At 56.8% G+C, this 63,903-nt stretch overlaps 9 protein-coding genes and 1 long non-coding RNA gene across 13 annotated transcripts in view; 5 read left to right on the top strand and 5 right to left on the bottom strand.

The window, feature by feature from the left end:
* LOC138824197 (calcium-binding protein 4-like) overlaps window positions 1-513 on the bottom strand; it is a 3,918-nt gene extending 3,405 nt beyond the window's left edge. Inside the window, exon 1 of the mRNA XM_070017853.1 lies at window positions 160-513. Within this exon, the coding sequence (XP_069873954.1) occupies window positions 160-513 (354 nt within the window). The remainder of the gene's footprint in view (window positions 1-159) is intronic.
* Window positions 514-3,007: 2,494 nt separating this feature from the next.
* LOC138824223 (probable G-protein coupled receptor 152) lies at window positions 3,008-4,510 on the top strand. Its single transcript, XM_070017895.1, has 2 exons — window positions 3,008-4,231; window positions 4,295-4,510. Exons 1-2 carry the CDS (start codon window positions 3,008-3,010, stop codon window positions 4,508-4,510), a joined length of 1,440 nt encoding a protein of 479 aa, XP_069873996.1.
* A 4,585-nt stretch (window positions 4,511-9,095) lies between these two features.
* Window positions 9,096-15,149, top strand: LOC138824370 (coronin-1B). Its single transcript, XM_070018228.1, has 11 exons — window positions 9,096-9,179; window positions 9,891-10,093; window positions 10,427-10,549; window positions 10,655-10,784; window positions 10,965-11,146; window positions 11,232-11,351; window positions 12,519-12,623; window positions 12,704-12,849; window positions 13,057-13,114; window positions 14,267-14,536; window positions 14,688-15,149. The coding sequence occupies exons 2-11, from the start codon at window positions 9,893-9,895 to the stop codon at window positions 14,811-14,813; spliced, it is 1,461 nt and encodes a 486-aa protein (XP_069874329.1). The 5' UTR covers window positions 9,096-9,179; window positions 9,891-9,892; the 3' UTR covers window positions 14,814-15,149.
* Window positions 15,150-15,459: 310 nt separating this feature from the next.
* LOC138824369 (protein tyrosine phosphatase receptor type C-associated protein-like) lies at window positions 15,460-17,619 on the top strand. Its single transcript, XM_070018226.1, has 2 exons — window positions 15,460-15,556; window positions 16,836-17,619. Exons 1-2 carry the CDS (start codon window positions 15,554-15,556, stop codon window positions 17,442-17,444), a joined length of 612 nt encoding a protein of 203 aa, XP_069874327.1. The 5' UTR covers window positions 15,460-15,553; the 3' UTR covers window positions 17,445-17,619.
* An 81-nt stretch (window positions 17,620-17,700) lies between these two features.
* On the bottom strand, window positions 17,701-24,690 carry LOC138824368 (ribosomal protein S6 kinase beta-2). Its single transcript, XM_070018225.1, has 15 exons — window positions 24,483-24,690; window positions 24,146-24,186; window positions 23,926-24,046; window positions 23,586-23,654; window positions 21,633-21,780; window positions 20,619-20,676; window positions 20,429-20,529; window positions 20,086-20,176; window positions 19,907-19,997; window positions 19,687-19,794; window positions 18,855-18,917; window positions 18,671-18,748; window positions 18,481-18,588; window positions 18,279-18,391; window positions 17,701-18,087 (listed from the first exon to the last, which is right to left on the bottom strand). Exons 1-15 carry the CDS (start codon window positions 24,558-24,560, stop codon window positions 17,898-17,900), a joined length of 1,458 nt encoding a protein of 485 aa, XP_069874326.1. The 5' UTR covers window positions 24,561-24,690; the 3' UTR covers window positions 17,701-17,897.
* A 3,483-nt stretch (window positions 24,691-28,173) lies between these two features.
* Window positions 28,174-44,127, bottom strand: LOC138824364 (carnosine synthase 1-like). Its single transcript, XM_070018216.1, has 9 exons — window positions 44,019-44,127; window positions 36,237-36,510; window positions 34,912-35,001; window positions 34,173-34,660; window positions 33,769-33,943; window positions 33,592-33,677; window positions 32,657-32,888; window positions 32,295-32,575; window positions 28,174-30,404 (listed from the first exon to the last, which is right to left on the bottom strand). Exons 1-9 carry the CDS (start codon window positions 44,031-44,033, stop codon window positions 29,178-29,180), a joined length of 2,868 nt encoding a protein of 955 aa, XP_069874317.1. The 5' UTR covers window positions 44,034-44,127; the 3' UTR covers window positions 28,174-29,177.
* On the top strand, window positions 32,502-37,758 carry LOC138824365 (uncharacterized). The gene is made up of 5 exons (XR_011371065.1): window positions 32,502-32,892; window positions 33,530-33,665; window positions 33,833-33,998; window positions 36,807-36,957; window positions 37,503-37,758. It is a non-coding gene; the product is annotated as an uncharacterized lncRNA (long non-coding RNA).
* A 536-nt stretch (window positions 44,128-44,663) lies between the features above and the next one.
* Window positions 44,664-51,076, bottom strand: LOC138824363 (carabin). Of its 3 annotated transcripts, none has more exons than XM_070018215.1 (10): window positions 50,920-51,076; window positions 50,517-50,680; window positions 49,387-49,486; window positions 48,854-48,961; window positions 48,659-48,765; window positions 48,372-48,486; window positions 47,765-47,830; window positions 47,460-47,649; window positions 45,643-45,797; window positions 44,664-45,247 (listed from the first exon to the last, which is right to left on the bottom strand). In XM_070018215.1, exons 2-10 carry the CDS (start codon window positions 50,651-50,653, stop codon window positions 44,996-44,998), a joined length of 1,230 nt encoding a protein of 409 aa, XP_069874316.1. In that variant the 5' UTR covers window positions 50,654-50,680; window positions 50,920-51,076; the 3' UTR covers window positions 44,664-44,995. The 3 variants fall into 3 exon arrangements, with proteins under 3 accessions (XP_069874316.1, XP_069874315.1, XP_069874314.1); XM_070018214.1 differs by having other exon boundaries at window positions 44,664-45,343; window positions 50,938-51,067; XM_070018213.1 differs by having other exon boundaries at window positions 44,664-45,343; window positions 50,920-51,066.
* Window positions 51,077-53,236: 2,160 nt separating this feature from the next.
* Window positions 53,237-56,685, top strand: LOC138824362 (serine/threonine-protein phosphatase PP1-alpha catalytic subunit). Its single transcript, XM_070018212.1, has 7 exons — window positions 53,237-53,375; window positions 53,927-54,058; window positions 54,197-54,427; window positions 55,215-55,319; window positions 55,738-55,961; window positions 56,043-56,177; window positions 56,250-56,685. Exons 1-7 carry the CDS (start codon window positions 53,321-53,323, stop codon window positions 56,358-56,360), a joined length of 993 nt encoding a protein of 330 aa, XP_069874313.1. The 5' UTR covers window positions 53,237-53,320; the 3' UTR covers window positions 56,361-56,685.
* LOC138824361 (cell cycle checkpoint control protein RAD9A-like) lies at window positions 56,456-63,012 on the bottom strand. 2 transcript variants are annotated; one of them, XM_070018209.1, is made up of 11 exons: window positions 62,682-63,012; window positions 62,527-62,597; window positions 62,011-62,139; window positions 61,544-61,658; window positions 61,349-61,448; window positions 58,951-59,060; window positions 58,750-58,859; window positions 58,594-58,658; window positions 58,370-58,507; window positions 57,444-57,645; window positions 56,456-57,356 (listed from the first exon to the last, which is right to left on the bottom strand). In XM_070018209.1, the coding sequence occupies exons 1-11, from the start codon at window positions 62,863-62,865 to the stop codon at window positions 57,261-57,263; spliced, it is 1,320 nt and encodes a 439-aa protein (XP_069874310.1). In that variant the 5' UTR covers window positions 62,866-63,012; the 3' UTR covers window positions 56,456-57,260. The 2 variants fall into 2 exon arrangements, with proteins under 2 accessions (XP_069874310.1, XP_069874312.1); XM_070018211.1 differs by having other exon boundaries at window positions 61,544-61,616.
* Window positions 63,013-63,903: the final 891 nt, after the last annotated feature.

Genomic DNA, 63,903 nt, shown 5'->3' with positions numbered 1-63,903 from the left:
AACCTTCTTCATCTTTCCGGCACTAGCACGCCTGAAGCCCACCTTGCTTCAAACTTCAGAAGCCACGGCCCATGGCCTGGGCTCCCCAGGGGCTGCAGCTTCCACCCTCCCCCCACCAACCTTGGATGCCAGCCCCGCCCCCCCCCACACACCCCTGACCTTCCCAAAGATTCGGTTGAGCAGAGGCCCATATGTCCTCTGAGCAGCATCCTGTTGGGGGTCAGAACGATGCCGGTGGGACTGGCGACGAGAAGTTGGTCCAGGACATACTGCGGGTGGCCCGTTCCCCTCTCCAGTCTTTGAGACGTTTTTGCTGTTCCCTTTGGTCTCAGAACCCTGGTCAGGGTTCAGCTCCCCAGAACTGCTCTTCCGGGCCCGTCGGAGCCCTCTCTCCCTCCTGCTCCTCGTCCTGGCCAAAGGGGGACCCTCAGAGCCACCAGTCCCAGAAGGTACAACCCCCGTAGGATCTTTCTGGGGACCAGAGGCCTGGGCTGGGCTGGGCCCTGTGGCCATCTAGGAATGGACGCCGGGGCTGAGATGCAGCTCCCCTGAGTAGTCTTGGCTTTGTGACCCATAAAGCTGCTTATGCACCCCAGTCTTAGAGCCGATCACCTGGGTTTGGGCACTGAGGGGGATTAGGGTTAAGTGAAGCAGGCAGCCCAGGACCTAATTCCTGCCCTCTACCCCAGGTTGGCCAGGCAGAGCCTGACGCATCCCGATCGCTGTCCTGTGCATTTGGGTTGTCAGGACAGATTGGCTGAAAGGAGCTTCGCCGGTGGACATGGCCAAGCCAACACCCCACGTCTGTTTCCTCATCTGTAAAATGAAGGGAGGGGGCTACTGGTTTAAAGCCAAGCACTTTAGCACAACAGGAAACATGAGCACGATTTAGCGGGGTAGGGAGGACAGAGGAGGCACTGCAGCAGGAGGAAAGCGCGGCCAAAGGCTGGCAGGTGGGAAAGGAAAAGACTAGTCACCCCTCAGGGCTCCCCCTGGGTGACATCCTGGCTGGACAGAAGGCTTAAACTGGGAAGAGAGGCCTGCAAAGCTGAGTGAGAGGCAAGGGTGTGGGAGTGGCTGGGCCCAGGGCCTCTAGCCTCGCGGGGCTGAGGAGGTTCTTCCTTTCTGGGATCTCAGAGTCATGGCCTTGGTTCAGACCCTAGAACTGCTTGGGTTAAGGGGCTCTGCTGTCCGGCCCTAGGGGGGTTGCAGGGCGCTTGCTGGTCACTTGTCCTTACTGGGCTGGGGTTAGGGTTTCCTGGAGAGCAGCCCCATGAATGATTGATGTCCTCTCAGCTTGGGTTTCCTGCCCGCCCGCCTTCGTGTCGCCACCCGGTGCCATGCAGCAGGCCCCGGTGTGGGGCTGGCAAGCAGTTCGGCCACAATCAGGCAGGCACACGGCCTGTGCCTCCCAGGTAAGCCAGGCATGCCGGGCAGGGCCCTGGGGGGGCGGGGGAGGGTAAGGACAGAGCTCTGATCCAGTAGGGGACTGGAGCAGGGAGGGGGGTCTGCTTTAGGAAAAACCGTGAGCAAGGGAGGTGGAGGCCCCATGCTGAAGGCCAGCAGGCTGCAGCCATGGAGGCACTGAGCCACTTAGGACCCAGGCCTGTGTGTCCCCATCCACCTCCCTGTCACCTCCCTACAGCGCCGCCTTCTCTGTCAAGTAGTTGTGTGAAACAACAGGGCCACCGTTGCCTGTACTGTGGGACGCAGGAAGACCTCAGGAGGACGCAGAGGACGTTGAAGGGGCACATGCTGCTCTCGGGACAGCCCCCCCCCCCGGCCACGGCCTGAGACTCTGACCTTACCCCAGATTCCTGAGCAGCATTCTTTGCGGGAGAGGCCTCCTTTGCGGCCCTTCTCCAACTCCTATGCGCCCGTGTGGCCCAGGACCTCCCCTGGAGGGCAACTACTGGTTCTTGAACTCAAGGTCTTGCTTAGCTCTTTTGTGAAAGGCCGGTACGCTACCACTAGAGCCACACTGCCACTTCTGGCTTTTTGCTGGCTAATTGGAGATAAGTCTCACGGACCATCCTGCCTGGACTAGCTTCAAACCAGGATCCTCAGATCTCCTCCTGAGTAGTTAGAATTCCAGGTATGAGCCACCAGTGTCTAGCTCCCACTTGGGATTTTTTTAAACACTTGAACCCTGCCCAGAATATTAGGCATAAGGGGATCATATAAGGAGTGTATCAAGTGGTTTCCAAACTGTTTCCTGGAACCCTAGGAGGTGTCTCTCCCATGCCTCTATAATCTGAGCACCACCTTTTAGTTCATATAATACTTCATTTAAATAGTCTCACCAGCTCTCTCAATATGTTTGAAAGCCTGTGGTTCAGTCTACATGGATGTAGAGATTCATGTGACAGAATGGCCAAGACCAGGTCTGCCTCCCTTCCTGTCTGTGACCTTGGACAAATCCCTGATTCAATAAACGGTCTCTCCCACCCTCCCTCACCCCACTGGGAAATGGATTGGAGGTAGACTGCACGAGGACATCTATCTGAAGTTGCTGACACAAGCTAACTACCCCCCAAAGGGTAACACTGACTCAGAGAGGAACAGTGATTTTCTTGGAGATGTGCAGGAGCCTTTCTCTCCTCTCTCTCTCTCCTCTGTCTCTCCAGTCTATGTCTGTCTGTCTGTCTGTCTGTCTGTCTCTCTCTCTCTCTCACACACACACACACACACACTCACACACACACCAGAGCTTAAATTCAAGGCCTTGTACTATCGCCTGGCTCTTTCACTCACACCTGTAACTCTACTACTTAAGCCAGACCTCTACTTCTGGCTTTTTATCGTTTAATTGGAGCTAAGAGATCCCATGGACTTTTCTTCCTGGGTGCAGCTTTGGATGGTAATCCTCAGACCTCAGCCTCTAGAGTAGCTAGGATTACAGGTCTGAGCCACAGGTGCCAGGCTAGTCTCCTTCATTCATTCATTCATGTATTCATTGATTCCTCAGGTACAGAGCTTGTGTCCAGCAGTACAGTGGGGACCCCGGATGGACACTGCCATGAAAGCCAACCTGGACGATGCCGGCCGTAGGCCCCGCACAGAGCTTGATGATGACGACTACTACCCCCAGGGCAGCTGGGACACAGTCTTTCTAGTGGCCCTGCTGCTCCTAGGGTTGCCAGCCAACGGGCTGATGGCATGGCTGGCAGGCTCCCAGGCCCGGCATGGGGCGGGCACGAGGCTGGCTCTGCTGCTGCTCAGCCTAGCCCTCTCTGATTTTCTCTTCTTGGCGGCGGCAGCCTTCCAGATCCTGGAGATCCAGCACGGAGGGCACTGGCCGCTGGGTACTGCTGCTTGCCGCTTCTACTACTTCCTGTGGGGTGTGTCCTACTCTTCAGGCCTCTTCCTGCTGGCCGCCCTCAGCCTGGATCGCTGCCTGCTAAGCCTGTGCCCGCGCTGGTACCCCGGCCGCCGCCCGGCCCGCCTGCCACTGTGGGTGTGCGCTGGGGTCTGGGTGCTGGCCACTCTCTTCAGCGTGCCCTGGCTTGTCTTCCCCGAGGCTGCCGTCTGGTGGTATGACCTGGTCATCTGTTTGGACTTCTGGGACAGTGAGGAGCTGCCCTTGCGGATGCTGGAGATCCTGGGGGGCTTCCTGCCCTTCCTGCTGCTGCTGGTCTGTCATGTGCTCACCCAGGCTGCCGCCTGCAGGACCTGCCGCCGCCACCAGCCCCAGCCCCCCGCCTGCCAGGGCTTTGCCCGAGTTGCCAAGACCATTTTGTCAGCCTATGTGGTCCTGAGGCTGCCATACCAGCTGGCCCAGCTGCTCTACCTGGCCTTCCTGTGGGACATCTACCCTGGCTACCTGCTCTGGGAGGCCCTGGTCTACTCGGACTACCTGATCCTGCTCAATAGCTGCCTAAGCCCCTTCCTCTGCCTCATGGCCAGTGCCGACCTCCGGGCCCTGCTGCGCTCCGTGCTGTCATCCTTCGCGGCGGCTCTCTGTGAGGAACGGCCTGGCAGCTTCTCGCCAGCCGAGCCACAGACCCAGGTGGGCTCTGAGGGGCCAACTCTGCCCGGGCCAACACCTGAAGCCCAGCCACATCTAGATGCCACGGCCCAGCCTCAGGCCAGCCCCCCAACCCAGCCACAGCTGAATCCCCGGGCCCAGACCCAGGCCAGCCCCCCAACCCAGCCACAGCTGAATCCCGGGGCCCAGACCCAGGCCAGCGCCCCAACCCAGCCACAGCTGAATCCTGGGGCCCAGACCCAGGCCAGCGCCCCAACCCAGCTTCCCGGAGCCCAGACCCAGGCCAGCGCCCCAACCCAGCCAAAGTCAGACACTGTGGTACAGTCACCGTCAGGTACTGCGCCCCAGACCCCTGCCTGCCCTGTTGGGGCGGCCCCCAGCCCCTGTGAGGAAGCCTCCCCTAACCCACACCCAGATCCCACTCCTGAGACCCCAGAGAACCCACCCACACCAGCTGCCCCTGAAGGAGAAAGGCCTAATAGTGCCCGACCAGAGGAGGCCCCCAGGACTGGCCCCACTTGAGGGTCCAGGGAAGTCCAGGCCTACCAGGGCAGTGGAAAAGCCAGATGAGCCTGAGGAAGCAGCCAATCAGAGAGGTGGGAGGGTCTCCCTGTGGAAAGCCCCACTGAGTCTCCCCACCCCCACCCCGCCCACCACTCCATTCCTTGGGCCTACAAAGAGTACCAAGGGGAAGTGAAAAGAAGATACCAAAAGTCCCACTTCGTTGTGAGTGATCCCCAACTCTTCCCTACCCAGATCTTCCATGCTAATACATAGTTGCCCACAGGCTCTTTTCTTTTCTTTCTTTCTTCCTTCCTTCCTTCCTTCCTTCCTTCCTTCCTTCCTTCCTTCCTTTCTTTCTTTCTTTCTTTCCTTCTTTCTTTCTTTCTTTCTTTCTTTCTTTCTCCTTCCTTCCTTCCTTTCTTTTTTCTTTCTTTCTTTCTTTGCCTCCTGTAGTGAGCACAAAACTTAAGGCCTTAGGCATTCACTTGGCTTTTTTTTTTTTTGTCAGTCGTGGGGCTTGAACTCTGGGCCTGGTGCTGTCCCTCAGCTCTTCAGCTCAAGGCAAACACTCTACCACCTGAGCCGCAGCACCACTTTCAGTTTTCTAGTGGTTTTTTTTTTTTTTTAATTGAAGATAAGAGTCTTGCGGACTTTTCTGCCTCTGCTGGCTTTGAACTATGATCCTCATATCTCAGCCTGCAGAGTAGCTAAGATTACAGGCATGAGCCTCCGGCACCCGTTGCTTTTTCTGTTTATGTAGTACTGAGGAATGGAACCTAGGGCCTCATGCATGAGAAGCAAGCGCTCTATCACTGAGCCACCTCCCTAGTCCCTCACTTGGTGTTTTTGCTCAAGGGTGGCACTCCACAACTTGAGCCCTACCTCCATTTCCGGCTTTTGCTGGTTAACTGGATAAAAGAGTCTTACAGGCTTTCCTGCCTGGGCTGGCTCTGAACTGTGATCCTCAGATCTCAGTCTCCAGATTTGCTAGAATTAGATGTGTGAGCCACCAGCACCCAGCTGATGGCGTCCTGCTGGGATTTTTCCTCCCCCCTGCCCTCCCCAGCTCCCTGCCCTCCTCATGCCCCTGTCTTGGTGGAGGAAGACAACAGGGGACACTTGTCCTGGGTTACATTTGACTTCCCTGCCACTCTTCCTTCCCCTTTCCACTTCCTTGTCCCATCCTCCAACCTGAACACATGGACCCTAAACAGATGGGAGAAAGGAAGCTTTCAGGAGCCCACAGACTCAAGAAAGGCCTTGAAACCCTAATGGTCCATCAGCTGGCTCAGCAGAGCTAAGCCATCTCCATCAGTTGCTTTTCTCTAGTGGGCAGTGAGTGAGGCTGGGGTGGGACTTCCCCCCAAAAAGCAGCCAGAGAAGAACCTGGATTCAAGTCTGGCTGTTCCTGCCTCTTGGGCTGTAATGAAGATTAAATGAGGAAGTATGGGCAGTGCCCACAGGAGCTTGGCACCCAGCAGGGCCCAGTAAGCCAAGGGCCTCTTCCTTTGCTGACATATGATGGACGCAGCAGGCAGGAGGCAGGCAGGAGAAGCACCACCTGGCTGAGATCCCAATGACCTGCACGAGCTGGGGGCACCCAGGTGGTTTGAGAGCGCACAGGACCTCCTCGGACACCATTCAAAGTTTCCACTAATAGCCATCTGTCTCCTCGGCCCCAAGGAGGGCTGCAAAGACTCTGCCCTCGCCCCAGCATCCCAGCCCAAGGGTTCTGGGAAGAGGCTGCCCAGGGACAGATTGTTCTGGGCACCTGTGGTCCCAGAAGAGCTCCAAAGGTCACAGGACGTCTCTGGTAGAGCTGCAGACACTGCAGGAAAAACTAGGAAGTACTAAAAGCCTGTCTCTGACTACTTCCCTCCACACTGCCCCTCCCTCCACCCCACTGGGCTTTCTCCCAAGCCCCAGAGTTCTGAGATCATCCGTCCCCCCTCTTCCCACCGTTCCTTCCCATTTAGCACTGTGACCTTTTGCTGCTGACAGATGCCCTCCCCAGCAGATACAAGTGATGACGTTTTCTAGGCTGCTCTTCTGGTGCTTGTGTTCTAGTAGAGCCAGAGGCTGCTGGTGCAGGCAGCAGGGAGGGAAAACCGTCAGATCTGGTTCCGGCGTCTGACTGGCTCTTAGCCTCCATTTTCTTCTCTGTAAAATGGGGGTGGAAGGACCCCGCAGGGCTGTCAGCACAGGTTAGGGAAGGGCATCTTCCTGGTGGGTAGCCAATGAGAGACAGATATAAACATCCATTGGCTAAATAGTTAGCTAGCACGTGCCAGGTGCCTGCCATTTTGGAGACACACAGGCTTCAGGGTCCAGGTACGTCTCTGGTGCTCCTGCTCAAGAGCTACTAAACTCCTGGCTCCCCCACTCACCAGGCATCCGACCTCCAGCAAAGCTCTGGACTTGTCTTTGGGGCTCAGTTTGCCCATCTGTAAATTGGGAATCATAATTACGGTGGAGCTCTATGAAAGGTTTGGACCTTGGTCTGAGGTGGAATCTGGGCTCAATAATTGTTAGCCATTAGTGCACACACTAGTGTGCACCTCCTCCCCCATCTTAGCCACCCCCCCAGACCAAACTGCCTCAGGCTAGCGTCCAGCTGGCAGGTATTTGGCTCACCAGGTGTTGGCCTTCCCACCCTGCCGCCCTCCCTCCTCCTCCAGGGGCTCATGTTCTCCTCCCCCCGCCCCCGACACACACACACACACACACACACTGTAGTCCGTAGGAGTGTACATTTTCTGAGGCAGGACCTGGACTTGTGTTCCCCTCAGGCATTCTGCAGGGTTCCCCTCCCTTCCCCCTGGAGGAATTACAAAGCCTCTTCAGGCCAGCAGCACATCAGTGAACAAAATATCCAACTTTGCTCACACTCCAAGCCCCAGCTTTTTGGGAGTGGGCCAGTCCCACCTGCAAGATCCCCACCCTCCTACCCAGGGCAACCCCAGCCGTAGTAGGTGATTGCTTTCCAAGAGAAAGAACACTGCCCTGGAGGGTTCTGCAGGCTATAAAGGAGTTCTCCTAGAGGTCCCTGAGGAGGATAGTGTTGAAGGAAACAGGGCCACAAAGAGGACATTCCACAGAACTGCCACTTTACCCTAGCGTTCTGCGTGGGGGGCTCATGTTGCCTTCTCCCTTCCTCTCCTTCACAGGGACCAGATGTTGATTCTGAGCATTGTAAATATGAACATTTTTCAATTCTGCATTCAGGGTTCTGTGCCTTCTTTCACTCAATATGTATTAAGTGGTTATCTACTGGGTACTGGGTCTTTTTCTGGGCACTGAGGGGGGGGTGGTCAGTGGGAAGCAAATCAGAGTGTCTGCCGTCTCTTCTCTGGGGGTGAAGCCAAAGACACAAGGCAGATGTAGAAATATGTATGTATAATTAGAATCTGGAAGTGATTAAGAACACCACAGTGGGAATAGAGACAGAATCCAGGTGAGAAGGGAGATGACACACCAGCAGAGACCTCGGGTAATGACAACACCTGGGGGAAGAGCCGCGGTGGAGACCAGAGGGCAGGGAACAGGATGTGCCCCGCCAGGATGGGGATGAAGACGGTGTGATCCAGAGACAGGAGGTTCAGTGCCGCTGGTCACATGCAGAAGACAAGACAGGGGGTGATGAGGGAGGTGAGCAGAGCTCACAGGGGGCAGATGGTGGGGGACACATCCGGCGAGGGGTAGGGGAAGCTTGTGAATGGGAGCCATTGGGACTGGCTGGGCTTCGGCTATAGGTTCCCGCCTTTCGTCAGGGTCCCACCACAGGCATGTTCCTGTTCCCACAGTCCTGGCCAGCCAGACCCAGGGTTTATGGAACAGTGGAAAACACCAGGATTTTGGAGCCAGTGAATGAAGAATGGGTCTTGGCTGGGTGACCTCCACAAGCTCTTGGCCTCTCTGGGCTGATTTCCTACTAAGATGTGGTGAGGGGTCCTAACTCAAGCCACCCTCCAACACATCTGGGGGCTTTGTGCTGCCCACGACAAGGCTCCTTTGGACTCCTTCCCTTTCTGGGAAAGGGACCCTGCCACCCAGGGAGGGTGGTGGCCGGTGCCCGGCAGGGGCTGAGCGTGAGACTGGACGGGACATTAAAGTCTTCCCGGGTGGATCCGTGGAGGTTGGTCTGGGCTCCTTGCCCAGGACCGACTTCAGGCCTCCCCCTAGATGGCGGCTCCATCTCCGTTTTTAGTAAGAGGCCGGGACGGGATCCCGGGTGTCCACCTGGGACCCGCGGGCCTTCCAAAGCTTCTTTACGCATTGTTAGTGTTCTTAACTCTAAAAACCTAGAACCGGGCCGTGAAAGGGTCCGTGTAGATGTCGTTTGGGGGCGACGCGGGGCGGTCATGGGGCGTCGGGGGACCGAGGACGAGCTTCACCCCACGACGACCCCAGCGGAAGCCTCGGCCCACCCGCCGCCGGCCCCGCCCCACGGCGGCCGGGGGCCGCGGAGGGCCGGAGACGGCGGGAGGCTGGGCGGGGACGCCGCTGGCCCCGCCCACGGGGCGGAGCCTCGCCCGGCCCCGCCCCGCGCGTGACCCCGCCCCGCCCCCCCGCCCCGCTCCTCTGTCACTTCCTGATTCCCGCTTCCTGCTTCCCAGACACCGGGATCCGGAGCCGCCCGAGGCCGCCGCGCAGCCCCCTCCCCCGGCGCCCCGGCCAGTGGCGAGCGGTGAGCGCGGCGGGACCGCGGCGGGGCGCGGGCGGGGCGGGGCCCGGGGCGGGGGCGCGAGTCCGGGGAGCCCGTCCCTCCCGCTGCGCCCCACCCCGGGTCCCCGCACCCTGGAATTCCCAGCCTCTCCCCTCGGGGCGGGCCGGGGGGGGGGGGCTCTGGAAGTTGGGTCCTGGCTCCCGGAGGCCGCGCTCCGAGGCCGCGGGAGATGCTCGGCGGCTGGCGGCGCCGTCTCCCGCGAACCCCCCGCCCGGTCCTCCACCGGGTCCTGCCGGGGTCTGCGGCCGGGCTTCCCGGGACGCTGAGCGGGGCCTGGTGGGAAGACCTCGCCAGCCTCCCCTCCCCGTCTCCCAGCTGCAGATCCCCGGGCAGGAAGGGCTGCCCGAGCGCGGGGACCTGCAGGAGAGCTAAGCCCTCTCCGTTTCAGCACCACATAGCCCAGCAGGGAGGGGCTGCACAGCCCCGGTCAGGTGTCCGCAGTGGACAGGGCCCGGGTGGTGCATTTACCTACTCAAACCACCAGCTGAGGAGGCAGCATGGGCTGCATCTGTGACCCCATTCCATAACTGGAGAAACAGACCCAAGTGGATTGCAATGACCTGGCCTCCCTCTCATCCTCCCTCAGCCCTCTGGGCAGCCCTGGAAGGACGGGGTGGGGGTGGGGGGTTTGTTCGGAGGGCCCGCACTGATCCAGGGCCCTCTGTCCTGCAGACATGTCCTTCCGTAAAGTGGTTCGGCAGAGCAAATTCCGGCATGTGTTCGGGCAGCCGGTCAAGAATGATCAATGTTATGAAGACATTCGGGTGTCCCGCGTTACCTGGGACAGCACCTTCTGCGCCGTCAACCCCAAGTTCCTGGCTGTGATTGTGGAGGCCAGTGGTGGAGGCGCCTTTATGGTTCTCCCCTTAGGCAAGGTAGGCCCCATCAGCTGTAGGGAGGAGGGCTGGGGGTGCCTGAGCCACACCCATGCGTATCTGCCCCATCCCCCTTTCTGAGCAGGTATCATAATCCTGAATTACTACCCAGAAGATATTAGCACAGGTAGAGAAGGTGTTTATTACCATCAGGTCAGAGACTATAGACATTTCCTGCTCACCTTGTGGGTGGGGCCCATCTGGGTCACCCTTGAACCATGGTTCACATGTCATTCTCCCTCTGTGGAGGGGCATAAGCCCCTGGGAGGGAGGCATGTTGTCCGGGGTGGGGGTGGGAGGGTGTCTCTGCTGACTGTGTCCTCCCGCCCACAGACAGGCCGCATTGACAAGGCCTACCCGACAGTGTGTGGGCACACGGGACCTGTCCTGGACATTGACTGGTGCCCCCACAATGACGAAGTCATTGCCAGCGGCTCAGAGGACTGCACCGTGATGGTGAGCACACTGTTCAGGCCAGGGTCCTGGGCGTGGCTCCGAGCTGCTGGCCTGAGGTGGGGGCACAAGCGGAGCCTCAGCCCAGCATCCTCACCCCTACTGCAGGTATGGCAGATCCCGGAGAACGGGCTGACCTCCCCGCTGACGGAGCCAGTAGTGGTGCTAGAGGGGCACACCAAGCGTGTGGGCATTGTCACCTGGCATCCCACAGCCCGAAATGTGCTGCTCAGTGCAGGTCTGCACGGCTCTCCCACCCCCACGCCCTCTCCATAGGTGCCTCTCCCAGGCCCACCTGACAGATAGGGAAACTGAGGCCTCCTGAGGTCCAGGGGGAGTTGGCAAAGTGGACCTGGTAGGCTGAGGCCCCTCTGCCTCCATACCCCTGGACTTGAAGTAATGTTCTCCTGCGTGCCAGGTTGCGACAATGTGGTGCTCATCTGGAACGTGGGGACCGCCGAGGAGCTGTACCGCCTAGATAGCTTGCACCCCGACCTCATCTACAACGTCAGCTGGAATCGCAACGGCAGCCTCTTCTGCTCCGCGTGTAAAGACAAGAGCGTGCGCATCATTGACCCCCGCCGGGGCACCTTGGTTGCTGTAGGTGGCCCAGGAGGGCGAGGACAGCTGTGGATAGGCCGAGGGGTTTGATGGATGCTGAACTGGCTACCTGTCCTTCCCACAGGAGATAGAGAAGGCTCATGAAGGGGCCCGGCCCATGCGGGCCATCTTCCTGGCAGATGGCAAGGTGTTCACCACGGGCTTCAGTCGTATGAGTGAACGGCAGCTGGCACTCTGGGATCCAGTGAGTAATGTGGGGACAGCCTGAGGCGACAGCTTAGGGACTCGGGCTGCTGCCCCAGGGGGCTCCACTTAAGAGAGGGCTGTGCTTCCCAGACCCTTAGTTTGGCTCATGAGGCCCTCCAGACCCCAGGATCTTCCAACTCCTCCGTGTCCCTGCTGCCCAGCACTCCCTCGGAAGCCTTCTCCTTGCCTTTGCCCTTCTGAGCCGGCCCACAGTCACGGGCATCTGCACTGACCTCCAGGGCCCCTTTGAGACAGGCTGGTGCTGCCCGGCCTTGCAGGCTCCCATGACAGCGATGTTCTCCACTTTTGGTTAGAGGCCTGGGAGGAGTCTTAGGCCTGGAAGAGGCCAAGAAAGCGGACACTAGCCGGGCGCTGGTAGCTCACACCTATAATTCTAGCTACTCAGGAGGCTGAGATCTGAGGATCACGGTTCAAAGCCAACCTTGGCAGGAAAGTCCATGAGACTCTTTTTTTTTTTTTTTGGGTCCGGTCATGGGGACTGAACTCTGGGCCTGGGCGCTGTCCCTAAGCTCTTCAGCTCAAGGCTAGCGCTCTACCACTTGAGCCACAGCGCCACTTCCGGCTTTTTTCTTTTTGCTTATGTGGTGCTGAGGAATCGAACCCAGGGCCTCATGCATGCAAGGCAAGTGCTCTACCACTGAGCCAGCTTCCCAGCCCCTTTTTTTTTAATTTTAATTTTTTGCCAGTCATGGGGCCTGAACTCTGGGCCTGAGCACTGTCCCTCAGCTCTTCAGCTCAAGGCTAGCACTCTACCACTTGAGCCACAGCACCACTTCTGGCTTTTTCTGCCTATGTGGTGCTGAGGAATCAAACCCAGGGCCTCATGCATGCAAGGCAAGCGCTCTACCACTGAGCCACCTTCCCAGCCCGGTGAGACTCTTATCTCCAATAAACTACTAGAAAACTGACAGTGGTGCTGTGGCTCAAGTGGTAGAGCGCTCACCTTGAGCTGAAGAGCTCAGGGACAGCGCCTAGGCACAGAGTTCAAGCCCCATGACTGACCAAAAAAAAAAAAAAGTGGACACTGGGAACAGAAAACCAGCTGCAGGTTGGGGCAGTGTGACGTGTGAAGGCAACTGAGGCCAGGGCTGAGGGGTCTGGGCTGAGGGGGGCTGGCGTGGCCTTACTTCCCTCTGTGTTCCAGGAAAACCTCCAGGAGCCTATGGCCCTGCAGGAGCTGGACTCGAGCAATGGGGCCCTGCTGCCCTTCTATGACCCTGACACCAACGTGGTCTATGTCTGTGGCAAGGTGAGACCGGGGGGGGGGGGGGGGGGCTTGGCCGACGCAGGGAAGGGGCACGGCCAGCTGCTGACCCCCTCTCCCCACAGGGTGACTCCAGTATCCGGTACTTTGAGATCACAGACGAGTCTCCTTTCATCCACTTCCTGAACACCTTCACCAGCAAGGAGCCCCAGAGGGGCATGGGCAGCATGCCCAAGAGGGGCTTGGAGGTCAGCAAGTGTGAGATTGCCCGGTAAGAGGGGCCGCTGAGGTGGGATCCCGGCCTGGGTACGGGTCAGCCTGGGAACAGGGCCCAAGGACCCTCGAAGCAGAGAAGCAGGGTGGTCTGTCTGTGGGAGAGTCCCAAGGAAGCTGTGTGTGAGATCGCAGCTCTGCCTCTAGAGGGTGGGAGGCAGCCAGGAAAGCCGGCTCACTCATGGCTCCTCAACTCCTTTCCCAGGTTCTACAAACTACATGAGCGCAAGTGTGAGCCCATTGTTATGACTGTGCCAAGAAAGGTGAGGCCACTAGGCTCCCCCCGCCCACCTGCTCGCTTTTCTAGCAGAAGAGCCGCACAGGGTGACGGGCTGGGCCTAAGAATGGGTGTGCTGGTGGGCTAGATGAACACCATTGTGCCCAAGATCTCACCCACGTGCTCACGGATGACAGGGAGAGCTGAGGTCCTGCTGTGGACAAGCCATAGGACACAGACGCCAGACAGTCAGGAGTGGCAGTCCTAGCCGAGTGCTGGTGGCTCATGCCTGTAATCCTAGCTACTCAGGAGGCTGAGATCCGAGGATCGCGGTTCAAAGCCAGCCTGGGCAGGAAAGTCTGTGAGACTCTTATCTTCAATAAGCAGAAAAGCAGAAGTAGGACTGCGGCTCAAATGGTAGAGCGCTAGCCTTAGGCTGAAGAGCTGAGGGACAAAGTCCAGGCCTTGAGTTCAAGCCCCAAGACTGACCAAAAAAAAAAAAAAAAAAAGAAGAAGAGAGAGTGGCAGTCATGGAAGGCCTCCTCTAAGAGGCGGGACCGACGCAGGGTTTGGCAGAAGGTTGGAGCTGAGAGTGGAACGAGGGATGGGTGTTGTGGCTGCCGTGGAGTCAGGTGAAGAGGGGCCAGGCCACACGTGGCTTGGCCTCAGACGTGCAGCCTGGAGCTTGGGACACACTGCCACTGTTCTCAGCTCGAGTTCAGAGCAGCTGCATTCAACGTGCCAGGCACGTCTCAGGGCAGCCAGAGCGAGGCTGAGAGCCTCCCATGAGCTCACCATCTGCAGGCACAGTGTAGCTCCCAGGAACCAACAAAGCCACATAGCCACCCCTGTGGTTTGCAGGGGAGGGTGAGGACTGGGATTCTAGGATTCTGGCTGGGGAGGCTAGGGAGAATCTCAGAGGGCGCCGGGAATCATAGAGGCCCAGAAAGGAAGTGAAAGAGCAGGTTTTGATTTTAGTGGGGTTTTTTGGTGGTACGTGGGTTTTGATGCAAAGCTTTGTCCTTGCTTGGCAAGCGCTGTCACCTGCGGCCCAGCCTGGAACACTGGAGGCTGGGCTGCCAGTGCAGCCCTGGAGGCTGGAGGGGGGAGGGGAGGGCGCGCGGGGGGAGGTGGCCACGTAGGGACCAGATGAAAAGTCCCTGACTGTGCTCTTCTCTCCCACCTGCCTGCCCTGCAGTCCGACCTCTTCCAGGATGATCTGTACCCCAACACAGCAGGGCCCGAGGCAGCCCTGGAGGCAGAGGAGTGGGTGAGCGGGCGGGATGCAGACCCCATCCTCATCTCACTGCGAGAGGCATATGTGCCCAGCAAGCAGCGTGACCTGAAGGTCAGCCGGCGCAACGTGCTGTCAGACAGCCGGCCCACCAGCGCTGCCCGCCCCGGGACATCCACAGCCGCCTCCGCCACTGCTGACACTGCCCCCAGCAGCAGCCTCGTGGGGGCCGGGGTAGGTGCCAGTCAAGGGTGGTGGTAGGGAGTCCCAGATGTTGGCCTCATCTGCCGTGCACCTGGACGCTGCCTGGGCCTCAGGCTTCTTCCCGGTGGTAGGTTTGGGGAGCCGTGTGGCTACTGGCCCCTGACCTCGGATGTCCCTGCAGGAGGCTGGGAAGCTGGAGGAAGTGGTGCAGGAGCTTCGGAGGCTGCGGGCTCTGGTCAAGGAGCAGGGAGAGCGCATCGGCCGCCTGGAGGAGCAGCTCGGCCGCCTGGAGAACGGGGATGCTTAGGGCTGCTGCCCGCCCGTGCCCGTGCCTGTGCCCGTGCCCACACGCCTCCTTCAGACCCTTCTCACTTCACTTCTGCCGGCAGGCCTCACCAGACTCGGCTGCCCAGGGCTTCTGGGGCAGGGCATGAGCCACTGTGCCCTCACCCCTGCCTGGGGCCGTGGTAGGCCACTGCCTAGCTTGTCATTCGTATATATGGGGGGAATCTTTGTTCAAGCTCGCCTGTATTCTGAGGGACCGCGTCTCTGGCCCATCCAACCCTCTGCCCCCTCCCCAGAGAAGATGGCAAGAATGGGATCTATATTTTCATTCCAAATAAAATTCTCTTTTTAAAAGCTACGTTTGCGCTGTTGCTGCAGAGGGCAGGAGTCTTGGAGCCTGGGCAGGTGAGGTGTGGGAACCGCTCCCCTGAACCCCTCCAGGCAGACTGGAGCAGAAGACCTGCGGATACATGCCTCTGTGCCCTGCTCTGAGAAGGGCTTGCTCCTCCCGTGCAGGCCTGATCACAGGCTCTGTGGTTTGGGCCTCATCTTGCGAGGCCTGGACAGTTTGGTGAGTTTGGTGGTCCTAAGATGCTGAGGCTCCACCAGGGTCCTGTGACAGGCAGGAGTGGGTGGGGCATTGTGGGCAGGAAGCGGAAGTGTCGGGTAACCCGTAGCTGCAGTTGAGAGCTCTGGGGCTCACTTCTTGCTCAACACAGCCAGAACTGGAGGTGGGCTCCCAGCACAGAGGCCAGTGGACCAATGGTGAGCAATGAAGCCTGCTGGGCTCTTGGGAACTTGGGGCAGAAGACCCAGGGAGATCATGGGGTGGGGGGAGCTGGGCTGCCAGGCTTTGTGGGGCTCAATATTACTGTTCTAAGCTGGGCACCAGTTCCAAGCTCATGCCTATATATAATTCAGATCTCAGGAAGCTGAGATCTGAGGATCTTGGTTCAAAGCCAGCCCTGGCAAGAAAGTCCATGGGACTCTTAAACCACAGGAAAACCAAAGTGGCACTGTGGCTCAAGTGGTAGAGCACTCGCCTTGAGCTGAAGAGCTGAGGGACAGCATGCAGGCCGAGTTCAAGACCCGTGACCAACAACAACAAAAAATTACTTTGCTCCAGGTTTGGTTCTGCTCAGGACCCCTGGGCTGGACCTCCTCTGGGCCTCTTGTGAGCTGAGCCTTGGACATGGCTCTTGCCCCGGGAGCCTGGGGGACTGGAGGAAAACTTTCACCCAGCACCCGTTCTACCACATACCCCACCTGCCTTGTTCCGACCGCAGGCTTCCTGACAGCTGCACCCACCAGCCCCGGCTCTGGGGCCCTTGGGGACCGGGGGACAGATGGGGCGCTGAACGGAAACTGCAGCTGGGGCAGCCCCATGGCTAGGAGGAAGAGTACGGCTCAAGGACTCTGATCCTGGGTCCCAACCAAGCAGAAGATGAAAGCTTGCCTGGGTGTCCTGCCTGGCTGATACCTTGCAGGCCCCTTCTCCCCGCTCCGCCTCCACCCTTGGTAGTTTTGATGTTGTGTTGGCAATACTAAGCATCAAGATATGGATCTAGGTGTTTGGACCCCCCAATTTCATTGCTGTCCTGCAATTTACTCTGGTTGAGGGGCCAACAGCATATGCGAATAGAATTACTCTGTGAGAGGTGCAATGGGAGAAGGCAGGGTGGGTGAGGGGATGTGGGGGGTGTTGAGTGGCTGACCACAGTCATAAACAGCAGGCTGGTGGTCAAAGGCTGGGCCTCATCTCGGTGGAGCTGAGGCTGAGGTGAGCAGGCAGCCATGTGGCTGTGGGGTGCAGTGTTTAGGGCAGAGGGGAAAGCCGAGGCTGCGGGCTGCAGAGGCGAGTGGCAGGGTTGGGGGCTGGTCATGCTGGACCAGGGCCCCAAATAACAACTGAGGCTTTTCTGCTTGACTGTCCCCACTTTGTCTGAGAAGCAACAGAACACTTTCTCAGAGAAAGACGGAATGTGGTCTCAGCAAGCCAGCCAGGCCCAGATGACAAGCCTCCCCTGTACCCCATCTCCCACAGGCTCTGCCCCGTGCCCTCGGGCTTGGAGTGCTGCTGGCCCTGCCAGGGGCCCTGGGCTCCGGAGGTGGATCAGAGGGTGGCGCAGGCTCCAGCTCTGTCACCATTGTCCTGCTGCTGCTGCTGCTCCTGTTGCTGGTCACAGGCCTGGCCTTAGCCTGGCGCCGCCTCAGCCGAGACTCGGGGGGCTACTACCACCCGGCCCGCCTGGGGGCCGCGCTGTGGGGCCGTACCCGCCGCCTGCTCTGGGCCAGCCCCCCAGGCCGCTGGCTTCAGACCCACACTGACTTGGGGTCCCCAGAGGACCCAGAACAGCAGGAGGATGAGCAGGATGCAGAAGATGAGGACATCAGCGACAGTGTCTGCCTAGAGGAGGCTGTCCTGGGAGCAAAGGAGCAGCAGCGGGGCTCTGGACTCCACCCCGAGCAGGCCCTGGAAGCACAGGACAGTGACCACGAAGGGGCCCTGGGCCTCGGCTCTGTGGGGCCGGTGGGCTCAGGGGGCAGTGCTGAGGCCCTGCTGAGCGACCTGCATGCGTTTTCGGGCAGTGCGGCGTGGGACGACAGCGCCAGGGCGGCAGGAGGCCCGGGCCTCCACGTCACAGCGCTGTAGGAGCCAGCCTCAGGTCCCAGACCCGTGCCACCGCTTCCCAAGCTTGCCCTAGACCTGCTGTCACCCAAACCCCAGATAGTACCCCCAGTCTCCAAGCCTGAGCGCTCCTCCTTCAGAACGGCAGTTACCCCACAAGCGTTGGGGCACCCCTGAAATAAAAGCACGCAGCCCTGTGGTTCTGGGGTCCTGAAATGTCCCTCCTCTCCCTAAGCCGGGGGCCTCCCTTGCTCTGGAGCCCAGTGGAAGCCAGTCTGTGTGCCATGATTTAGTCTTTTAATTCTACAAGGGCACAGCGCAGCGTGGCGTCCCCCACCTGCAGTGTGCAGCCTTCCACGTGCGTGATTCTGGGCCCCCACATCCTCACCAGACCCCCCTCTGTCCCCTGGCCACACCAGGCTCCTGAAGCTGGCACGGGGCCTCACTTCCCTCGGTGCCACCCTTGTCCCCACCATCCTAGCGCCTGGGGCGCCCGCGGCCCTTCTTGGACTTCTTGGCCCCCGAGGGGGGCCGGATGGGGAGAGGGGCGGAGCTGGAGGGCGGCGGCGGCGATGGGGGCGGCAGGAGTGGAGGCAGAGGTGGATCGATGGGTTCTGGTGGGCCAGGGCTTGGCCGGAACCCCTCAAAAGGGGAAAACTTGAGGGGGCTACAGGGGAAAACAAGGCAGAGAGTCAGAGCCCCCAGGACCCCGCTGGGGAGGTGGCACTGGGGGAGGAAAGGCAGGCCGCACAGGAGCTCCCAGGCGTAAGCCCCTGCCCAGACCCGGTGTGCAGCAGCTGAGGTCTGCTGTGCATGGGCCAGAGCCCTCCCCCAGCCATGCACTCTGCACCTCGGTACCTGATAGGGGTGCGGGGGCTGCTGTTGAGGCGCCTTGGGGAGCGTAGCTTGGGCTGGAAGGAGAAGCCCTCCTTGATGCTGTCCAGGACAGAGGGCGCCACGTACGTGAAGCCCTGGAGAGGTGGGGCCGGGCCATGCTGAGTGACCGCACCCCTGGGCTGCGATCCCCTCCAGCTCCCCCAGGCCCCCCGCCCTGCACTACCAGAAAGGCCTGGTCAGCACTCTCACTAAGGGCTGTGTCGTCTGGACTGTCCACTGGCGTCTGCCGCGTGAAGCGGGTATCAAACTGGCTCACGTCCTCCTCCGACTGCTGTAAGCAGACCCAAACGAGGAGGGTTCGAGGGACCCCAAGGGGACAGCCGCCCCTGCCCTGGGTTCAGACCCGTACTCACCAGACTCGGCCTGAAAGGAGGGTCCACGCGGCGGGCCAGGAGGTCGTTCCAGTTGATGTGGCGGAAGAAGGGGTGCCTCTGAGGGTAGGGAGTACCCCAAACATGCCAAGCGGTCCCTCTGCCTGGTCCCAGTGGTAGCTGCTATGTCCTCGGGCCCTGCCCCCTCAGGTGGCCCCACACTCACCTGCACTTCAGCCGCGTCCCCAGGGCCGCCTCCTATCCGCTGGATGGGATTCCGCTTCAGAAACTACAGGGTCAGGGCAGAGGGTGAGAGCCGGGGGAGCCACGACTGGGTGACACCCAGAAACCCCCCCGCCCCCCAGGGCTGGCCAGGGCCAAGAGGGCCAAACCCCCCAGAACTTTCAGGGTAAGTCAGATGGCGCGTTCTCCAGGAAGCCTTTACAAAGGTTTTGCATGGCTAGCGTCACCCCAGATAGCTTTACTTTTTTTTTTTTTTTTTTTTTTTGTCGGTCGTGGGGCTTGAACTCTGGGCCTGGGCACTGTCCCTGCGCTCTTCAGCTCAAGGCAAGCGCTCTACCACTTGAGCCACAGCGCCACTTCCAGTTTTCTGGTGGATCATTGGAGAGAAGAATCTCACAGACTTTCCTGCCCAGGCTGGCTTTGAACCGTGATCCTCAGATCTCAGCCTCCTGAGTAGCTAGGATGACAGGCGTGAGCCACCGGCACCCGGCTCCAGATGGCTTTAGAAAAGCTCCATCATTAGATCTGGGTGATGCTCGCCATCCTCACCCTCATGCCTGGCCAGCAGCTGACCCCACGCAAGCTTACCAGGGTGCTTTGTGACTAGGACTTGGCCTTACCACAGAGGCTAAGACCAGGACTTAGGTCTGCAACCCCAAAGTCTGTGTATGGCGGGGGTAGGGGGGTTCAGCCTGAGTCCCCCTACACACACAGGGGTGGCACAGCCTGCTCAGCCACCCAGGGAGACACCCAGGAACATGTGGCCCACAGGGCCTAGGAGGAGAGTTGGGGGTGTGGGCAGGAGGGAGCCTCACCTTTTTGGCAAGGTCCCGGGCATCCGGAGTGAGGTAGGGGGGCAGCACCAGCTTCCCCTTGATGATCTTATCCATAGTCTTCTTCCGGTTCTCTGCGGTGAAGGGTGGCTGGAGGAGGCGGAAGGTGAGGGCGGCCTGTGGGCCTCCCACCAGGCCCTGGCCAGGCCCACGCGGGGGCTCTCCCCCACCACTGCCCTCCTCCCACAGAGGCTGGACTTGCCGATCCAGTGAGCATGTCGTACATCAGGGCTCCCAGGCTCCACCAGTCCACCGCGCGGTTGTGTCCACTGCGTACCAGGATCTCAGGAGCCCTGGGGGATTGGGGTTGGGTAAAACTGTCAGTCAGGCCAGCTCCCTCTGGCTGCCCTCCTCCCCCCTGACCAGATAGGAGACACTTACATGTACTCAATGGTACCACAGAAGGTGTGTGTGACAGCGCCCTCGTGAATGGACTCCTTGCAGAGGCCAAAGTCTGTCAGTTTGATGTGGCCTGAGGAAGAATTGGGGGGAGGGGGGTACCGTCAGGACCCTGCCTACCACAGGCTCCTTAGCTCTGCCCTTCAGATCCTGGTTGGCAGTTGTGTGTGCGTGCATGGGTGCATGTGTTTATATGTGCATGCATATGCCTACCCTATGAGTGCATACACACAGGAAGAGTACATGCATGTATATGCCTCGTGTGTGTGTGTGTGTGTGTGTGTGTGTGTGTGCGCGCGCGCGTGCGCAGATTGCAGATGCGCACCCTGGTTGTTGAGCATGATGTTCTCGGGCTTGAGGTCTCGGTAGATAATGCCTTGGGAGTGGAGATGACCCAGAGCCAGTGTGATCTCCGCCAGGTAGAAGCTGCAGAGACAGGACAGGGTTAAGTATGAGGAAGGAGGAATAGCATGGGGCCAGGGACCCCTCAGGAGATCTGCAAACATCACACCTACCAGGCTGTGTCTTCCAGGAAGATGCCTTCTCGCTCCAGGTGTGTGAAGAGCTCCCCACCTGTGACAAACACATAGTAGCCGTGTGCTAGGACCCGGCCCTATTGCTCTCTGAGCCTCCATTGCTTCTTGGGGAAAGTGGGGCTCATAAATCCCGCCCTACCTGCCTCCCAGAGCTGCCGTGGGGGACTCAATTCAAATCAGCAAACATCTACGGACGCCTATCCGGTGCCTGGCCCTGTGCTCAGTGAGGCTGGGGGAAGAGAGGAGGAGACCCAGCCACTGCCCTCTGCTGCTCATTCTAATGGGGAGACAGACACGCACACACTGTGCCAGTGCACCTGGCCGAGGCACCAGGTCCAAGAGCCTCACTACACAACCCCACGGTGGAGAAGGGGAGATGAAGTTAATCCCAACACAAGACAGAAAGTGAGGTGGTACTGGCTGTGCAGGGCAGCTCTGTGATAGAGACTGAGATCCAGAACATGAAGGGAAAAACTGGTGCTGGGGATGCGGGCAGGAAAGGGCAGGCCTGGCCCACATCACAGTGAGCAATGGGTCCTGGAGGCCAAAGCAGTGTCAAAATTATAGACTCAGCAGGTTCTGAGCAGGAGTGTAGGACTCAATTGCACTTTAAGAAGAAGACCTGGCCATTAAGCAGAGGAGTTGCCTTCCTGTGAAGGAAGAACAATGACCACTGCCCACTCTGACTGCTACAAGAGTGGACAGTGGCTACTGCAGAAGACAGAGCTAAATGGAGGACCTCAAGTAGAAATGCATAAAACCACCTTCTGGACTTCTGTGGAAACTCCCACCATCCCCAACCACCTCCAAAACAATGGGACACACTAGGCACTGGACAGACGTTTGCTGAATGAACTGATGAACAAATGAAGAGACAAAGGGTACGTGGGCATGTGCAGGCCCTCCTGGTGAGCCTACACGCAACCCTCTCAGGGTTCCCCAAGTCAGCAATGCTGCTTACGCTGCCCCAGCTCACCCTGATCAGACACCTACCGCTGAGGCACTCCAAGATGAGGTAGAGTTTGCCACCTGTCTGGAAAGCATAGGCTAGTTCTACAATGAACGGGTGCTTCACAGACTCCAAAATGTTTCTCTCAGCCCGAGTGTGTGCTGTGTCCTTGGCATTGCGCACGATTTTTGCCTAGAGATGCAGGGGTCCATCAGAAGATGAAGTTCTCCTTTAGCCTCTCACTAGCCAACACCCTTATTTTCTCCTCCACTTCCTGCTTTTATTATTTTGCAAGCACAATGTTTAACCTTGAACAAAACTCCAAATAATCAGAGGAACAAAAGAGGGGCTGGTAATTCAGTAAAACTCCAAGATACAATTTTTTTTTTGGGGGGGGGTCCAGTTGTGAGGCCTGAACTCTGGGCCTGGGCACTGTCCCTCAACTCTTCAGCTCAAGGCTAGCACTCTACCACTTGAGCCACAGCGCACTTCCAGCTTTTTTTCTTTTTGCTTATGTGGTGCTGAGGAATCGAACCCAGGGCCTTATGCATACAAAGCAAGCACTCTACCACTGAACCACCTTCCCAGCCCCTCTAAGATACAATTCTTTACATACTAAACACAACTGAGTCCTACCAGCCAAGGTCTTGAGTACACTGTGGACCTACAGTGACATCATGATCACCCCCTCAATAATTAGTACATGAAATCAGGGAAACAGGGGCTGGGAATGTGGATTAGTGGTAGAGCACTTGCCTAGCATACATGAAGCCCTGGGTTTGATTCTTCAGTACCACATACACAGAAAAGGCCAGAAGTGGCACTGTGGCTCGTGATAGAGTGCTAGCCTTGAACAAAAAAGATGCTCAGGGACAATGTCCAGGCCCTGAGTTCAAGCCATAGGACAGGCAAAAAAAAAAAAAAAGAAAAAGAAAAAGAAAAAAAAAATCAGGGACATATGGTGAAACATGATCACAATGAGCTGCTTTCCTACAGCCAACAACTGCCAGGTCAAAAACAACTAGATTTTTATCTGTCTATCTATCTATCTATCTATCTATCTATCTATCTATCTATCTATCTATCTATCTATCTATCTATTGTTGGTCCTGGGGCTTGAATTTGGGGCCTAGGCACTGTCCTTGAGCTCTTTTGCTCAAGGCTAGGGCTCTACCACTAGAGCCATAGCACCACTTCCAGTTTTCTGGTGGTTAATTGGAAAAAAGTCTCAAGGACTTTCCTGTCTGGACTGGCTTTGAACTATGATCCTCAGATCTCACCCTCTGAATAGCTAGGATTACTGGCGTGAACCACCAGCGCCTGGCCACAACTGGAATTTTTTTAAAGGTCAATGGTCCACAACATTTACATATTCTACATGATTCTCTTGGTTCCCAGCCAGGACCTTTTTGTCATATTCTGTCACTCCATTGAAACGCTCTGCCATTTTGCTGCAGTCAGCCTTTTCAGAGACTGGTTTATCCTCTCTAACAAAGGGTTTTTCAACTTGACACTATTTTTTAAATTCTTTAATGCTTTGGAGATGCAGTCTCATTCTGTAACCCAGGTTGGCTTCGAACTTTTAAGCTCCTACTGCTTCAGTTTCCCCAACACTGGGACTACAAGTACAGCCCACAAAGCCTGACTAACTTTGATAACATTGGCATAGTGGGCAGACAATGCTTTGTTGTGGGAGTTGGTCATGTCCACTGGGGAATGTTCAGCAGTATCCCTGGCCTCTACGCACTAGAGGCCAACAGCATTCCCCTCACCAGTTCTGATACAAATGCCCGGCCAAACACTGGCCCATGACCCCTGGGAGTTCCAATACACCAACAATTATCAATAATTACAATAATTATCGCAACAAATAATAAACTAGCCAATGACAAAGGCAAGGACCATGTCCTCAGTCCTGTTGATAGCTGGCTTTGGAAGCCTGACATCACACACAGGGCTGGCAGCCACAGTACTTGCTGGCTAAGCAAATGACTCACCTTCCTCAGGACTTTCATGGCATATATTTTGCCCAAGTTGGTGCCTTGCACTTTTCGAACCTGGAACACCTGTAGGGCAGGGGAGACAGGATCAACTTCCCTCTCCAAGACCTACCTTCAAGAAGCCCCACCCTGCAGCTGTAGCCTTGAGACCGAAAAGCCAAGGGCGGGTCGGTAAAGATCTCTATCCACTGAGAACGTCTGCCCTTCCCTCCTAGGTTTCTAGCTCTGAATCCCATCAGAGGCGTGGCTCCCTCCCAAGTCAACTCTGTATTGAGAGTCCTAAGAAGGCCCCAGGGCTGCAGCTGAGGAAGTGGAAGTGGGGGTGGGGTGCCAGTACCTTGCCATAGCCCCCCTTGCCCAGCACACGCAGCAGCTCAAAGCAGTGCGGACCGATGCGCTCAGCGCCCACATTCACACTGGTCTCGGTCAGCTCCACCTCCTCATACTGTCCCACAGGCCTACGGGCACAAGAAGTCGTCAATTCAGACCAGGCTCCGGCGCTCCCAGGGACCCCTTCCCCACTCCATCCCCCAACCCCCTTCAGGACCCGCACTCACTCCTGGCCAGCAGCCCTCAACTCGGCAAGGGGACACACATCCTGTGAGAAACCGAGGGGTAAGACGCAAGGAAGGGGCTCTGCTTGGCTGGGGAGAGGCGGGAGCAGGGGTGGGAGATAGCAAGGGCTGGGGAGGAGAGGCGGGGGCAGAAAGCCACAGTCGGTGCCCGAGCTGGGGACGGGAGAAGGGGCGGGGAGAGGGAAGCGGGCCGGAGCGGAGGAGGGTCGGGGTGTGCAGGGGTCGGAGCCCACTGTGGGAAGCAGAGCCGCGGCTCTGGCCTGGCCCGAGTGACAGGCTCGGCTCCCACATCCAGGGGCGCCGGGAGGAGCACTCTCACCGCGGGGCTGAACTCCGGCTCGCCCTCCTCCTCGCTGCCTTCCTCCGTCTCCAGGTCTAGATCAAACACGGCCGCCATGGCCGCGCCGGCCCCGCAGGACCCTCGGCGGGCTGGAAGCCGAGCTCGGACTGACAGTCCCAGGTCTGGGCCAGTACATAATCATTCCGCGCCAGATGTCGCCGACTCCGTGACGCAAAATAGCTTCGCCTGGTTTCAGACAGGCCTGTTCATTTGGCCGGGAGCCAAGATGGCGCCTGCGCAATGTCTTTCGGGAGTTGTAGTCCAAGAGCCCCGTCCTACCTATCCCTTCAGCCCGCTGAACCTGCTTTCTAGTCAACCTCTCTTCCAAACACTACGGTTCAGCATCAGATAGGAGCGACTCAAAGGCTCCCAGTTGGGGGCTCCAGGGAAAGTCTGGGTTTGGATGTAGAGAGTCACAAGTGCACACAGGTGTGAATGTCAAGCTTAGTGCCAGGCTGTTACCAGGATCCTGTCCTAGAAAGCTTGGGACATCTGAGCAGGAGCTTCTGTCAATTCTTAAGCACACTTACTAAATTCAACTGCCTGGTACAGAATAGGCACATTACAGAATATGGATGAAAAGATGAGTGAACATCTTAAACCTGGCCTAAGACTTGAGACGACATCTTGATTTGTGTTATATGGGACTGTAGCTGCAGCCTTGAAGCCTTCAGAGGGTTCTCAATACCGAGTTGACTAGGAAAGGATCCAAACCTTTGTTGGACTTCAGAGCTAGAAACCTAAAGCAGGGAAGGGCAGATTTTATCAGAATTGATACAGATCTTTACTGCCCCACCCTAGCTGTGTGTGTGCTCCGATTGCTGGGGTTTATCTATTTGTTTTTACCTCTTGCACAGAAGAGGCTTAGTGTCCACTCTGTAGGACAGAATTTGGGGGTTCCCAGGTTGGTGATGTGGTGACGGGATTAGTTGATGGCTTTTTTTTTTTTTTTTGATCGGTTGTGGGGTTTGAACTCTGCGCCTGGGCGCTGTCCCTCAGCTCTTCAGCTCAAAGCAAGCCCTCTACATTTGAGCCACAGCACCACTTCTGGTTTTCTGGTGGTTTGTTGGAGATAAGAGTTTCAGGGACTTACCTGCTTAGGCTGGCTTTGAACTGAGATCCTTAGATCTCAGCCTTCTAAGTAGCTAGGATCAGGCGTGAGCCACCAGAAGTCCCCCCCCCCCTCCGTGTGAAGGGTTTACTTGAATGTAGCCTCAGGTTGTGATCCCACGAGAGGAGGGCCTCAGGTTTGGACCAGAGGTGAGTATAAGGTAGATCCCTACTACAGATTCTTCCTGAGGTCCAGCTTGTGGGCTGGTTTTCACTTAGCCCCAGATTGCAGAATTTCCCCCTTCTTCCCTCCTCCCCTCCCCAGCTGAGCCCCACTGGAGATAAACAATCCCATAGTCTAGGCACTTCACTCAGTCACTTTATTTGGGTAGGAATGCCCGGGGAGCTGCGTCACAGCTCCTGTGCTGAGCAGAAACAGAATTCTTGATTCTGAACAACAAATACAGTCTAGAGAGATTCTCTCTGCCTGTGCTAGTGTGTCATGAGCCAAAGTGTTACTACTGCAGAGGTGAAGATCCAAGACTCTTGGAGTTTCCAACAAAGAATTGAATGAAGGTACACACACACACACACACACACACACACACACACACACACACACACACACACACACACACACACACACACGCATAAAGTGGCAAAGCGAAGAGTTTAATTAAAGAGAGAATACACTGTTAAGGGAAAAGATAGGCTCAAGCTAGGTGGCTCAAGAGCAAACACATGGTTAAGAAAATTTCAGCTTTTTAGTCAGGTACGGATGGCTCACGCCTATAATCCTGGCTACTAAGGACACTGAGATCCGAGGATCTCAATTCAAATCCAGCCCAGGCAGGAAAATCTGAGACTCTTATCTCTAAGAAACCACCAGAAAACCAAAGTGGCACTTTGGCTCAAGTGGTAGAGCACTGGCTTTGAGCTGAAGAGCTGAGGGACAGTGCCACAACAAACAAAGAAGAAAAAAGAAAGAAAATTTCAACTTTCTAGGGTTTAGAGAATGTGGAAGGAGTTCTTGTAACGATAGTGGGCTGATCTGAGGAAAATGAAGGATATGCCTTGGCAGATATTTGCAAGGTATCTGCACATGTACATGGTAGCCATCCCATGGTTTAAAGTGGATGTATGAGATACAAACCACATGCATGGAACCTTAAGTAGGAGTTTGTTGCACAAAGGATGAAAAATAGTTCTACTATGCAGGTGTCTTCATTCGGTTAGAACTGGTCTGTAGTTTTTCTATTCCTAGAGAGAAGCTCTAATAGCAAACTGACCACTAATTACCTCTGAGGAAGAGTGGCCTTGGAGGTACTAGGGAGGAGACAGTGCTCGTGAGTGGTGTCTCCGAGGTTTGACTAGGAGAGTGGGTTGGTGTTAGCATTCTTTCCCTATAGACAACCAGCATCAATTTCCTCTTGTAACATAAGATCCCTAAAATTCTATTGGGAGGGTAGGGCGGCAGGAATTGAGTTCTCTTTTTCAGTAACTTCTTCACTATTGAGAGGAGGCTACAGTTTCTCCCAATCAGAGATATCTAGGCTGACAAAAGTGTATCTGCTAGGACAGGGCCACAGGTTGAATCTCACTAGAGGAGATTCCTGCTCGGGTTTGGACCTCACGAATGCAAAGGCAGGTAGGTAGCTGCCAATTAAAAAATCAGTCCAGAGGCCCAGCCTGTGGGGTGATTTTCCCATAGGCCCAGATTCTACAAGATCTCCCCTCCCCATACATAGATGAGACTGGAGAGATACTCTGGAGTGGAGAAAAACTATTCTATAGTCCAGATGCTTCACTCAGTCACAAGCTGTTATTTGGGGAGGGCTGATTGGGAAGCGGCCCATAGCTCCTGTGTTGGAAAGGAGCAGAATTCTTTTTTGTTGTTGTTGTTGGCCGTGGGGCTTGAACTCTGGGTCCAGGCGCTGTCCCTCAGCTCTTCAGCTCAAGGCGAGCGCTCTACCACTTGAGCCACAGCACCACTTCCAGCTTTTTTCTGCTTATATGGTACTGAGGAATCAAACCCAGGGCCTCATGAATGCAAGACAAGCACTCTACCATTGAGCCACCTGCCCAGCCCTAGCAGCGGAATTCTTGAAACAGGGTCCCTGAATGAAGAAGGCAGTCTAGAAAAACTTTCTCTAGGGCTGGGAAGATGGCTCAGTGGTAGAGCCCTTGCCTTGCATGCATGAGGCCCTGGGTTCGACTCCTCAGCACCACATAAGCAAAAGAAAAAAGCCGGAACTGGCGCTGTGGCTCAGTGGTAGAGCGCTAGCCTTGAGCTGAAGAGCTGAGGGACAGCGTCCAGGCCCAGAGTTTAGGCCCCATGACTGGATCCCCCCCCCAAAAAAAAAAAAAAAAGAAAAAAGAAAAACTTTCTCTGCAGTGCTGGTTAGTGCGCCAAGGCCAGAGCACTCAAACTTGGAGAAGAAGGCACATGGTGCATGTTCCAAAATGCTGAGGCCGCTTATGAATACGAACAGAAAGGAGAAGGGGCCTGGAAGCCAAGTGGGTATGTAAGCGTTAGTGGAGGCAGAGACCTAGCCTGCATTCACATCCACTATAGTAGGACCTAGAAGCCTAAAAGGGTTTTTTGTTGTTGTTTAGTTTTCCCTGAGCCTCTGTCCTCGTCCGCACACTACTGACCACAAGCCACTTGTGCTTCTACTACTTAGGCCACTGGCGTGAGTGAGGGATCCGGTGAGGTGTTTATAGTTACCTCTACAGGTATCCTGGAATTTGCATAAGACAAAGATAAGGGATTTAATCTCAGGATTTCATTTAATTTTAATCTCAGGTTGTCCAAGTTTCACTCCTGTAAGTGGCAGGAAGACACACATTAGAAAGGTGGATGTGAGGGCCTGGGTTTGGGCCCAATCCTATCTGGGGAAGATGGTGGCAGAGAGAGAGAGAGAGAGAGAGAGAGAGAGAGAGAGAGAGTAGCTGCTGTTACTTCTCCAGAGCTAGCGTCCAAGGGCAGCCATGGACTGGATGGAGGATTACAAGAGGACCCAGCAGCTCCCAGATACTTATTCAATGGTCCTTGAGCCCAGAAAGTTTTGGTGTCAAAATGGCACCACTCACTGGGTATGCCTGTAATCCTAGCTACTTAAAAGGCTGAGAACTGAGGATAGAGGTTCAAAGCCAGCCCAGGCAGGAAAGTCCAAGAGACTCTTATCTCCAATAAACCATCCAAAAACCAGAAGTAGAGCTGTGCCTCAATTGGTAAAGCACCAGCCTTGAGTGAAAAAGCTCAGGGACAGTGCCCAGGCCCTGAGTTCAAGCCCCAGTACTGGGAAAGAAAGGAAGAAAGAAAGAAAGAAAGACAGAAAGACAGAAAGAAAGAAAGAAAGAAAGAAAGAAAGAAAGAAAGAAAGAAAGAAAGAAAGACAGGAAGACAGAAAGAAGGAAAGAAGGAAAGGAGGCAAGAAGGAAAGGAAGCAAGAAAAGAGAGGAGGGAGGGGAAATGGCTCTGCACTCTGGAAGAGATCTAAGGCTTGAGAGTGGGTGTGGCTGGGCTGGGCAACAAGAGAGAGGCAGGGAGGGCTCTCGGGAATGGAGGGCACCTCAGCCCCTCCCTCCCCAGCACTTCATCCCTATCCTCAGATCCCAGCGCTATTTGAAATGAGACAGGAAGTGGGCAACCGGGTAGTTAGGTCCATCAATGCCCAGCCCCTGGCAGAGGCCCAGCAGCCGGTGACAGGCCTCTGCAGGGGTGTGTCCACCACATGCCACGTTGCAGAATGGCTCCTCGTACTTGCCGGGCACCAGAGACTCTTCCAGAAGATTATAGTGCAGCAGCCCCTGATCATGCAGGGCCTGCAGGGTGTCTCGCACCGTGGTGGAACTCAGCACCTGCAAATGCTGAGACAGCACACACATGATGCCTACCAGGTGGCCACGGGCCCGTGGGTGGGGGGGCAGGGCAGGCCGCAGGCCACAGGCCACCATGGCCGAAGCCAGCAGAATATCAACCCCGTAGAGCTCCAGGATCCAATTACGCAGGTAGAACCCGCCCATGCGCGGGTTGATCTCAATGAGCTTCGGCCCACACCCTGTCAGCTTGAGCTCCACATTGAAGACCCCGTTGAGCAGCCCACAGCCCAGGCAGCAGCGGAAGGCAGCCTGCACCATCTGAGCCTCCTGCTCCGGTGCCAGCCTGGTGGGCATGCAGGCCGCCGTCTCTGTGAAGCCAGGCAGCCTTGTGGGGCCGTTGTCAGAGACAAAGGCAGCCAGCAGCTGGCCGCCAAAAACCACCAGGTCCACATCATGCTCAGTGCCCTCCACAAACTCCATCAGCAGCATGGCATTGCCCCAGCCCAGCCCGATGCCTGGATAGTCAGTCTCGCCTTGCAAGTCACGGGAAATCCGGGTAAAGTGCTCTCGGCACTGGGGCCCATCCTTCACCAGCTGCACACCCACTGCACCTGACCCGAACTCCAGCTTCATCACACCCGGCAGGGGGACCTGGTGGATGGCTCGCTCCACATCAGCCTCGGTCTGCAGCGGGCAGCAGGGCACAGCATGGAGGGAGGGTGCAGGCCAGGGTGGGCCCTGGTGACACAACAGGTGCAGCTGGGTGTGGCTCTTCTGCTTGGCCAGGCGCATGGCAGCTGGGGGGCTGCAGGGCAGGCCCAGCTCCTGACACAGCAGGGCTGTAAGCACCAAACAGTCATCCCAGAAAGAGAAGCAACCATCCAGCTGCAGGCCACGGGCCCGCACCTGCTCGGCAAGCAGATGTGCATTCTCCTCATCCTTACGGTGTTCTGTCACGTCGAAGTGGATGAAGGTTTGCACCAGCTGGGACACAAAGTGGTTGGGGTCTGCATCCACTACGTGCAGCTGCAAGAAGCACAGGAGGGGACATAGCAGATGCTGACAGGCAAGATGGAGCTTGGGGAAGGGCTCCAGCCTGCCAGCTCCATGAGCTCATGAACACTAGGTATTCAGTTGGGCACTGGTGGCTTGGGCTTGCAATTGGAAGATCAATGTTCAAAGCCAGCCCAGAGACTCTATTTCCAATTAACCAGCAAAACAATGAGGAACTGAAGGAGTGGCTCAATTAAGGTGCAATGCCTAAGTGCCTCTAATATGTAAAATAGCATTTATCGAAATGGATTATAGGAAGTGGAAGCAGAGGTTGTTTCTTTGTTTAAAAAAGGCTAGGGCTGGGTGCCAATGGCTCACGCCTGTAATCCTAACTACTCAGGAGGCTGAGATCTGAGGATCGCAGTTCAAAGCCAGCCCAGGCAGGAAAGTCCTTGAAACTCTTATCTCCAATAAAACCATCAGAAAACCTGAGATGGCACTGTAGCTCAAGTAGTAGAGTGCTCGCCTTGAGCAGAAGAGCTGAGGGACAGCGCCCAGGCCCAGAGTTCAAGCCCCATGACTAACAAAAAAAAAAAGAAAAGAAAAAAGAAGGCTGGGAATGTGGCCTAGAGGTAGAGTGTTTGCCTAGCATGTATGAAGCCCTGGGTTTGATTCCTCAGTGTCACATAAAGGCAAAAAGCAGGAAGTGGCGCTCTAGCTCAAGTGGTAGAGTGCTAGCTTTGAGCACAGAGACTCAAGTGCCCAGGCCCTGAGTTCAAGCTCTAGTATGAGCAAAAAAAAAAAAAAAAAGATGGCTAAGAATGTAGCTCAGTAGTAGAGTGCTTGCTTAGCATGCATGAGGCTCTGAGTTCAATTCCTTAGGAAGAAGAAAGTAAAAAGAAGAAGAGGAGGAGGAAGAAGAAGAAGCAGAAGCAGCTGCCAGGCACCAGTGGCTGGGCACCAGTGACTCATGCCTATAATCCCAACTACTTAGGTAGCTGAGATCTGAGGATCACAATTTGAAGCCAGCCTGGGCAGAAAAGCTCCCATGAGACTCTTATTGCCAATTAACCATTCAAAAACCGGACCTGGCACTATGACTCAATGTGGTAAAGCACTAGCCTCGTGCAAAAGAATTCAGGGACAGCACCTATACCCTGAATTCAAGCCCCACAACTGACAGAAGAAGATGCCCCATTGTGTGCTCAATAATGTTGTAGAATCGTGTAGGGCTCTGTGTTCCCCAAGCTTATGATCCACTGAGAAAACAGAAATAAAGCAGCAGATAGGCAAGTTGGCCACTGAAAAAGGAGGGAAGTGTTTTCTGCTTGGTTAACCCTTAGCATCAGGAGGGGGTGACATTCCCGCTGGAGGACCCACTGCCAGGCAGGGAGCAAAGCGACGTGGCCTGCTGGATGCAGGGTCCCCAGAGTTATGCACTGTGATAGAGGGCAGAGGAAGCCACAGTGGTAGATTTGGGCCAGCCTGGGAGCCTCTGTTTACTTATCTGTTCACCGGGGATAAGACCATCTACTCAGCCGGGTGCTGGTAGCTCCCGCCTTTAATCCTAGCTACTCAGGTGAGTGAGATCCGAGCATCACCATTCAAAGCCAGTCAGGGCAGGAAAAATCAGTGAAATTCTCATCTCCAATTAACCACCAGAAAACCGGAAGTGGCACTGTGGCTCAAGTGGTAGAGCCATGAGATGAAGGGCTGAGGGACAGCGCCCAGGCCCAGAGTTCACGCCCCACGACTGACTGGCCCCCCGCAGCCGGTTCTGCCACGGAGCGGATGGCCCGCGCAAGCCCCGCCCCCGCCGCTCTGGCCACGCCTCCGACCCGAACCCCGCCCTCCCTATCCAGCCCCGCCCCTCTGTCACGGCTCCGCCACTCAGGCTCCGCCTTGGGGCCGGGCCCCACCCACCTTAAGGCCGTAGTGGCGCGCTGCCTCCCACACGAACTTCTTGCTGGTGCCGCCCGCGCCTATCACCAGCAGCTGCTTTCCCTCCATGAGGCAGTGCGCCGAGCGCCGGAGCATCGTCTCCACCAGCGGCGCGGCCGCCGCCTCCTCGGCCGCGCGCCCCGGGCGGGGTGCGGCCCACAGCCCCTCGAGCGCGCCGCACGCCTCCAGACACAGCCCGCAGTTCAGCTTCAGGAGCACGGGGGTCAGCTCGCGGCCCACCACGGTCAGAGCGAAGTCCACGCCTGCGAGGGGCGAGGGGCGCTCGCACGAGGCCGCGATCTCACCTCCCGGGACCCCCACGCCACCGCACCGCCTGTACGCACCGAGGAAGTCGGTGCGGGCCTGGCGCCCGCCGCGTTGCTCAGCGCTCAAGCCGGCCTCCAGGGCCAGCACGGCGGCCAGCGCGGCCTCAGCCGCCGTCTTGACGCGCCGCCACACGAGCTCCACCTGCGCCGCCTCCCGCAGCCCACACTGCGCCAGCGCCGCGTCCAGCGTCCTCGGCAGGGTGTTCTGGTGCCGAAGGGGCCGGTCCCCGCGACCCACGCCGCACAACACCTAGGTAGGGTGCGACTCAGAGAGGCCCTCCCCAGATTGACCTCATCCAGCTGCACCGGCACCTTCCCAGTGCTAAGATCCAGGCCAGACCCTTCTCTGGGCATTCAAGAATCCTCATTCTCCAACCTGTCTTAAACTGCAAAAAAGAAAATACCTTTCCCTGTCAGGCTCCTTCGGTCCCCACACGCTATCCGGGCTTCCTGTCTCTCTGCCCTGATGGCTCCATGCATGTGTCATCCTAGCTGCCGCAGCCACCAGTGTGTGTGACCTTACTGTCCAGGGCCTCTGGAAGCCCCTCATCTCCTCCACTCAAGCCCTGCCCTGGGCGTAGACCATCTCCCTCCCAGCTGGGCATCCAAAGAGTCCCAAGCCCTGCTGCACTTTCAGCGTGTATATTCTTCCTGTAGGACATCCGGAGGATTATGGACTCTTAATGTTAGCTTCCCCTGAAAACCATGCCATGGTGAGCCAGCCCCTGGACCTAGACACCAGCATGGACTGAGCATGTGTTAAGGGCACCCAATCTAAGATGGGCTCAGGAGGGTTTCAAGGGGAAAGGAAAAACAAAGTCCAAACAGGCCCAAGTGTCTCAACAAAGGTAACCAAAATCTGCTCATTGATTTGCTCCTCTCTGCCCATAGCGGTTGCCCAGGATCCTTCATCTCCTCAGCGTGGCCTGGGCCTGGGCCTGGGCCTTTCTCACCTTGCTCAGCAGGGGCCTGTCACCCTGAGTCCGACACACCATGGCACAGATACGCACAGCCAGCTCTGGGCCACGTAAGGGACCATCTGGGAGAAGATGGGGAGGTCTAAGCCCAGCACAGAGGGTCCAGGAAGCGGAGCCACAATCCCACTCCTGCCGGGCACAGCTGGCTCTCACCTGGGAAGGGCAGCTGGGCAGGTGGGCACATGGCCTCCACCATGACGCTCTCTTCCTCTTCCAGCTTCTCCAGCAAGGCCATCACTGTGCTCACCACTGCGTCTGGCTCTGCCCGTGGATGCAGGCGCAATGTCTGTCGCCCCAGCCAGCGCCAGCCGCTGAGCTTCACGGCCACCTGCATCAGAAAGGGCAAAGGGGCCTCCTTATCACTGCCCCCACGCACCTGGAAGGTGAGATGCTCAGGCCTAGCTGAGGTGGGAGGGCATGGCACTGTCCCCAAGAAATGGGGACACTGGCAGAGCTAAGTGTTGGGGACAGCTTCCCAGCAGAAGGACGTGGTAACCACCCACACAGCAGCATCGACTCAGCATTACACAGCCCTCCGGAAGACAGGAGCCAGTTACCTGTGAGGCACTGGCCAGGGCTTCCGAGTGTAGGAAGGCCCCCACTTCCTCTTTCACCAGGCTTTCCTGGCCCTCTTTGCCACTCAGCTCCACCAGGTGTAGTCCGGGGCTGGCATGCCCTCTCCGCAGCAGCCCCGGAGGCTTAAAGGTGAAGGCCAGGGTAGCTGGCACGGCCACGCCACCCTGCTGGGACAGCAGCTGCCTCATGAGGAGCCGCTCTTCCAGCAGCCGGGCCAGCTCTGCTGTGGCTCCTGTGGGGCAAGTCAGGTTCCGGGCCAGCTCTGCGGCCTCCCTGCCCCAGCCAGGGCCAGGACCCAGGCCTGCCAGGAAGTAGGTGGCCCGCCGTGGGGGGGCAAAGTCGTCCAGGAATGTTAGGCCCCCTGGGTGGAAGCTCACAGCCTTGGAGACCATCAGAGTGGCCTCACCCGGCTGTCTTGGTGCTGGCACCTTGGTCAGCCAGGCAGGGGACAGGCAAAGGAGCAGGTTTCCTGGAGGCAGAGGAAGGCAAGTGGCTAGCCAGGGAAGTTTAAATGTCCCCAGCTGGCTCCACCTCCAGCCCAGGCTCCTGTGTCATGGGGGGACAGTTTGCTCCCAGAACCCACCCCTACTCAGAGGATAGCAGCTGGCCCCATGGAATGCGCATGGTAGCCAAGGTTGGTGGGTATTTTGGGATGTAGCTGGGTCAGGGCAGGGCTGCCCTTTCTGTGGGAGGGGGTGGGGAACTTGGGAACACACTCACCCGGGCTCTGGACCCCACCCTCCAGCAGCACAGACAGAAAGGTGCTGGGGGGTCCCAGAATGCACAAGGTCACCTCGGCGCCAGGGTAGCCTTTGGGAAGGAGCAATGCAAAGCTCAGGAGGGGCTCTTCCTCCTGCACTGTGACTCAAGCTGACCCCCACCTACAACCGCTGCTGTCATCCTTTGCCTGCCTCCCCTCCCCCCTCCCCCCCAGTCCCTGTTGAGGAGCAGAAGAATGAAGGACACAGAAGAGAGAAAGGTGGGAAGGCAGCATGCCCACTCATCCCTCCCATCCTGCTGGTCTCCCTCTGCAGCTGGTCTGGGGTCACTGACAGCTGCTGAGAAGATCTGGCTCAATCCTGAGCTCGGACTTTCTGTGTGGCCTTAGGAGGATTTCTTTTTCGCTGAGCCTATTTTTCAAACCTGAGATTCTCATGTAGTCTAACCATGGGAACTATGTTTTACACAAAATTATATGTGGCCTCCTGAGTGTGCGTGTGTGTGTGTGTGTGTGTGTGTGAGTGTGTGTGTGTGAGTGTGTGTGTTTGGTTTCTGTCCTGGGGCTTGAACTCAGGACCTGAGTGTTGTCCCTGAGCCTTTTTGTTTTTGTTTTTTTCTCAAGGCTAGCACTTTACCACTTGAGCCACAGCTCCAGGTAATAAGAATCTCAAGAACTTTCCTGCCCTGGCTGGCTTTGAACCCCTATCCTCAGATCTCAACCTCTTGAATAGCTAGAATTACAGGCATAAGCCACTGGGAACTCAGCCCAGCCTTCCAAAGTTGGTTTTGTTTGTTTGTTTGTTTGTTGGTCCTGGGGCCTGAACTCTGGGCCTGGGCGCTGTTCCCTCAGCTCTTCAGCTCAAGGCTAATGCTCTACCACTTGAGCCACAGCACCACTTCTGGCTTTTTCTGCTTATGTGGTGCTGAGGAATGGAACCCAGGGCCTCATGCATGCAAGGCAAGCATTCTACCACTGAGCCAACTTCCCAGCCCCTCCCAAGTTTTAAAACAGAAGACAGGAGAGAAATCTTGGGATCTCAACTGCTCAGCCACCTCCCCAGCACATCCTAAGACAGTTGGATAGAAGTGTATGCTCTACGTAACATGTTTGACTAATTCAGCAGCAGGTGTCAGGAGGACAGTGGAAAGCTGGACTTCACTGGGGTCAGATGCCTGCCCACCTACCCTGGTGCCTGACTTTGCCTCCCTGTCTTCAGATGAAACCAGCCAAGCTCCACAGGGCTGAGGAAGCTACTGGGTACAGGTCCCTCCCTGCTCCCAGGAGAAACCACCCCCACCCCCACCCCCTTGGAGTCCCAAGGCACCTGTGCGGGGCACCTGGCTGCGGTCCTGAGTTTCTGGAAGGCCAGCTTGCTGCAGGCAGCTCTGCAGGAGATTGTAGTAGTAGACAGTCCAGGCCCGGGCCTCCGCGCCCTCCGGGGAGCCCTTGCAGTCCAGACCCACATCCTGCCGCCAGGGGCCAGGGAAGCAGGCTGCTGGTGGCAGGCCAGAGCTCCCTCTCCATGGTCCTTCCTCTCGGTCCAGGTCCTTGGAGCCCAGGGGGCAGTCCCACTCAGAACTCAGCGGATCTAGGGAGAGCTGTGGGGGGCAGAAGTGGCAAGTCTTGGGCACAGTGGGCAAGGCAGTACCTGAAGTCATCCAATCGTGTGAGCCCCTTCCCGGCCTCTCCCAGCCCGGCTCACTTCCAGGATGGAGGCCAGGGAGGTTCAGGCCTCTTCCCAGCAGATGGTGGTAGCGCGGTTTGGTAGGCATGGCAGGCCTGAAGGAGAGCAGTAAGCAATATCCTGCTGACTGCCCACTGACCCCCATGCCATGTGTATATCTGCTCCAGCTGGGTTCTCAGAAACAAAGGAATGGGGTCTTGTGTTCCTCAGGATCAGCACAGCACCCCAACAGAGCCTGACACACTCTAACTGCTGCGCTGATGCTTGATGACTGAGGAACCCATGAGATGACCCGCGGACCCCTGCCAGCTTCTCTCCCAGACTCACTGACCCATCGCCAGCATGGACTCCACCAAACTTTGTAGGTGGATTTCTGCCATTGTTATCCTGAAGCAGGCCTTGAAGACATGCTGTGACCTTCCCCCCGCCCCCTCCCCCTCCACGTATCCCAGGCTAGCCTTGAACTCTTAATCTTCCTGCCTCTAATCCCATGTGCCCACCACACAGGGTTTACCCTTTTCAAGTGCATGGAATTCTAGCACTGCTTTTTCTTCTCTTTTTTTCTTTCTTTGTTGTTGTTGGTTGTGGGCTTGAACTCAGGGCCTGAGCACTGTCCTTGAGCCTCTTTGTGCTCAAGATGAGTGCTCTACTACTTGAGCCACAGCGGCGCTTCCAGCTTTCTGGTGGTTAATTGAAGACAAGAATCTCATGGACTTTCCTGCCCGGGCTGGTTCTGAACCATGATCCCCAGATCTTAGCCTCCTGAGTAGCTAGGATTACAGGTGTGAGCCACCAGCATCTGGCTTCTTTTCCTTTTGCTGGTCTTGAAGGTCTGGGCCTCCAGCGGCCAGGCAGGCATCCTACCACGGAGCCAAACCTCCAGTCCTGGCACTTGTTTCTTTGCAGAAAATCGGACACTTCTGCCTCCTCCCAGAAGCTGCCTCCCTTTCTCATGAAGCCACCAGGAGGCTCCATGTGACACAGGTGGGGACACTTACTCTCTGGTACCTTGCGTTGCCTGGCCTGGACAAGTCTGGCGGGGGTCTGGCCTCCAGCAGACGCGCTGGACCACTTTGGGAAGCTTGAGAGGTCTCTCTGAACTGGGTGGATGCCCAGTGTCTGCCCTGTGCCACCCAGGGGTGTAGCTATGGAGATCCCTGAGTGACTGAGAGGCAGCGGGTTGTGGCCAGGTCATTAAGGTCTGGACGCCAGACTTGGGCATGGGTCAGGAGCCACATCTATTAGAAGAGTGTACCCAGATGGGAGGAACATGGGGTCCCTCTGTTCCCCTAAACCTAGAAGGATACCGGGGTTGCGCATGAAGCTCACAGACACTGTGGAAGGCTGCAAGGCCGACATCCCAGCCTGGGACGGAGGAGAGAAGCACCTGGCACAGGGGTGGATGGAGGGCGTGGAGCTCCGAGCGCACGGTGCTCTCCAGGCAGGCCTCGGGCGCCTGTAGTCTCCCACGGGGCCCTCCTTCTCCCCAAGGGTTTGGGCCACAGGAGACTTACCATCTTGAAGGTGAAGCTGAGTGAGAGAGGGAGGGGCAGGGACAGGACAGAGGTCAGGCCGGCCAGCGCCCTACCCTCCCTCCAGCCTCAGGCTTCAGGAATGAAGACACCCTCTGTCCTGTGCCTGCCAGGACAGGGCCAAGGCTGCCTGCCCCACACTGCTCTGTCTCAAGGACCCCAAGGGTCCTGTACCCCAGAGTCCCCCTCCCCATCCCGGTTCTCCAGGCATCCTTTGCTGGAATTCCCCTCTGAGTCTTTCCAGTGCCCAGCACCATGGGGGCCCTGGTGAGTGTCAGGACAGACACAGGGCTGGCATGGGGCAGGGGGAGCCAGGGTGCCCTCCCTGCTGCCCCCTCCCCAGCTCCCCTGGGATGGGCAGGGGCCACAGGGGTACCTGCAGGTGGTGACCTGGCAGAGCTTCTCAGCAGGCAAGAGCAAGTGGTGCTGCGGGCAGCGCTGCCACAGCTCGGGGCAGGGGTGAGCGTCCTTATATAGTTTATGGACCTGTGCCCAGGGGCAGGCAGGGACATCAGCTGCCCAAGCCACAGACCCAGCCAGGGCCCCGCCCACCTCCCGGGCCCAGCCTTGGGGCTCTGTTCTAGCTGCCCCGAGGGCTCCAGAGGGAGATGGCAGGGGTCTTCTGAGATGTAAAGCCCCCATAGAGAGCCTGGGGTGAAAGGACAGGGACTGGCCAGGCGCCGCTGGCTCACGCCTGTCATCCTAGCCACTCAGGAGGCTGAGATCTGGGGATTGTGGTTCAAAGCCAGCCGGGGCAGGAAAGTTTGTGAGACTTATCTCCAATAAACCACCAGAAAAAACAGAAGTGGCACTGTGGCTCAAGTGCTAGCCTTGAGCTGAAGAGCTGAGGGACAGTGCCCAGGCCCAGAGTTCAAGACCCATGACCAACAAAACAAAAAAAAAAGGAAGGAAGGAAGGAAGGAAGGAAGGAAGGAAGGAAGGAAGGAAGGAAGGAAGGAAGGAAGGAAGGAAGGAAGGGGAAGGGAAGGGAAGGGAAGGGAAGGGAAGGAAGGAAGGACGGACAGGGATTGACCAGGCCCAAGACTGAGGTAAAGAGACAGACGGACCCACCACAAAGAGCTGGGGAGTCAAATGCGAAGAGGAGAGGGGCGGGTGAGCCTGGGCCAAGTGGGCAGAGCCGGGTGCAGGGGTGCCCTGGGGGGAGCAGGAGGAGGGGCTGACACAGTGGCACTGGTGAGCCCCAGACACTGGTGAATTCAGCTGGCACTGCCCACGCCCCACCAGCTGTGGGTCTCAGGCAGGAGGGTTTGGTGTCACTGTGGAGCCCCTCATAATGCTGGTCTGTGGTCTCTGACTCCCCTAGAACCCAGGCCCTCCGGCCTAGGCCAGCGCGCTAAAATATAATGCCAATAAGATCTCTGCTAGCCAGATGCTGGTGGCTCACGCCTGTCATCCCAGCTACTCAGGAGGCTGAGATCTGAGGATCACAGCTCAAAGCCAGCCCAGGCAGGAAAAGCCGTGAAACTCTTATCTCCAATAAACCACTAGAAAAAAAAATAAACAGAAGTGGCGCTGTGGCTCAAGTGGTTCAGGCCCCATGACTGACTAAAAAAAAAAAAAAATCCTCTCTGCCTGTCCATACACAGTCACTCCCCTCCCCCAGGCCCCCAGGCGCACCCAGCACCCCAGAGGCGCACCCAGCACCCCAGAGGCTCCCCCAGCCCCCCAGGCGCACCCAGCACCCCAGAGGCTCCCCCAGCCCTCGCCACGTATGTCCCCGGTGTGGGACCTGCAGGTCTCTCCTTTGGGTCTCAAGGCTCAATGCCCTGCCCCATTGCCACTGGGCCCCCCTCTCGCACAGCACACACCCTCCCCAGGCCTGTCGCCACCCTGCATCCTGCATCATCCTCAGAACTCACCCTCACCCTCCCTGCACAGCCTCCTGTGGGACCCCACCGCTGCCTGTCACTGGAGGGGGTCCGAGGACAAGTGTTACCCCCAGTACCCCAGCCCTGCCCACCTCACACTCCCCAGAGAATCGTCTAGAATGGCTCACTGGCTTTGCAGATCCCCATGTGCCCCCTGTAGCCTCCGTCAGTGAGAGGTAACCACCCCCGAAAACCAGTTCCTTGCTGGATGCGTGGCCCCAGCTCCCGGGGCCAGGCAGGAGTGGCTGTAGTCCAAAGAGTGAGCACTTGGGTGTTTAACAGGCTCTTAAACCTCTGGGGACTGCATTGGTCACCTTCGGGTGCAGGTTTGGCTGGGAAAGGGGTGCCTGGTGCTAGGCACTCTCTCAGTGGCCTAAGACAGAGTGTTCTTGCCTGGTTTCAGGCATGGGGAGGAGCACTACAATTCTTGGCCTTTATGCTTAGGAAAGTCAGCCCAGAGAGGTGATATGATTTGGTTGAGGCCACACAGCTGGTGACAGGCCATGCTGGGATCTTTTCTCTGCCAGAATGTGGCTCTCTGTGCCCAGTGTGTGGTGTTCTCCCATGCCCAGGTCAGGCTGACCAATACCAAGAAACTGGTGTTTACTTTGTAGGTGATGAGAGAAAAATTCTAAGTCCTAAATTTAGTCACAAAAGCAGGAGGTTGGAGGGCAGGGAATAACAGGAGTGAATCAGTGAACAAAAATACTGTTCTAGCCCAGCACCAATGGCTCACGCCTATAATCCTAGCTACTCAGGAGGCTGAGATCTGAGGATCAGGGTTCAAAGCCAGTTAGCCATGACAGGAAAGCCTGTGAGACTTTTATCTCAATTAACAACCAGAAAAACAGAAGTGGTGCTGTGGCTCAAAAAAGCTCAGGGACAACAAACACCCAGTCCCCGAGTTCAAGCCCCACAACCAACCAAAACCAAAACCGAAACCAAAACCTCCATTCCATGTTCAGAAATATATGTTGAACCTTTTTTTTTTTTTTGGTCCGATGGTGGGGCCTGAACTCTGGGCCTGGGCGCTGTCCCTCAGCTATTCAGCTCAAGGCTAGCGCTCTACCACTTGTGAGCCACAGGGCCACTTCTGACTTTTTTTTTTTCTGCTTATGTGGTGCTGAGGAATTGAACTCAGGGCCTCATGCATGCAAGGCAAGCGCTCTACCACTAAGCCACCTTCCCAGCCCATGTTGAAACTTATCTCTGAGTCCCAGAAGTTGGACAGTGAGGATGCCATCACATTTTTATCATCTGACCAATCAGAAAGCAATGCTAAGCTGGGTGTGTTGGAACAGACCTATAATCTCAGTTACTCAGGAAGACAGGCAAGAAGATCACAAGTTGTGAGACTCTCAAACACAAAATACAAGCTGGGTGCTGGTGGCTCACACCTGTAACCCTAGCTACTCTGGAGGCTGGGGTCTGAGGATTATGGTTTGAAGCCAGCTGGGGCAGAAAAGTCTGAGATATCTGATGTCCAGTAAACTATTCAGAAAAAGCCAGAAGTGGTCCTGTGGCTCAAGTGGTAGAACGATAGTCTTGAGCCAAAGAAGCTCAGGGTCTGAAACGCAATCCCTGAGTTTAAGACCCAAGACACACATACACACACACACACACACACACACACACACACACACACACACACACACACACACGCACACATACACACACAAATGCAGTGTTTCCTTTGGCAGCACATATGCTGAAATTGGAATGATACAGAAATGAGCCCGGCCCCAGCACAAGGAAAAACAAAATACAAAAGGGCTGTGGGCATTAATGGGTGAGGTGCGGTGCCCAGCAGGTGTGAGACTCTGGATTCAATCCTTAATACCTCAAATAAACAAACAAAAAGGAGAAACAATGCTAGAGCTGGGCGGGGAAGGTGATTCACTGGAATCCTAGCCTCCAGGAGTTAGAGAGAGGGATTTGAAGTTAAGCCTACAAATCAAAATCCTGTCTCTAGTGAAAATGAGAAAGACTGCTTTTCTACCCCAAACATTGTCCATCTTGTTGAGAGACCATGTAAACAAGTCAGATTTTCTTTTCCCAAAAACTTTCAAAGCCAGTACTTGGACTTGGTAGTTGTGGCAAGAGATTTTTCCAACTGCCGGTCAGCCTTGTTGCTGGGTGCTGTGGGGACTTCTTAGGGGAAGTAAGAACTTGGTAAGGGCTGTGGGAATGTCTGTGAACACGTTTTTCACCTGGCTAGGAGCTGAATAAATGCTCTTCTGTCTCACGAGTTACACCAAGGGAGGACAATCAAGGTCAGGCAACTGCAGCCTGTACTAGAGCACAGGGACTGGGGCAGGCAGGCAGGGAACTTCTGCTGTTTCTGCAGGGAAGGGTGGACACCGCCCCAGGCTGAGCTGAACCAGCCATGGAGGAGTAGAGTGGGTAAACCAGCTCCTGCCCAGTGAGACCAGCGGGGAGAAGACTGGACCCACCCCTATTTACGGTAGAGCCCATTTGCCTTCCACTCTTTCCTGTGTCCCCCTCTTCCATCCTCAAGGAGGGTGCAGGCCAAAAGACATCACTGGGGGCCAGCCTGCAGAGGGAATCAATCACTGCTCTCCTACTCTGCAGTGTTGCAGGGCCCGCTGGGTTGTGTGATCATGCAGGATGACAATGGCAGAAAGGCACTGTCACGGCACACTCGCTCTCCTAGAAATGCATTGAGCCACTGCCCCAGAGTCCCTCCTTCCAGGTCATGGCTTCTGTGGCTGCTTCTGCTTCCCTCATGCTCCACAGAAGAGCTGAGCTATGGAGGGTGGGGTTGAAGGTGCTCAATTCAAGCTAGCCTAGCCTAGTCCATTTTGTAAAGGCCTCCATCCTGTCTGGCAGGTAAGGCTTGTGCAGAAACTGTTCTGCTGAATCCAAGCTGATCCCTGCTTGCAAGTGCCTAGAACAGCCATTTCTTCTAGATCGTAAGTGCTTACCAACCCCAGCCCTAACTCAACTTTTTTTTTTTTTGCCAGTATTGGGCCAGTTTTCTCCAGTAATGAACTCAGGGTCTGGGAGCTGCCCCTCAGCTTTTTCATCAAGGCTGAGCCTGTATCACTTGAGCCATAGATCCACTCCTGGATCTTTGCTGATTAATTGGAGGTAAGAGTCTCATGGACTTTCCTGCCTGGGCGGCTGGAAACCGTGATTCTGAGTCCTCGGCCTCCTGAGCAGCCGGGGTTACAGGCATGAGCCACCAGTGCCTGGCAACCCTTAGGCTCTTGTTTACCTGTCACAGTGACCTGCTGGCTTCTCAGAAAAAATCTAATCAAACTCTTTCTCAACCTGTTGACAGGACTCTTTTTTTTTTTTTTTTAAATCCCTCTTTATAACCAGGACATTGATTTTTTTTTTCTAAAAAGACCTCCCTAGACAAACAAAACTTCTCCAGGCCCAGTGAAAAGGCCCCTCCTGGGTTGGTAAACTACCCTCTCTCCTCTGCTGAATTCTGGCTCCGTGGGAGTGGGAGAGATCTGCCGAGACTGAGGGCCTAGCCGGGCGCCTGGCTAAGGGATAAGAACATACATGGAACATGTTTCTGCAGCCAGTAGCCCTGTCAACAGAACATTCCAGATTCAGGCTCTGACGAAGGCTTTGAAATGGTCAGCAAACACCACAGGGACAAAGTGCAGTAAGCTACCACAACCTGTCACACCTTCAAACTCTGCCTGAAGCGGCCCTCCCCAGCCCTGTTCTCTCCAGCGTGGTGTCACACTATCTCTACGGCCAAACTGATCTTGACTGGGCCCTCATGACCGGTGGGAAATTACCAGACCCATACCCACCCCAGCGCCCCAGCGGCGGTTCAGCGGGCAGCATGGTTTCTCTGTCAATCAGCTTTCCTAGAACCGCAGCTCCCGCCCCACGTCTCCATCAGCGCCGGGCCTGTGTGTTTGTGATCCTCTGCTGGGTCTCATTTCTATTGTTTCAGTGCCAAAAGACCCTATCTATCTCTAGTTTCAGGGCCAATGGAAAGGGTGAACAATCCCTACCTTATGGTCCCCCATGGAGTGAGGGCCTCCAGATCACTCTCCCACACTCTCCTCTCCTTTCCCACCTGCCGTTTGGTAGGGACCTGCCCAGAGATGCAGGCATCTGGGGATGGGCACTGTGGGGCCCAGGCCTGTTGTCTTAACAATAGCTCATGTACCAGGCACCCCGGGCACCCACGGGGGCAATTAGCGAGTGTAGGAGGGAGTTTCCATGGTGGCCGTCCCGAGGGGGTGCACCAGGGTGCAGGGAGGGACAAGGGCCGGTGGGACATTTCTCCTTTGTCCTGGGTACACTAGGCCTTTGTTCTTGCCTGGTGCTCTTTGGCAGCTGGAAGCAGGGGCATGAGTTGGGAGGTGGACTTGGGTTGGTGTCCCCACTCCCCTGGGAGTGAGGAAGCCTCCTGGGGGGGGCGGGGCTGAGGAGAGGAGGGCAGAGCCCACTCCCAAGCCCAGCCCAGCCTCCCGCTCATGGCCAACAGTGCCAGTGCCTTACCTTACCTGCCATCCAGAGGCGGAGACAAGGCAGCTTCTCATTGGCTCTTGTTGCAGCCAATGAGAAGTGTGCATCCCAGGCAGGGCTGGGAGGGTGCATGAAAGAGTGGGCATGGAGGTCATCGAACAAACTCCATCCAGACATCTGCTCGCTCAGACTTTATTCCAGCCCCTCATGAGCCGCCAGGGCATCCCTTAGCCCAGCACAACCTCACCCCCACACTCCATCCACGCTGGCTTTGGTGCTGGGGAGGGCTTGGGCACCAGCACAGCAGCATCATGATATGTGGCCCACTGGGCCCCCACCAGCCCCTCTGTGACCTTCCTTCATTTCCGTGTCTGTGCTGTGGGGAGCCCCGCCCTGCCCCCACAGCGTGGGCCTTGCCTGGAAGGGAGATGAGTCACCAAGTCCCAGCAGAAAAGTGTAGAACCCACTGTGGGCTGACATCCACCATTAGGATTGGGGGTACTGATCCTTGGTACCTTCAGAAGCGGGTGTCCAGGAAGGACACAGAGCTTCGATGGGCTCTGGGGGCGCCCTCCAGAGAGGCTCCTCGTGCCCGAGGCAGGAGCCCATGAAACGTCTTGCCACGGGTCTGGGGTTTGCGTCGAGGTGGCCTGGACTCCTCGGGAGGCTGGACCACAATTTGGGGCAGCTCAGGTTTGGGGCTTCCCCGCGCCCCTGCCAGCTGCTGGGCCTCAAAGATGGCTTGAGCTCCGGGAAGGCGGGCCTGCAGCTGAGGGTGTGGCCCCGGTGAGGACTCGGCCCGCTGGGCCAGCTGGACCCTGATTTCCCGCTGCAGGTCCCGCTCGGACAGGGCCACACTGTGTACCTGGGGAGAGCCATGGCGCTGAGGTTGCAGGCGCTGGGGGAGAGGCAGGAAGCCCTGGGTGCCTGGGGGGGAGGGGGCGGCGAAGGGGAGGGGAACAGGCAGTACAGAGTCCCAGGAAGTGGGTGAGGGCTCGGGGACTTGCAGACAGCACAGCACAGCACAGCACAGCACTGGAAGCCTGAGCTTTACACCATCTGCAGCTCAGAGATCAGGAACTCAGCCTGGGGGAGGGGGGGGTCTCACGTTGCCTCAGTTTCCCCCTCTGTGGAGCACAAAAGAAGGCAGGCAGAGACACCTACCTGGGACATGAAGATCTCCTCTTGCAGCTGGCTGGGGGCAATAGCTCGCAGGGCCCCAAGCGTCTCCAGGAGCCCCGGGCAGGCCCTGCGCTGCTCTGCAGTGCCCAGTGCCAGGCGCATCAGGGTCAAACCCACCCGGAACAGCACCTTGGCACCTGCATGGGAAGGGACTTAGTCACAGGGAGCAGAGCCCTGCACTACCTCAGTTCTGCTCCTTATCCTGTCCTCAGAATATGGATCCTGCTGGGTGCCAGTGGTCACGTCGGTAATCTTAGCTACCTGGGAAACTGAGGTCTGAGGATCATGGTTCAAAGCCAGCCTGGGCAGAAAAGTCCCTGAGACTCTTATCTCCAACCAACCCCCCAAAAAAATCTGGAATGGAGCTGTGGCTCAACAACAACAAAAAGCTCAGTGCTAGCACTCAGCCCTGAGTTCAAGCCCTAGGACCAGCACAGACTAACATAAAGGGAGCCTGTGCAAGGCATGTCCTCAAGTAGAGGGGTTGAAGTGGGCTTGGACATCTTGCCTGGCCTGAGTCTCGAGGTCTGAAGGAAGGGAGGTAACACATGGATGAAGACTTGAAAACTAGCAGCCAGAACACTAAGGGAGCTCCTGCTCTTAGCCCTGCATACGGGGTGCAGAGCACGCGTCCAATAGATGAATGAACTGATTTCTGGTACTTTTCTCTTTTTTTGGCAGTCCTGGGGCCTGAACACAGGGCCTGAACACCCTCCTTAATGCTTCTTTATGCTCAGGCTAGAATTCTATCACTTGAGCCACAGCACCACTTCGGGCTTTTTCAGGGTATGTGGGTGCTGAGGAATCAAACCCAGGGCTTCGTGCATGCTAGGCAAGCACTCTACCACTAAACCACATTTCCGGCCCTGATTTCCAGAACATGTAAGGTGTTTTTCTGGACATCACATGAAAAACAAAAAGGAGAAGGGTGGGGCTGGGAAGGTGGCTCAGTGGTAGAGCACTTGCCTTGCATGCATGAGGCCCTGGGTTCGATTCCTCAGCACCACATAAGCAAAAAGAAAAAAGCCGGAAGTGATGCTGTGGCTCAAGTGGTAGAGCGCTAGCCTTGAGCTGAAGAGCTGAGGGACAGCGCCCAGGCCCAGAGTTCAGGCCCCATGACTGGACCCCAAAAAAAAAAAAAGGAGAAGGGTTATTGGTGGGACATCAGGGCTGAGGCTCAAAGACCCCGAAAGCCCAGGTTGGCTCTGCTCTGATTGCCCAGCCCTGTGCACCTTGCGCCCTCTGGTCTCTGCTCACGTTCACCTCCACCAAAGAGCAACCGCTTCCTGCCACGCTCCTGTCACTCTCTGTCACCTCCTTGGTTTTATTTCTTCACGGCCCTGGTGACATGCTATAAATACCTTGTTAATTTGGTTACTGTCACCTCCCACCCCCATCCCCACTCCGGCAGAATGAGCAGAATGAAGTTCTCGCAGTGGAGGGGGTAGGCCAGTCCTGGCTACCTCTGGGTCCTAGAGGTGCTCAGCCAGATCCTGTGGGCTTGGAGGAGAATTGGCTTCCTGTCCAAGGCCTCGTCCAGCCGTGCACACCCCTGAGCCACTCAGAGGTCACACAAGTGCCGTGGCCACGCCAGCTCCCGCCCTGGGCAGTGCCTCTTTTCCCAGTGTGGTCTTCGGCACAGCTGGGGGCTGGCGGCCATCCCACGGATGAAGTACCACCCAGGGCTGGGCGGTGTCCTCCAGAGACTCGCCCATGCCCCATGACGTGACCAAACCCCCCAGAAGGGAGCTGCCTCCCCAGTGCGCCCCGTGACCCGAGCCCCCGGCTGTCCCGCTCACCCTCGCTGAGGAAGGCATCCCAGACGCGCAGCACGGTGGGGAAGGGCAGCGAGCGCGTGAAGAGGCACAGGAACCACTCGGGCAGGTAGAGCAGGGGCCCCACGCCCGCCCGCTGCAGGTGCTGGTGCACGCGGGGAAGCAGCCGCCGCAGCAGCGCCGTGAACACATCAGCGTCCAGCCGCACCGCCTCCTGCAGCCACGTCCATCGGTCGAGGGCCACCCGACGCCTCCACTCCCAAACCCCAGGGTTCGAATCTCCGTCCCCAGCCCCCCTCCTGTCTCCAGTCTCCTTCCCAGACTCTCACCATGTGGGGCCCGTAGTAGCCGGGGAGGTAGAGCTCACAGATCTGCACCAAGCACCAGAAGGCCTCCTGAGGGCAGGGCAGAGGCCTTGAGTCCCCCCAAGGAAGGGAACACATATATGGGGGAAGGACTGGGAACGGGGTGCAAGGGGCTGGGTTTCTCCAACCACATGTGATGCCTAGGGGGGCTCTTATCAAAAGAGCCTGGCCTGCGGGGGGGGGGGGGCAGGCAGAGCTTGGAAGTCCCAGGACTCAGATGCTGGGTTTTGAGCATGGCCATTGGGGAGGCCCCAAAGTTCACTGTTCCTGGGACACTACAGAGTTTGAAGTTGGCATAGTCAGAAGATCAAGGTGAAAACTTCCCAATGGCTGGGGCCAGGGTTAAGATCAAAGGCCCCAGGTTCTTGGAGCCTAGGTCATTAGACCATGGTTGCTAAACCTCATGGAACAGGATCTGGGAGTAAAGGAACACAGGATCCTGAGTTCCTGAGACTGGAGGTCCTGGGTTCTAGAACTTGGATCATTGCTGGGGGGGACCCTAGCTCTCCAGGGACTGAGGGTCTCCATCGAGCTAAGGTCAGGGTCTTAGAGCAGGGTCAAGGTCACTCACCTCTGGGGGCAGGTGCATAAGCAGCACGGCAGCCACAGGACCCTGGGCCTGGCAGTAGCCTTGCTCCGGTCGGTACAGGGTGTAGGCCTTGAGAACCTGCAGGAGCCCCTGCTGCCTGTATAACGCCCCCCCCCAAATCAGGACTCGCCCACCAGACATCCCTTTCCTCCCCTTGTACTCTGTAGATCCCTGTTCCCTGCTGAATCCCCAGAAACACAGGACAAACCCAGCTGCAGCACTTAGGGGTGGGGGGAGATTGGGGACGGTGGACATCTCCAGCCTCATACCCGTGGCCCTGGGGGGACACAAACATCTCGTGCAGAGGGAACTGGCGGTGCAGGTCCCTGCTGATGGTCTCCATCCACTGCGGGTCTCCGCGGGCGTCTGCCAGCTCCTGGGGGTGGGCAGGAAGGGAGCTGTGAGGGTCCAGGGTGTCAAGGACCTCTGGGAAGGGGAGATGGAGTCCCTGCTGATGTTGTCACCTGATAGGTGCCAGGGCTGTTCTTCTGACACACTCGGGCACCACACAGCAGAGGCCAGCACCGGGCCCGCAGCGCTGAGGGAATCCCCTTCCGGCACTGGATCTTCACCTATGCAAGAGGTGGATGGGCTCAGTTAGGTAGTCTTCCTGCACCTGCTGGCAAGCCTCAAGCAAACCTCCTGTTGTCCAAGGGCCACTTGGGTGGCAGGGAACAAAGGCCATAGCTTTTGGTTAACAGAGGGTGCCAATGCAGGCTCTCTCTGCTCTTCTCCCCCCTCCGCTTCTCCTCCATCTTTTTGTCAGTGGTGGGGCTGGAACTCTGGGCCTGGGCGCTCTCCCTGAGCTCCTCAGCTCAAGGTGAGTGCTCTACCATTTGAGCCACAGCGCCACTTTCGTTTTTCTGGTGGTTCATTGGAGATAAGAGTCTCACAGACTTTCCTGCCCAAGCTGGCTTTGAACCATGATCCTCAGATCTCCGCCTCCTATGTAGCAAGGATTACAGGTGTGAGCCACCAGTGCCCGGCTTGTTCTTACCTTCTTGTACCTACGGGACATAGTCTTTTCCCAGTGTGAGGTCATGTCCACCCACTTCATCTCTCTCTGGCGGATAAGGTCTGCAGGAGGACGATCCGGCCTAGGCGACATGTAACACAGGTGTTTCCCAGAAGCTGTTCCCTAGAGCCTCGACCTCACACCCTCCCCTTCATGCGAATATCAGCAGGACAGTCTGAAGAAGTAAGTGCCTAGGTGCTGGGGAAGGAGCGACCCAATGATGATTCATAGAGGGATCTGGGAACTAGAAGTCCTGAGTTTTAATCTGCTTCTGTCTCATTTCTGCTGTGTGACCTCAGGAAAGTTTCTGTCTGTCTCTGAACTTATTTTCCTGTTTATATATTGGGGAAGAGATGTAAATTCTATGACTCTGATCTGGGATTCCTGGGCAGAGATTACAAAGGGGGAAGAGAGCTGAAGCTGGCACTGATGGCTCACACCTGTAATCCCAGGTATAATCCCAGCTACTCAAGAGGCTGAGATATGAGATTTACAGTTTGAAGACAGCCTGGGCAGGAAAGTCTGTGAGACTATCATTTCCAATTAATCAGCAAAAAGCTGGAAGTGAAGCTGTAGTTCAAGTGGTAGAGTGCTAGCCTTCAGCAAAAGAAACTAAGGGACAGTACCCTGAGTTCAAGCCTAGTACTGGCCTACAAATAAAGGGGGATGGGTGGGAGGAATGATGTTGAGCTGCAGGAATACATTAAGGTGCTCAGAGGCTGGATGAAAGACACAAGGAAGTAGTGTTGCGGCTCAAAGTGGTAGAGCACACACCTTCAGCAAAAGGAGCTCAGGGACAGTGCCCAAGCCCTGAGTTCAAGCCCCCATGATGGAGGGGGTGGGGAGAGAGAGAGAGGCAGAGACAGACAGATGGATAGACAGATAGACACACACACACACACACACACACACACACACGCATGCACACACACAGAGACACCATCTCTTCACTGCCCTTCCACCTCGAGTCTGAGGAAGGATGGCAGTGGTTGAATCCTGGGCTCAGTTCTTACTACCAGACCTTCTCAGACCAGTGTGGTTAGGCCTCACTCCAGAATTTAGGCCTCAGATCCTGCACCCCCCCCCATCCCCCCATAACCTTGTCCACTCACCCTGGCTCTGCTGAGCTGCCCCCGATGAAGCCATACCGGTCAGCCTGGCGATAGGGACTGGGCCCGCTGAGCTCTGAGTCGGATCCCAGAGAGCTGGAGTCCTCCTGCGCCAGGTCCTCCCCCAGGGCCCGGGCCATGATGCCCCAGAGCCCCGAAGTCACAGACTGCAAGATGTGCAAGGGCCGGGATGAGGGGTCACTCCTGGCCAGGGTTCCCCACCAGTAATCCCCAACCTCAGGCCTGGCAGTAGGGCCAGAGGGACTAGGTTTGGGGGTCTTTCATCAAGCCCCCTGTGTGCCCTCTTTTATTGGGTCCTGGGCTAGGCCCTGAAGTGACAGAAAGGTGGAGACTCAGTGCAGAGACCTGACCCAGGCCCAGGCCCAAGCCAACCAGACCAGCTCACCTCTCTGCTGTATCTCACCTCCGCTTACTTCCTCTTCAAACAGCTTCAGTAGCTGGTTGGGGGCCCCTCCCAAACAGAGGGGGGTGACCCCTTCCTCTGTGAGGCTCTTCCTGCCTACCTCAGTGCTCCCGAGCCACAGGCTCCTCCCCTGTCTCTCAAGCAGCTTGGGCCTGCCAGAGATGAAGACAAGACGCCAGGGCATCTCATTTTGAGGTTACTGATCTGTAAAACACCCAACGTAGGGCTCCAAGAAGAATTACAGTTGGTTTAATGTTTTCTCTTTAAAAAGTTATATATATATATATATATTTTTTTTTTTTTTTTTTTGCGGGTCATGGGCCTGAACTCTGGGCCTGGGCACTGTCCCTCAGCTCTTCAGCTCAAGGCTAGCACTCTACCACTGGAGCCACAGCGCCACTTCCAGCTTTTTCTGTTTATGTGGTACTGAGGAATCGAACCCAGGGCCTCATGCATACAAGGCAAGCACTCTACCACTGAGCCACCTTCCCAGCCCCTAAAGTAATAATTTTTTTCCCCTCAATGATGGGGGTGTCCTGGGGCCTTGCACACACCAGGCAAGTACTTGGTTCTGAGCTACAACTCCAGGCTGCATGCACACAATGAACTAGTGCTATGCTACTCCAAAAGTAATGGTGACCCCACACCTGTGGCTCATGCCTGTAATTCTACATACTCAGGAGGCTGAGATATGAGGATCACAGTTCAGGGCAGAAATGTCTATGAGACCCTATCTCCAATTAACCACCCAAACAGCTGGAAGTGCTTTGGCTCAAGTGGGAGGGCTACCCTTAAGCACAAAAGCTCAGGGACATTGCCCAGGCTCTGAGTTGAAGCTTAGGGCCAGCAAACACACACACACACACACACACACACACACACACACACACACACACGCTTAAAAAAACAAAACAAAACCTAATTTAGTGGGGGTAAAGGAGGCTCACACCTGTAATCCTACCTACTCCAAAGCTGAGAGAGGAAGGATCTTTTGATACTAGCCAGGAAAGTTCACAAAACCCAAGGGAAAGGGAAAAAAATAATAATAAAGCTGGAGGTATAGCTCAGATGGTAGAATGCCATCCTAACAAGAGGGAGGTCCTGAGTTCAAATCCCAGTACCCTTTAAAAAAAGATTTAGGGCTGGGAAGGTGGCTCAGTGGTAGAGCACTTGCCTTGCATGCCTGAGGCCCTGGGTTCGATTCCTCAGCACCACATAAGCAAAAAGAAAAAAGCCGGAAGTGATGCTGTGGCTCAAGTGGTAGAGCGCTAGCCTTGAGCTGAAGAGCTGAGGGGCAGCACCCAGGCCTAGAGTTCAGGCCCCACGACAGACCCAAAACAAAACAAATAAAAAAAGAAAAAAGCCAGACCTGGCGCTATGGTTCAAGTGGTACAGCGCTAGTCTTGAGCACAGAGGCTCAGGGACAGCGCTCAGACCCCGAGTTCAAGCCCCAGAACTATCACACACTAAAGAAGGCAGGGCTGGGAAGGTGGCTCAGGGGCAGAGCGCTGGCCTCGCGGAGGCCCTGGGCTCCATTCCTCAGCACCACAGACACAGAAAAAGCCAGAAATGGCGCTGTGGCTCAAGTGGTAGAGTGCTGCTAGCTGTGAGCACAAAGAGGCTGGAGGCCAGCGCCCAGGACCAGAGTTCAAGCCCCGGGCCGGCAAAGAGAAGAGAAGCGAAGACAGGAGGCACAGGCAGTGTGAGCAAAGCATCCTGAGCTCAGACACGGCTGCCAGCGGCCTGGAAGCCACGGAGCCCCCGTGCTGGGGTAGCTGAGCCTCAGTTTCCTTTCCTGAACGTTGACGACTTTCCCCACAGTGACTAATCTACGCGCACACACACCGGCCCCGAGCTGGGGCGGGAAGGACGGCTCCGCCTTCCGCAGAGAAAAACAACTTCCACAGAACTTCCGGTCCCAAATCCTCCGACCGCCGCCGAGTGACTCCCCAGGGGCGGGGCAGGGTCGGTCCCGCCCCCGCCCGGCAGGCCCCGCCCCGCCCGGCAGGAGGCCCGCCCCTGCAGGCCCCGCCCCCGCCTGGCAGGCCCCGCCCCCGCCCGGCAGGCCCCGCCCCGCCCGGCAGGAGGCCCGCCCCTGCAGGCCCCGCCCCCGCCCGGCAGGCCCCGCCCCGCCCGGCAGGCCCCGCCCCGCCCGGCAGGAGGCCCGCCCCCGGGCCGCCGAGGTCACTGCGCTTCCCTGCCAGCGGGGGCGCTAGAGCACGGGGCACCGGCGGGGCGGGGCGGGGCGGACGGCCGTGGAGGCGGGGCGGCGGGCCGGGGGCGGGCTGGGAGGGCGGAAGGAGAGGCAGGCCGGAAGAAGGCTCCGAGAGGGCGGGAGGCAGGAGCAGGCCCGTAGCTGTTGGGCCGGAGCGGCGGCGCCGCCATGTCCGACAGCGAGAAGCTCAACCTGGACTCTATCATCGGGCGCCTGCTGGAAGGTGGGCTGGGGTGGGGAGGGGCGGCCCCCGCCGCGCCCTGGCCCCGGCCCGGCCCGGCCCGGAAGCGGCGCGCGGGCGGGTCTGACCCTCCGAGGGCCAGCTTGGACTGGGCGGGGACGGGCCGCGCGGTCCCGAGGCCTCAGCCTCCCCTCCCCCCGCCGCGGGCACGTCCCGGAGGTCGGGGCGCCCTCGGGTGGGGGCAGCCACCCCCTCCGAGCCCGAGCCCGGGGCGCACGCCTGGCCTGGGCTCTTGGGGCGGGGGAGAAAGCTATGAAACCTAGCCCGGAAAGGGGTCCTGCGCTATTAGGACATGGGTGACAGGCCCCGTGCCCACAGACCCGTCTCGAGGGTCTCCAGGGTGGCTGGGGTCTTGCCTTGGGAGAGAGGCGGAGAATCCTGGGATCAGGGTTCACCGATGCCTGTGGCCCAGGAGAGGCCCAGGTCCCCCCTTTCCCCCCCCCAAAAGCGGGGCCAAGAGACCACCCCACCCGAATCGCCCCGCTTCCTTCCGTCTGAGGACCCGGGGCCTTAACAGCCCATTGCGCTCCCAGTTCAGGGCTCGCGGCCTGGAAAGAATGTACAGTTGACAGAGAACGAGATCCGTGGTCTGTGCCTCAAATCCCGGGAGATTTTCCTGAGCCAACCTATACTTCTGGAGCTGGAGGCCCCCCTCAAGATCTGCGGTGAGCTCCTAGCCAAGCCCTGACTTCTTGAAAATGACATTGATCCTTCCCAAAGTTCCTGGATCTCTTTTCTCTTGAGCCCCATTTCTGGCCCTGGGTTCAAGTTCAGGTCTTACCTCTAACTTCCCTGGATCACAGGTGACATCCACGGCCAGTACTATGACCTTCTGCGGCTGTTTGAATATGGTGGCTTCCCTCCAGAGAGCAACTACCTCTTCCTGGGGGACTATGTGGACCGAGGCAAGCAGTCTTTGGAGACCATCTGCCTGCTGCTGGCCTATAAGATAAAGTACCCTGAGAATTTCTTCCTGCTCCGTGGGAACCATGAGTGTGCCAGCATCAACCGCATCTATGGCTTCTATGATGAATGTAAGTGGTCTGACTGTTGAGGACTGCCTGGGGCAGGAACTGCACTCTCTGCTCTGCATGGGACCTTCGTATTGGCCTGGTGTCATAATGCTTGGTGTACTTGGGAGTGCTTGGAGGCCCCATCCCTTCATACCTGTCTTCTCTGACCTGCAGCTTGGTAATCTAGAGGGGCCTGGTGTATAGATATACCTGGAGGGTTGCTCCCAGGGCCCTGCTTGATGTCAGGTCCTTCACCAGGACGTCCGGTAACTGAGCACTTAGGATGCCCTGGTGTACACTAGACTTTGCTGGTCCAAAGCAGAGATAAAGCAGACCTGGTTTGGGCTTGGCCCTACTCAAGCCTATGAGTACGTACGTCAGACTGGAATTTGGGTTCTGTGGACCTTAGGTGCTTTAGAATTATTCCTGGAAGGTAGGTAGGGGTGTGGTGAGGTAGAGGTGGAAGGCTTGCCTTCAATCTTCTAGCTATCCCACAAAGTACCCTAGAAGAGCCAGAGAGGGGGCTGGGAAGGTGGCTCAGTGATAGAGCGCTTGCCTTGCATGCATGAGGCCCTGGGTTCGATTCCTCAGCACCACATAAACAAAAAGAAAAAAGCCAGAAGTGGTGCTGTGGCTCAAGTGGTAGAGCACTAGCCTTGAGCTGAAGAGCTGAGGGACAGCGCCCAGGCCCAGAGTTCAGGCCCCAGGTCCAGACCCAAAAAAAAAAAAAAAAAGAGCCAGAGAGCCAGGCTGAGGGTGGGGTGGCATGGGCAGGCCGCCCTATAAGCCATCTCTTTTCTGTATACAGGCAAGAGACGCTACAATATCAAACTGTGGAAAACTTTCACTGACTGCTTCAACTGCCTGCCCATCGCAGCCATTGTAGACGAGAAGATCTTCTGCTGCCATGGAGGTGAGGGGGGCTGTAGGTGCGTACTGAGAGACTCCTGGGAAGGGAGCAGCCAGACATGTCTACAGGCCTTACAACAAAGCTGTTAATAGGCACCTGGAATAGCTCTTGGGCTCTTCTTGGATATTGCTTCTCATAGGAAGTCCCTTTCTCCCTCTCCCCCCACTGCTAAGCCATACTCTTTCTGGCTGCGGCATGCAACATCCTGTATGGAACTCATTTGTCTCTTTTCAGGCAGGAGCATCTTTGTGCTTATGTTCTGGACTTGGAAAAGGCTGAGGGAGATGGTTCCTGCCTGCCTGGGCTTCAGGAGTCCAGGAGAGGGGCCCAGTGATGTTGGGAGCGTGAGGCTGGGAGTCGAAAGCTCCCTAGAGGAGTGGGGGCTTGCTTTGAGTTTTGAGGAAGTATCCTGTCCCAGCAGGCTTGTCCCCAGACTTGCAGTCCATGGAGCAGATTCGGCGTATCATGCGGCCCACAGATGTGCCTGACCAGGGCCTGCTGTGTGACTTGCTGTGGTCTGACCCTGACAAGGATGTGCAGGGCTGGGGCGAGAACGACCGAGGTGTCTCCTTTACCTTTGGGGCTGAAGTAGTGGCTAAGTTCCTACACAAGCACGACTTGGACCTCATCTGCAGGGCACACCAGGTATGGGTTGGTGGCCCTGGGTTGGGGCAGTAAGGGGAATGGGTAAACTTGGCAGACCCAACTATTTTTGTTCTTGCCCAGGTGGTAGAAGATGGTTATGAGTTCTTTGCCAAGCGGCAGCTGGTGACACTTTTCTCAGCTCCCAATTACTGTGGCGAGTTTGACAATGCTGGCGCCATGATGAGCGTGGATGAGACCCTCATGTGCTCCTTCCAGGTGGGTGTGGGGAAGGGGCCAGTAGGCCCTGTGGGTCACTGCCGGGGACCTGACCAGCTCTGTCTCTTTTAGATCCTCAAGCCCGCTGATAAGAACAAGGGCAAGTATGGGCAGTTCAGTGGTCTGAACCCCGGAGGCCGCCCCATCACCCCACCCCGCAACTCTGCCAAAGCCAAGAAATAGCCTCCGTGTGCCGCCCGCCCCTCTGCCCAGATGATGGATTGATTGTACAGAAATCATGCTGCCACGGCGGGCCCACCCACCACAGGGACACAGCATCAGTGTCTCCTTTCTTTTTTTAATGGATCAATAGCAGCATCCAGTCCCTCAGGGCTCCCTCCCACCTGTCTCTCCAGTGGCTGCAAGTGGGATCCTGGGGCCAAGGCTGCAGCTCAGGGCAATGGCAGGCCAGATTGTGGGTCTTCAGCCTGGCTTGGCCACAGGGCTGCCAGCCAGACCCTGGGGCAACCCATCTGGTCTCTTGAATAAAGGTCAAAGCTGGATTCTCGCCACGGCCTGTTTCCTTGTCCCAAACACTGGGCCTGGCAGCCCTTCTACACAAAGCCATTTGGGAAGGCAGGCTGGCTGGGCACAGGCCCAGCCAGGGTAACCCCAGCTACATGAGTCAAATCCAGAGGCTCTTAAAAATTCCAAGGCAGGGCCAAAGTGTTGGGAAAATAAGAAATTATCAGCCACATGGGGGGGGGGTCCCAGTGGTGTGTCTGGGGGAAGGGCAGCTCGTGATTCGTAGTAGGAGTAAATCAACAGCACTATGATTTTTTCTTAGAGGTAAGCCTCAAGAAGGCAGGCTTTCAGAACTGGCCAGATGGCTAGAACTTAGCTTGAGACTCTGTGGTGAAGAGGTGAGGACCTGCCAGTTAGATGGCTTCTAGCCACCAGACCTGGGAAGAGGCATGATTGATTGCAGTCTGGAGGGAGATGACAGGACTCAAGCCAAACATGGTGGAGTGGGGCCTGCAGGAGGCAAGCAGAACTGCCAGCACTGCCCTTATGCCATACCCTGGTCAGAGCCCCTGTCCTTCCCTGCTGGAACTTCTAGTCCAAGGCCTTTAGCTTCTCAGCTCAGCCTTCACCATCACTGTCTTCAGCCAGCACAGGGCTAGGGCCCTGGGGGGAGTGTACAGGAGCTAGGATGGAGCCAAAGAACAGCGAGCGGAACTGGAAAGGGAACAGAGGAAGCCCATGAGTTCTGCAGGCTGTTCCCTTCCGCCCCTCCCAGCCCTTGCCCCTACAGCCTGCCTCTACCTTCTTGGGTGGGGGAGTGCCAGGCACTGTGCTGGGCTCAGCTTCTTCATCAGCGTGCAGGCTGGGGTCGTGGGAGGTCTGGAAGCCAGGTGAAAGAGAAATGGGGGGCTGTGCCCGAGAGCCTGAGCTGCCTGCGGCAGTTTCCATGGCAATCATGTAAGAGTCAATGTCATCACTGGCAAAGTCATCCAGCTGGGATGAGCTGTAGGCAGAGACAGTGTCAAGAATAGGGAGAGAATAGGGTACAGACACCCCACCTTAGAAGGCCCAACAGGAGGTAGGGGCCTCAAGACTGCTTGTGAGCTCTTGGTTTTATTACTTCCTGATTTGACTGGAGAGGAGAGGATGCAGGGGTTAAGTGGGGGCTTCCTGAAGGGAGTAGGCCTGGAATCCCTTTGATCAGAGTTCAGGTAGGGGCCTGAGGGAGGCATCCTGGGGTCTATTTAGCTCAGCTGGGGGAGGGAAACGGCAAACCCTGTGAATGAAGGCCACAAGGGGGCCCAAGCACCTCCCCCCACCCCCTTCCCGGGAGACAGGAGCTGGAGCACACTGGAGCTCAGGGACATGCCGGGCTGGGGGCCAGACTAAACTTCCTCTGCTTCAGCTACACTGGGCCCATCCTCCCCACCCCACCTGCCCTCCCAGCCACCTGCTTCCTCAACCCCAGGCAGCCCACAGCCTCTAGCAGCTCTTTTCCTCCTTGGCCTGGGAGGCGGCTCAGAGGGAAGGACTCAGCCAGAGGAGGAAGCCAGTGGGACCTCAGGGACGCTTCTCAGTGGGAGGGGTCTTAGTACATCTGACCAAGAAGGCTGCGCCTCCAGGGCTGGAGCCTGGCAGGAAGTGTGCTATGTTGGGGGGAGGTGCGGAAGCTGCAAACAACAAAGATGGAGGGCGGGGGAAGGGAGGCAGGGGGCTGGTGCCCTCACCTGTGAGCCTGCAGCTGAGGTGCTGTCCTGGGGAGCTCCGGGGAGCCCAGGTACTGCAAGTGTGGGTCCAGGTCTGCAAGTGTGGCCAAAACAAAGTGGCCATCCAGCAGTGAGTCCTCAATGGTAAAGATGGCTGGCCTTGGCAATGAACAGACATAGCGAGGTCATTCCTCTCCTGGGATCCCAAAGCCCTTCCTCCCCTGGGCAGAGGCCTGGGGAATTACCTTCCTGGGGCATCAAAGTGAATGCTAAGAGGCAAGTTCGCTGACTCTGCAAAGCTCAGGAGCCCCTGAGAGGAAAGAAGCAGGCGGTGAGGGCCTGGGCTGGGCGGGAGGATAAGTGGGTGGGGTGGGGTGGGGTGGGGGTGTGGGGGAACTCACCCTGAATTCCTTGAGGCAGAATGTGATAGCTACCCCTTCTGGAGCCTGCAGTTGCTGGAAATCCTCTTCCCCGATGCTCATCTCAGTTACCATGGCTTTCACAGTGCTGTCTGCAGGGGCCGGCACAGGAAGAGCCTGGGTCCCTGGCTCCAACCCCACTCCCAGCTGGGGTCCCTCCCAGGGCATGTCCAGCTCCCTCACCTGCCTCTTCTTCCTGGTAGCTACGCAGGATGACCCGGCGGCCACGGCCAATGCCCAGTGTCACTTCAGCCAGTGCAGGGGAGAAGGGCAGAATGGCATCCCCCAGTACTCTGTGAGGAGGGCAGAGTGTCACACCCGAAGGAGCCAAGGCAAGGCAGTGACTTACACATGAATGGTGGGTGTGCAGGCCTAGCACATGCAGGGATGAGTGGACAGTATTGCTTGCCAGGTCAAAAGCTTCTGAGTGAAGGGGCAAGCAAAGAATCTGGAGAAGGATGCAGCAAGGCTGGGCAGGCAGCCCCTGACTAAGCAGTGGTAGGAGAGGGCCAGAGGGCCAGGGATGGGACACAACTATATACATTCTGCTCCTAGGAATCTGGCCCCCAGAGAGCCCTTACAGCTGGAGGTGTGGCTTGCCCAGCATGGAGAAGGCCCTGAGATCCATCCCACCACTGAGGGGGAGGGGGACAGGGTGGGAAAAACAAATCTTTCTCTTCCGGGCTGGGAAGGTGGCTCAGTGGTAGAGCGCTTGTCTTACATGCATGAGGCCCTGGGTTCGATTCCTCAGCCCCACATAAGCAAAAAGGAAAAAAAAGCCAGAAGTAGCCCACGACCTGACCAAAAAAAAAAAAAAAAATCCTTCTCTTCTAAGGATACATGTTGCCAAATGTTTGCAGAAAAATAACATCTGGATTTTGCCTGGAAACCACTGAGGAGCTGGGGATGTCTCTCAGAAGTTCAGCACTTGCCTAGAACACTTAAGAGGTCCTGGGTTCCATGCCCAGTATGGCAAAAACAACCAAAACAAAAAGAAACAATTGCTCATTTTGAAAAAGGGACAGAATAAGGTGATAACCTTCCCTCTTTCTCTACCCAAAGCAGTCCTAGCTTAATAGACTCTGGGGAAACAGATATCAAGACCCAAGGGGGACCTTCAGTCATCATGAAAAATGAATTTGAGTGGGGGAAGTCTCTTCTCTGCTAGTTCTTGGGGACCTTCACTTGAGCCCCCTTCTCCATGCCCTGTGCAACCCTGACTGGTCAGTGCTACCTGACCAGTCAGCAACCCTCCTGGACCTCCACCTCCCTGCCTAGCCTCCTTCCTTGTCTTGAGGATTCCCCAGAACTACAGCCGGGAAGGAAAGAGGCTTTCTTTGAATGAAGGTAACTAGGCAAGAGAGGGGCTTTGTACCTCTGTTAAGGATAGCCACTCAAGGTTAGTCAAGAAATTTGCCTGCAGGTCACAGATAAGACTTGCTATATGAGGTATCAGACCTCTGAGAAGGCAGGCTCCTAGAGACAGAGAATAGGGCAGGGTGTCCTGCCCCCTCCATGCCAGCACCTGTTTTCTTTCTTTTTCTTTTTAACCAGGGCCTCATACCCTCACTGCACTTTTTTTTCTCAAGGCTATCTACCACTTGAGCTGTGTCTCTAGTCCAGCATTTTGATGTTTAATTACTTTTCTGCCTGAGCTGGCTTCAAACCATGATCCTTCAGGTCTCAGCCCCGTAAGTAGCTACATGTGCCCCTGGTGCCACTGACCAGCCTGTGCTTTTAGTAACTGTAGAAGGACCTGGGCTGAGGGAAATCTAGGTTCACAGAAAATCCAAAGGCTAAAATGAAAAAGTTTGGGTGTTGGTGGTTCACACCTGTAATCCTATCAATTTAGGAGGCTGAGATCTAAAGATTAATGTTTGAAACCAGCCCAAGGGGCTGGGAAGGTGGCTCAGTGGTAGAGCGTTTGCCTTGCATGCATGGGTTCAATTCCTCAGCACCACATAAGCAAAAAGAAAAAAAAAGCCAGAAGTGGTGCCATGGCTCAAGTGGTAGAGCGCTAGCCTTGAGCTGAAGAGCTGAGGGACAGCACCCAGACCCAGAGTTCAGGCCCCACGATCGGACCCCCCCCCACCCCCCAAAAAAAAGAAAAAAAAGAAACCAGCCCAGGTAGGAAAGTCCAAGAGATTTTTTACCTTCAATTAATCACCAAAAAGCCAGAAGTGAAGTTGTGGCTCAAGTGGTAGAATGCTAGCCTTGAGCTAAAAAGCTAAGTAACACAGGCTGGGAATGTGGCTTAGTGGTAGAGTGCTTGCCTAGCATGCACAAAGCCCTGGGTTTGATTCCTCAGTACCACATAAACAGAAAAAGCCAGAAGTGGTACTGTGGCTCAAATGGTTGAATGCTATCCTTGAGCAAAAGAAGCTCAGGGACAGTGCTCAGGCCCCGAGTTTAAGCCCCAGGACTAGTGCCCCCCGACTCCTCCCCCCCCAAAAAAGGTTAAGTGACAGCATCTCAGCCCTGAGTTCAAGCCCCAGTACATATAAACACACACATACACATATGTGCACATTCACACACATACCCTTGAAGCCCCAGAGAGGAGTGGCAAGGGCAAGCTCACCTTGCTGGGGCACGGAGCACATGGGGGCATGAGGCTGGGTTGAAGACAGCCTGTAGAGATTCACAGTCCTGGAAGGACAGGTTGTGAGTCTTCTTCACCCCTGGATGGCCAGACAGCGTCTCAGTGGGCCTTGTCAACCTTCCCCCAGCCTTCCCTCTGGCTCAGGACCCCCTGTCTGAGTAGCTGCCCACTCACCATACTTGCAGTGCAGCTGGATCACCAAGCTGCTGCTCCGGCTACTCAGGGAGATGCAGCACTTTTCCACAGTCTTCTCCAGTGTTGCCAGAGAACGGAAGACAGACAGGAAGGACTGAGTGGGAGTAGGACACATCAGCCTGGCAAGTCCAATGTAGGCTCTGTCCCATAACTAGCCTAGCATGTATGATAAAGGGACCCCATGATATTCAGGGCATCTGCACACTTGCTCATGTTTTCGCTGCCTGGAAACCTGCCATCCTCCCAACATGGCTCCCACACCCCCCACCCCTACACACACGCACACACACCACACATACCATTAGCTTCTGTGGGCCTTATACTGTGCCCCTAGCTGCATTTTGCATTGGGTTGCTACTTAAAGTTCACTCTTCAGTGACCCACCACAGGTGTATAGCTGTGGAGATGCCGGGGGTGTGGGGAATACCCCTGCTGAAAGACCTCACCTTCATCTGTATCTTACAGCGCAATGTGTCCAGATCAGAGGCGGCCACCTGGTACTGCTGGAAGAAGAGTGGGGCAAAGAGGAAGCAGGCATAGGCAGAGCGCGAAGAGTTGACAGTCCGGAGGGAGAGCTGGGACACAAGCAGCAGGAAAAAGGACATGGTTAGGGGCAGTGACGAGTCCATCCTTCTGGCCTACTTTTGCCTGCACTTGCCTCATGGCCATCGTGTGTGAAAACCACCCTACCCCGTGGAGGCAGCTGTACCCTCTTCTGAAGCGCTCTCCGGACGCTCCCACAGCGCGGGGGCCGCACTTCCCGCTCTGTGATACTATTCCTCTAAGTCGACCTCACCCGCACACACCCTCCACTGGGCCCTCCAGAAAGGCAAGAGCTTTCAGTGCACACAGGAGCCGGGGAAGAAGACAAACTCAAGTCACGTCCTAATCACAGAGGAGGAAACGGAAACTTCGCAGGCAAATCTGCTCACGATCCTCCGCCCCAAGACCCAGCCCCTCACCCCATCATCCAAGGGTTCCAGGTAGAGCTCGTCCCCCATCCGGGACAGGGAGTGGACGGCCTTGCCGAGCACTGCAGGGAAGAGGGTAGAGACGGGGTTAAGGTGGCGCCATTGGCTGGCTCACATGCCCCGCCGCTAGGTCGGCCCAAACTCACCCTTCACGTTGCCTCCAGTGACCAGGCACTTCATGCCGTCCAAGCACCACACGCGGGCCCAGCCTGCGATCGGGGTGAGACTGAGATCTCGCCTGCATAAGGTCCCGTAACTGGGGCCGGGCAGCCACAGCACAAGTCCTGAGTAATCTTCCCGCGCGCCGCCCCCGGCCGGCCCCGCCCCCATCTCCTTATTGGCCTAGACTCAGGCGCTTCCGTCACGTGAGAAAAACGTTCGTCGACTCGGCGGTCACGTGACGGAGTTCGTTCTGGGGTGGGCCCGGGTCACGTGACCCGGCGCTCGGGCTCCCTCTTGGCTCCCGGCGTCCCCTTCCCCCGATCCACTCGCTGCTGGTACGCGTCCGTGAAATCCGAGGCGCTCCGTGGGACACACGGTGGGCCGCGCGCCGCAGCAACGGCCCGAGAGGACAGAGCTGCGGGGCTCGAGGTGCCGGGCGGCGGGTCCGGCCCTGGACGGGGAGTGCCGTCTCCGCAGGTTTCCCTGGTAACTGTCCGGGACTGAGGGGTTGAAGCGGAACCGTCTTCACGCGGTCGGGTCTGGGATTGGGGGCGGCGGCGGCCCCGGCTCTCCCGGGAAGGAAGAGGACTGCCTGCACGCGGGTTTCGGGATCCTTCGCCGATCTGCACTGATGCATGGAGAGAGGACGGAAGTTTCCCGGAAGAAGGGGATCGAAGGGGCTACCTAGCAGAGGGAGAAGCAATGCGGAGACTCGGTGGTGTGTGGGCCTCAACCCGAGTAGAGGGGAGGGGGACAGGGGACTGAGAGGTTGCTGCCTCGCGAGGCAGGAGAGGATCATGCCTGTGCGTCTTCTGCAGAGACACCAGACTGCGGCCGAGGGTCATCAGCTGCCAGGTCTTCTTGGGTGTCGGGGTTTCTTAAGTCTCAGAGCTGTCTCTGGCCCTGTGTTCCTTTTAGCACCACCTTTCATGGCTCTTTGAAGGGTCACGGGCATCCCAGCATTCCTGTAGAGCTGGCAGGTGCCTCACTCTTCTGGTTTTGTGGGTGGTGAAGGAAGCTATTTTTGCCCCCTAGCCTTTTACCTTTGAGCTAATTTGTTTCATCTTCAACTCCCCTTCCCCGTAGCCCTTTGCCCTTCCCTAGGGCCTATGGGAAAGGCGGCTTTGCCTTGCCTCTGTCATTGAGCAGCTCCCCCATGTAGGCCTTCTCGCATTAGATTCCGAGTTATCCTTAAGACTGTCTCCC

Source organism: Dipodomys merriami, unplaced genomic scaffold (assembly GCF_024711535.1).
Source record: "Dipodomys merriami isolate MVZ:Mamm:240054 unplaced genomic scaffold, mDipMer1.0.p SCAF_128, whole genome shotgun sequence".
In the NCBI taxonomy this organism is placed as follows: Eukaryota; Metazoa; Chordata; class Mammalia; order Rodentia; family Heteromyidae; genus Dipodomys; species Dipodomys merriami.
Note: the sequence above shows the minus strand (reverse complement) of the source record. Positions and strands in the feature narration are given on the sequence as shown.

What these genes read in the sequence shown, in the direction of transcription:
- LOC138824223 (XM_070017895.1), top strand. Translation starts at nt 3,008, where the DNA reads ATGGACACTGCCATGAAAGCCAACCTGGACGATGCCGGCCGTAGGCCC. An exon ending in ATCCTGGGGCCCAGACCCAG is followed by an intron (nt 4,232 to 4,294) that starts GCCAGCGCCCCA and finishes ACCCAGCCAAAG; the next exon opens with TCAGACACTGTGGTACAGTC.
- LOC138824370 (XM_070018228.1), top strand. Translation starts at nt 9,893, where the DNA reads ATGTCCTTCCGTAAAGTGGTTCGGCAGAGCAAATTCCGGCATGTGTTC. An exon ending in TGGTTCTCCCCTTAGGCAAG is followed by an intron (nt 10,094 to 10,426) that starts GTAGGCCCCATC and finishes TCCCGCCCACAG; the next exon opens with ACAGGCCGCATTGACAAGGC. An exon ending in CAGAGGACTGCACCGTGATG is followed by an intron (nt 10,550 to 10,654) that starts GTGAGCACACTG and finishes CCCCTACTGCAG; the next exon opens with GTATGGCAGATCCCGGAGAA.
- LOC138824368 (XM_070018225.1), bottom strand. Translation starts at nt 24,560, where the DNA reads ATGGCGGCCGTGTTTGATCTAGACCTGGAGACGGAGGAAGGCAGCGAG. An exon ending in CATCTTGGAGTGCCTCAGCG is followed by an intron (nt 20,677 to 21,632) that starts GTAGGTGTCTGA and finishes TGTTTGTCACAG; the next exon opens with GTGGGGAGCTCTTCACACAC. An exon ending in CATCATGCTCAACAACCAGG is followed by an intron (nt 20,177 to 20,428) that starts GTGCGCATCTGC and finishes ATTCTTCCTCAG; the next exon opens with GCCACATCAAACTGACAGAC.
- LOC138824364 (XM_070018216.1), bottom strand. An exon ending in CAGCCAGGTGCCCCGCACAG is followed by an intron (nt 35,002 to 36,236) that starts GTGCCTTGGGAC and finishes TCCTTCCCAAAG; the next exon opens with GCTACCCTGGCGCCGAGGTG. An exon ending in CCCTGGCCAGTGCCTCACAG is followed by an intron (nt 33,944 to 34,172) that starts GTAACTGGCTCC and finishes TTTCTGATGCAG; the next exon opens with GTGGCCGTGAAGCTCAGCGG.
- LOC138824363 (XM_070018214.1), bottom strand. Translation starts at nt 50,653, where the DNA reads ATGGCCCGGGCCCTGGGGGAGGACCTGGCGCAGGAGGACTCCAGCTCT. An exon ending in TGTCCCGTAGGTACAAGAAG is followed by an intron (nt 48,962 to 49,386) that starts GTAAGAACAAGC and finishes CCTCTTGCATAG; the next exon opens with GTGAAGATCCAGTGCCGGAA. An exon ending in GCTACTACGGGCCCCACATG is followed by an intron (nt 47,650 to 47,764) that starts GTGAGAGTCTGG and finishes ACGTGGCTGCAG; the next exon opens with GAGGCGGTGCGGCTGGACGC.
- LOC138824362 (XM_070018212.1), top strand. Translation starts at nt 53,321, where the DNA reads ATGTCCGACAGCGAGAAGCTCAACCTGGACTCTATCATCGGGCGCCTG. An exon ending in TCATCTGCAGGGCACACCAG is followed by an intron (nt 55,962 to 56,042) that starts GTATGGGTTGGT and finishes GTTCTTGCCCAG; the next exon opens with GTGGTAGAAGATGGTTATGA. An exon ending in CCCTCATGTGCTCCTTCCAG is followed by an intron (nt 56,178 to 56,249) that starts GTGGGTGTGGGG and finishes TGTCTCTTTTAG; the next exon opens with ATCCTCAAGCCCGCTGATAA.
- LOC138824361 (XM_070018209.1), bottom strand. Translation starts at nt 62,865, where the DNA reads ATGGGGGCGGGGCCGGCCGGGGGCGGCGCGCGGGAAGATTACTCAGGA. An exon ending in CACTGGAGGCAACGTGAAGG is followed by an intron (nt 62,598 to 62,681) that starts GTGAGTTTGGGC and finishes TCTTCCCTGCAG; the next exon opens with TGCTCGGCAAGGCCGTCCAC. An exon ending in TGGAACCCTTGGATGATGGG is followed by an intron (nt 62,140 to 62,526) that starts GTGAGGGGCTGG and finishes CTTGTGTCCCAG; the next exon opens with CTCTCCCTCCGGACTGTCAA.